This window comes from Ochotona curzoniae, unplaced genomic scaffold (assembly GCF_017591425.1).
Source record: "Ochotona curzoniae isolate NIBS_2020 unplaced genomic scaffold, NIBS_Ocur_1.0 scaffold_4701, whole genome shotgun sequence".
Lineage (NCBI taxonomy): Eukaryota > Metazoa > Chordata > Mammalia > Lagomorpha > Ochotonidae > Ochotona > Ochotona curzoniae.
In genome coordinates, this window is record NW_024467122.1 from 16,680,277 (window position 1) to 16,751,285 (window position 71,009).

Genomic DNA, 71,009 nt, shown 5'->3' on the forward strand with positions numbered 1-71,009 from the left:
GTGCCAGGATCTCATATTGATGCTGGTTCTAATCCCGGTGGCTCTGCTTCCCATCCAGCTCCCTGCTTGTGGCTTGGGAATACCACAAATGCTTTGGGATCCTGCACATGCATGGGAGATCTGGAAGAAGCTCCTGGCTCCTGGCTTCAGATCAGCTAAGTTCGGCCATTGCTGCCACTTGGGGAATGAACCAACAGACAGAAGATATTCCTCTCTGCCTTTCCTTCTCTCTGTATATCTGACTTTCTAATAGAAAAAAAAATCTTTAAAAAAAAATTACTTGTGGGACCGAGACATTGGCTCAACTGGGTAATCCTTTACTTCTAAGCACAGCATCCCATGGGGGTGCTGGTTCGCGTCCCGGCTGTTCCACTTTCCATCCAGCTCCCTGCATGTGGCCTGGGAAAGCAGGCCTTTGGACCCTGCACCTGCATGGGCAACCCAGAAGCCTCTTGGATCCTGGCTTTGCCACAGCTCAGCTCTGGCCATTGTGGCCACTTGGGGAGTGAATCACTGATGGAAAATCTTTCTGTCTCTCCTCTCTGTAAATCTAACTTTCCAATAAAAAACAATAAACACACTTTTTAAAAAATATATATTTAATTTCAAAGAGGGAGATAGAGCCCACAAAGCTACCATGCTAATTCATTTTTCATGTCTATTTCATTAGATTGACTCTTGCTTTATTGAATTTGTGTTTCTGTTAAGCTTTTCTGTAGTATCAAAGGCTCCACGAGCTTTCTTCTGTTCCATAGGTTTGGTTTCTTCTCAGTTGCATTAAAAAAAAAAGAATGACACAGGAGTGGGGGGACAGACAGAAATCTTCCATCCACAGGTTCACTTCCCAAAGGACTACAACAGCATAGAGCCAGGAGTTGAGTACTCCCTGTGTGTCTTCCCCAGGGGTGGCAGCACCGAAGCACCTGAGTCATCATCCACTGCTTTCCTGGGTGCCCTGCGGAATGCTGGTGTCACAAGTGGTGATTCACCCTCTGTGCCACTATGCCAGCTCCCTCAGTGGCACTCTCTATCTTCCTGTCTCTGCTGTGGTTTGAATATGGTTTGTCCTCCCCCAAACCCATATTGAGATTTTAGTCTTCAGTGCAGCAGTGTTGGGAGGTGGGGGCTGGTTTTGGCTGTCTAACTCAAAGGCGCAGATCCTTGGGTCAGTGCTGCCTTCTGGGAGTTGCTCTCCTGGGAAGGGGTTAGGGCTTAGGACAGTGGGTTGCCAGAAAGTGGATGAGGCGTCTTGGGCTCCTCCAACCTGCCATGTGACACCTCTTGGCATACACCCATCTGCCTGTCCATAATGCAAAGTGGTTTGTTTTGATCAGGAAGTATCAATGGACAGTGAGCATTTCAGTTATAGATAAAATATGTTGGAGGTTATTTTTTGTTCTTTCTTAATGTATTGGAAAAGGAGATTTATAGACAGGAGGGACAGAGAAAAAGATTTTTCATCCACTGGTTCATTCCCCAAATAGCCACAATGGCTGGAGTTGAGCCAGTCCAAAACCAGGAGCCCTTTCTGGGTTTCCCAGACAAGTATAGGGTCCCAAGGCTTTGGGCCATCCTCCATTGCTGTCCCAGCCTACAAGCAGGGAACTGGATGGGAAGTAGAGCAGCTGGCACATGAACTGGATCATGCCACACTTGTAGGGGGAGGATTAAACAATGTACTCATTGTGCCAGGCCTTGCAGGGTTTTGCCAATGGAAAAATAACTTTTAATAATATTTGGAGAGTGGCTTTCTAATTGGTATTCATATTTCTTGATTTATGTAATTTGGTATATAATATAAATATGAATTCAATGACAGTCTTCATAAACCCCCAGTGACGTAAACATTTCTTAGTTTTTTTTTAAAGCTCATTTTTATTTGAAAGGCAGAGTTAGAAAGGAGAGACAGAGATCTTCCATCTATTGGTTCACTCCCTAAATGGCCACAATGTCCACAGTGGGCTGGTCAGAAGCCAGCATCCTGGAACTGTTTCTTGGTCTCCCATGTGGTTGCAAGGGCCCAAGGACTTAGACCATCCTCTTCTGCTTTCTCAGGCCATAAGCAGGGAGCTGGATCAGAAGTAGAGCAGCTGGGACTTGAACTGGTATCCATATGGGATGCTGGCACTGCACACAAAGGTTTAACTTACTATACCACAGCACCAGCCCCACCTTCTTTTTTTTAAGATTTATTTTTATTTCAAAATCAGATATACAAATTGGAGGACAGAGAAGAAGATCTTCCATCTGATGATTCACTCCCCCAAGCGACCACAGTCGAGGATCACCCAAAGCCTTGGGATCCTGCACCTGTGTGGGAGACCTGGAAGAAGTTCCTGGATCCTGGCTTCGGATCAGCACAGTACCTAACTTCTGTTTTAACCTGAAGGTAGCCATGAAGGCAGCAGTGCCCATAGTTCTTTCCTGAATGCCTAGCACAAGGTTATGTCCGGAACGGATATCCAACAAATACTAATTATTAATTATAGTGACAGAGCTATTTTGTTAGCATAGAATAATTCCAGGGGCTTCCCTTCTGGTTTGTCTCATTTGAAGTCCATTAATACCTGTTTATATGTTGTAAATATTAGCATTATGAATTCCCCAAAACAAATGATTGGATACATATTTTAAAACTCATCATTGGCCTTCTTGTATCTATCAAGAGAAGGAAAAAAAAAACATTTAAAATAGTATTTCTTATTTATTAGAGTTTGATTCAGCTCTCCTCTGCTGGTTTCATTCCCCAAGTGTCCCATCATGGGCAGAGTTGGGGTAGGCTGGAGCCAGGAGCCAGGAGCCAGGAGACGCTCCAAGCAGGCTTTCACACGGGACCTGCTGTTCTATTTGAGGGCAACAGTGCTAGATCAAATACTGGCCCCCCCCTTTTTTTTTAAAGTCTCAAAACAAAGCAGATGTCACAAGCTTAGAGTCCAGCCGATCAATAGCATTTCACAATTTGTACCAAGATCTGGGGAAAGTGACGTGTCTGTAACTTAATCAACCAGGCACCAAATCCCACAACCACGCTTCCATTTTGAAATCAAGCCTTAATTCTTCAGATTTGTAGGTCAGTTTCTACAGGGACAAAGTTCTGGCCATCCCTAGTACTGTCCTCCTAGACGCAGGGACTCATCTCAGGGCCACTTGGTGTAGCCACTCATTGGCAGTGCGCATATTTGCTAGTTCCAAGCCACCATGTTCTCTTGCCTTAAAAGTGCAGGAGTTGATTAGCTGATCGTCAGCTGCCACCGACCTCATCCACCTGTTACCTCACCCCTCTCCTCACCCGGGGCGTCACGACCTCTCGCGCCTTACTCCCCTGACCCTGCGGTTCCAGCTCCTGACGCCCGCTCCTTTTCACATTCCATTCATTCCGTGGCCCCCACCTGCTCCCAGTGCGAGGGGCTCACCTGTGCTCCGGCTGGGGCTCCCAGGCCCCGCCCAGGGCAGTGAGGAGGAGGGCGAGCTCCATGACGCATGGCGGGTCCGGCCAATGGGAAGGCCCCCGCCGGGTCGGCGGAGCTGCCGGGCGATAAAAGCGGGGCGCTGCCGGCTCCTGTCCTGTGCTCGGAGCGCCTGCCACGACGGCGAGTGCATCCCTCGCCTGTGTGCCCGAGGTCACCGGCAAAGTTCACCTGCAACTGGGAGGCGCCCCTGCGTCCCCCTGCCCGGCTCAGTCGATGGAGAAGGGTCCGGTGCGTGCCCCGGCGGAGATGCCGCGGGGTGCCCGGTGTAGTAATGGGTTTCCCGAGCGGGAGTCGCCGCGGCCAGGAGCCAGCCGGCCAGCGGACAAGTCCCCGCGGCCCGAGGCCGACGGCTGGAAGGGCGAGCGGCCGCGCCGCGAGGAGGATAACGAGCTGAGCCTCCCCAACCTGGCGTCCGCCTACGCGTCCATCCTGCGCTCGCTGGGCGAGGACCCGCAGCGGCAGGGGCTGCTCAAGACGCCCTGGAGGGCGGCCACGGCCATGCAGTTCTTCACCAAGGGCTACCAGGAGACCATCTCCGGTCAGTGCGTGGGGAGGCGGTTCTGGGAACTTCCCAGAGTTGCCTCACTCCGGGGGAGGGAGGGCCCGAGCGCTGTCACCTTCCCAACCCCGCCCTGGCGGTCAGGACGCTCTGGCCCGGGTACTCCTCCTGGACTCTTCCGTCCTCTCCTTGGCTGACAACCTCATCTCTGAGCGGAGATCACCCGAGTGCGCGGGGCGGGTAGCTCGGGGCACGCGCGCTCGAGTGGGGAACCCGGCGCTGGCGAGGGAGAACTCTCCTTGGCTGGTGCCTTCTCGGGAGAAGCCCGTGTTTAGGACGGTCTGGGAGTGAAGCCCTGACTTGGGGTGCCTGGGGCAGCCCTGGTAATCTTTTCCGCGTTCGCACGGATTGTGCGGGGGAGCTGGGGGAAGGAAGGCAGAGGGGAGAGTCCAAGTTCACCTCAAGGCCGCTGCTTCACACTCTGCTGGACTCAGCCCTTTCCCGTAGTTTGAGGTTGGAGTGGCTAGTTTGCAACCTCAACGTTTCCTCTCTTTTCCTGCCGCCTCTATCTGACCAAAGCAACTGAGTGATTGCGTCTGGGCTCCAGGCTCCATCCCTTCTCAATGCCTTCCCCGCGCTTGTCCCACCCCTTTCTTAACCCTTCCCCATCCTTCAGGCGAGAGAGCCCACAGCAGCTTCGGGGCAGGTGGAGGCGGGCAGTGGGTGACGGGCAAGACCGAGCTGCCAGTTGGTGCGGTGGGCTCTGGTAGTCGGCTTAGTTACTTGACAACCACAAAAATAACTTTCATTTTCGGATGTGGCTGAAGGCATGGTTGTCTAGTCTTGGTGATATTTGTTTGTTTGTAAAGTATTTCGAAGAAGCTTTCTGTCTTCATTTCTCAAAAGAAAAACCCCCGGAGCTGGTTGGTGCTCACTCTCCTGATAGAGGATGGAGCAGCCCCACTGAGAGATCCTGGAAACGAAGCTATTTTTGCCCAGCTTTCCCGCCCCAGAGGAAGGGTGGGGAAACCTAGTGTGGGAGGGGCGGTGCCCCAAAAGGAAATACTGCCCCATCCTGCGGCCAAGATTCGGGCCTCAGGTTCCACTTCTTTATTCATCTAAGCCTGAAAAGAAGGATTTCAAAATGCAAGGACTGAAGAATCAACACAGAATCGGGTTTCTGTGAGTTCAGCTTTGTATTTTGAAAGTTTTATTTCTGAAACTGAAAAGCAGAGACCCGGAGACAGAGACCTTTCATCCCCTGGCTCATTCCCCCAAAATGTCTGAAAAATCTGGGGCTGGGGCAGGTCGAAGCAGGCAACCTGGAATTCAAGCCTGCCTTTCCCATGTGGGAGGTGGGGCCAGAGTACGGAAGCTGTCACCTGCTGCCTTCCAGGGTGTGCATCAGCAGACCTGGAAATGAAGCTGGGAATGAACTCAGCGTGCCAATCCTGTACTGCGTGCCTGCCCGGCTGCAAGGCCAACTTTAGAGGGCTGGTGGAGGTGTCTGGTGATGTTCCAGGATGGAACGCCCAAATGTCTTCTCAGGGCCTTCTGCAGGCACGGAGGTGACCTGTTCGGCAATGCCGGCCAGCCTCTGGGACTCTGGCCCTGCACAGGGGCGTCTGTCATCATGATGTGCTCATTAGCTGAAGGGTTAGAGAGTTCTAGCCCAGAGACAGGGCACAGAGGGCCTGAAGCATTTCACAGATTCCCCTGAGAGATGGTTAGCACCTGTTGGTCTCATGCGCCAAATTGAGCTAAAGGGGACTTGAGGATTCCAGGGGGCACGTTATGCCTCCTTGGAACATTGTTGTGGTCAGGTACCAAGGTGTTGGCTAAAGGAGGTGCGGCTCAGTGGGGTAAGCCCACTTTTGCAATGTTAGGATCCCTTCTCTGAGTGCTGGTGGCTTGAGCCCCAGCTGCTTCATTTCTGAAGCACCTGGGAAACTGTAGAAATATCCACCCCCATGGGAGACCTGGATGGAACTAGGAACATCCGGCTTGAGCCTGGACCAGTCTCAGCCATAGCAGCCATTTGGGTAGTGAATCAGGGGATGGAAGATCTCTCTGTGTGTCTGATATACTCTGCCTGGCAAATAATAAAAAATCTAAATAAAAAAATTTAACCTGCAAACCTAGGCCAGAGAGATCACCAGCAGATGGGGAACCTTGAGAGTGTCCGCCTTGAGTTGAAGTTTCCTTTCGAGGAGGTCAAAGTGTTCTCTGGCATTAGAACATGCTTTCAGTCAGACATGCTGGGTCTTTTAAAGATTATTTATTTTACTGGAAAGGCAGATTTACAAAGAGAAAGACCTTCCAACTGCTAGTTCACTCCCCAAGTGGCTGCAACAGCCAGAGCTAAGCCATTCCAAAATCAGGAACAAGGAGCCTCTTCTGGATCTCCCACGCGTGTTCTGGATCCAAAGGCTTTGGGTCATCCTCTACTGCTTTCCCAGGCCACAAGCGGGGTGCTGGATAGGAAATGGAACAACTGGGACATAAACTGGCGCCCATAAGGGATCATGGCGCATGCAAGGCGAGGATTTAGCCACTGAGCCATCATGCCGACCCCGTTGAGCACTTTAGAAATGGTTACAACCATGCCTTATTTATGCATCCCCACAGTATGCTTCTTTAACAAGTCCAGAGACCACTGAAGATTATGAAGAGCATCAGGTGAATCTTTGGGGGTGTGGAGCATCAGTGCTTTCTATGACTGTCTTGGGAAGCCCTCCATTTGGAGGCCAGCAGTGTTCTCTGTGACAAGGAGACTGAGTTTGCAAGGGGTCATGTCAGGTAGCCAGCCTGCCTGTTGAGCTCTGACTGCTTGTTTCCCGATGTTACAACATGGAGAGTTGAATCAGTGTGGCTCGGCTACCACGCATTGCAAACTGGGACAAAATGAAGACGACAGGGTAGAATGGGCAATCAGTCTGTGACAGGCAGTAAGAGGTAGCAAGCAGCAAGGAGAGATGTTACGGGAACATTGGGGAACCCCTTGATAGGAGGGGTTTTTAGCGTGCTCTGTATCCAGGTGTGAAAGGTATTACCTTGCTGTAGAATGTAGACAGACGTTTCAAAGTCTTCCTGCAGGGAATCGTGTTTAAGAATGGAATGCTCTTTTTGTTTTGTTTTTAAAGAGCTAATAATAAGAGGTGGAAGGGAGGAGAGGAGGTACTTTGGGGACAGCTGTGGACCTGACGTGGTGGGGGGGGGTGTCTCAGACCACCCTGAGTGGGAGAAAAGGGAGGCTCCTGGGGGAAGGGGATGTGAGAAGGGAGCTAAGACCAAGGCAGAAATGGAGAAAATAAACCTGCGTGATCCCCAGTTTTTACTTGATGAAAGGGCGTACGTTAACAACTACCGTGGATTATTGTTGGGTAGAAATAAAAACCTCTTTGGGACTCTTCCATGTTTGTAGAGAAGAGAGGATTTTCTGTTTTGTCTGTGCTGTGTTCAGGTATGAATCCTGGTTAACTGGGACTGACTTGATTGCTGTTTGAGATCAGTTGGTATTTTATATTCCCTCGATCTTTTTCTTTTTGAGCGATTTCCTCTCGTGGGGGTTGTGGCTAGTGTCTGGTTTGGGCTGTGTCTGTATGTCCCTTCCCCACCTCACCCCTTTCTGGTGTATGCCTTCCTGTGGGAGCATCTGGGCCCTGTGGATGCAAGTCTCCTGAACCCTTCTCACTACTGGGCCATAGCTGGAAGAGATGCTGTCAGCTCTGCTACAAATTAGCTCTCACAAGCTCATCCTTGGACCAGTTCTTATCAATTTTCCTGTTGCGTTGGATTAGCTGTGACCTAGTTCTCTTATGTATTTAGGGTTTTTCCTTACCAAGATTTTTTCTGTGTTGGGCGCCTTTCCTATGCTTCTATTCTTTTAATCAGCACCTACAACTAGTTTAAGTAGAGAAGGGTTGTCTCTTTCTCCCCACGGTCCTAGTAGCTGACTGTTCTTCTTCCAGGTCCTCTCCCAGGTGTAAATGGGAGCCACCTGTTAGCATCATCTGCCACAGGTTAAGTGGGTGACTTTTGTTCTACCTATAGCCCTTTCTGTGAGTTTATGGAAACAGATATGTCTTGCTGCCTTGTCACATTTCTATTTAAAATAGGTCTCGTTGTCCTGCCCATGCAGCTTGGTCACGTTGACCGTGTCCTCAGTTTTGGGCAGAATGTGTGTAATTGATCGTTCAGAGATGGCACCAGAAGTGATTGACTTCTTGATGTTTCCCAGGCAGGGCTGAGGAGGCCCAGACACCTGCAGTGAGTCATGTCCGGGCCTTGGCATTTTCACTGCAAGATTGGATCTGTTCTTGAAAGATAATGCGAGGCAATTAAAGACTTTGTTTACACAAAATGGATCACAGCCACTTCAGTCACACAACGGTGTTTTTTCTGAATCTGAAATCTCTCTGATTTATTAAATCAGACCGTTATGGTGAACTAAGAATTGTAGCAACTTCTAAGGTGTGAAAGGACCAAAAAGCCAAATTACTTACAGTTCCTGCGCAGTGGGGGCGGAGGGAGAAGTGTTGATACTACAGTTTATTAGCAAAAACTTCATCTCATTGTTCAGAGGGGCACTTGCATCCTGATTCCCTAATACATGTATTAAAGTTCATTTTGTATGAAAAAAATAATAGTTTTACCCACTTTCCTGTAGCCCTTGAACCTTTTTACCCTAATTAACTATGTAAAGATTGTCAAAATGTAAAAAAATAAATAAATACGTAAAGTTCATTTTGTTAATCAACACTTCTGTAGGACTCAGTTCTTTTTATTGCCAGAAAAAAAAAATAAACAGGAGTAATGAAGCACTTGGGACAACTTATGTTGGAATTTGGGTGTAGTGTAAGTGGATTAAAACCGTTCAGAAGGCATATTGTGAATGAAAGAGAAAAGCCTGTATTACAAGTTTTTATTTTTTTTTAAAGAAATATCATAATTAAGACATGGAGGGATGTTAAACCTTGCTTTTCCTGGCACAGAAGGAAAATTCGCTGCATATAACTGGGAGATACCACACAGGCTGTTGGATTGGTGCCTGTTTCTGCTTTCCAGGACTTCCTTCACCAGTGCCACCAAGCAGGTGGTTTTAATGGCACAAGTCACTTGTTTGACAGTTCTGAAATGCAGGTGCAAGCTGACCCACAATCCCTCTGATCCCTGCAGAGGTGGAATCCTTACTGCCTTTTCCCAGATTCTGGGTTGACGGCCAGCCCTTCTGGGTGGTCCGTGGCTTGCCCCCATGTCTTTTCTAGTCTTTGACCCTTGTCTTTCCTCTCATTTTGTGCTATGTCTGTTCCTTGCTCAGGCTGCAGTACTAAGGCATACCAGGAGAGGGCAGCTGTCAGATCATTGTATTAAAATGATTCAAAATCTTTGATATTGATGCCTGGATTAAAGGAACGCCAGGTTACACAAGAAAATGGCTTTCCCTGGAGTTAACAATTCTCTATTGAGGAGTGAGCCTTCGTGGTACAGCGGGTTGAGCTGCAACATGAGATGTCACTGTCCCATATCTGAATCCCTGATTCTGGTCCCTGCAATGCACCTGGGAAAGAAGTGGAAGACGACCCAAGTACTTGGGACCCTGCCCCCCATGGGGGAGACCTGGGTGGAGCTGTGGACTCCTGGCTTTGGCCTGTTCTAGCTTTGGCTCTTGTGGGCTTTTTGGGAATGAAGAAAAAGTGGATGGAAGATCTGTCTCAACCTCCCTCCTCAGTCTGCCTTTCAATAAAAACATTTCCGGGATGGGTATGCTTGTTGTGGTGGTTGGGATGCTATTGGAGGTACCCGCCACTCATATTGAAGTTCTTGGGTTCAAGTCCCACCTCCACTCCCAATTGAAACGTCATGCTAATGTGCACCCCAAGAAGCACAGGTGGTGGTTTGAAATGGCTTTGAGAGTTTTGAGTACTGTACCAACAAAGTCTATAAGAAGACTGGAAATGTGTGAAAAAAAAAAAGCATTGAAGATGTAATACAAATCTCAGGACAAACTAGAAAATGACTTTTAAAAACTTGTTTTAGGGCCCGGCAGCGTGGTCTAGTGGCTAAAGTCCTTGCCTTGAATGCACTGGGATCTCATATGGGCGCCAGTACTAATCCCGGCAGCTCCACTTCCCATCCAGCTCCCTGCTTGTGGCCTGGGAAAGCAGTCAAGGACGGCCCAAAGCTTTGGGACCCTGCACTCGTGTGGGAGACCTGGAATGAAGTTCCTGGTATCCGGCTTCAGATCGGCGCAGCACCGGCCATTGGGCTCACTTGTGGATTGAATCATCGGATGGAAGCTCTTCCTCTCTGTCTCTCCTCCTCTCTGTATATCTGACTTTCCAATAAATAAATAAATCTTAAAAATAAAATAAAATAAATAAAAACGTGTTTTATTTCTATTTTTTTATTTTTATTTTTATTGCAAAGTCAGATAGGAGAGACAGAGAGGAAGATCTTCCGTCCAATGATTCACTCCCCAAGTGACCACAAAGACTGGTGCTATGCCTATCCGAAGCCAGGAGCCAGGAACCTCCTCCAGGTCTCCCATGCAGGTGCAGGTTTCCAAGGTTTTGGGCCGTCCTCGACTACTTTCCCAGGCCACAAGCAGGGAGCTGGATGGGAAGCAGAGCCACCAGGATTAGAACCTGTGCCCATATGGGATCCCAGCACATTCAAGGCAAGGACTTTAGCCACTAGGCCACCACGCCAGGCCCTATTCCTATTTTTAATTGACACAAAATGAGATTTTTCATTTTTATATGCAAACTTAGAAATATAGACCTTCCACCCTTCCTCTTCCCCCTCTTTCTCTTCCTCCCTTCCTGTCTTCCCTGTTATTTTCCCCATAATTATTAAAATGGCATATTCAAATTCTTCACAGTAACAAGCATAAATTTCTGATATATTTTAAAAAATATTTATTTTTATTAGAAAGTAAGATTTACAGAGAGAAGGAGTTACAGAAAGATCTTCCATCCACTGGTTCGCTCCCCAAGTGGCCACAATGGCCAGAGCTGAGCTGATCTGAAGCCAGGAGCCAGGAGTTTCTTTTGGGTCTTCCACACGGGTGCAGGGTCCCAAGTCTTTGGGCCGTCCTCAACTGCTTTCCCAGGCCACAAGCAGGGAACTGGAAGGGAAGTGGAGCAGCTAGGATGCAAACCGGCGCTCATATGGGATCCTGGCACATGCAAGGCAAGGAATTAAGTCACTAAGCTGCCATGCTGGTCCTAACTTTCTGATGTTTAAAGGTAGTGACGACATAAGTAGAGAAAGGAAAAAAAATATGATCATATATAATAGTGAAGTAAAATGAGCATGAAAATCCTGTTGTTTCTTTCATTACCTGTGAGTATAGACCCTTGCTTTATACAGCAGTTAATTCCCAGGATGCTGGTCTCACTCAAGGAGATGATGTTTATTGTGTTCTGTGGGTTAGTTGTCACAGATCAGGGAAAATAGATAATATTTGTCTTTTTGGGACTGGCTTATCTCACAGGACTTTTTTTTTTAAAAGATAATATGGCAATTATATTGCTCTGAATGTCAGAATTTTTTTAGTATATCTGTTTTATGTCTTCATTGATTTTTTTTTTTAAATCTTGATTTTGTGGTATAATTCCATAGGGTCTGGGATTTCCTCCCCCACCCCAAGTCCCAACCTCCCAACTGATTTCTCCCATATTATTACAACAGTTTAGTCCTTCATAAGAAGTCATGATTTCGGGCCCGGCGCGGTGGCGCAAGTGGTTAAAGGTCCTCGCCTTGCACGCCCGGGATCCCATATGGGCGCCGGTTCTAATCCCAGCAGCCCCACTTCCCTTCCAGCTCCCTGCCTGTGGCCCGGAAAAGCAGCAGAGGACGGCCCAAGGCTTTGGGACCCTGCACCTGCGTGGGAGACCCAGAAGAGGCTCCTGGCTTCGGATCGGCATAGTATCGGCCATTGCGCTCACTTGGGGAGTGAATCATCGGATGGAAGATCTTTCTCTCTGTCTCTCCTCTCTGTATATCTGCCTTTCCAATAAAAAAATAATAATAATAAAAATAAATCTTTAAAAAAAATTTAAAAAAGTCATGATTTCATCAGTCTGTTATTTAACTGTGCCAACATTGCTGGTACACTCTCAGACAGTCCAGCATCCCATTGTTTAGATATGGCCAGCACTTTCACTGGGAGTCCATCTTTGATTTGAAAATAGGGGTGCATACTGCATTGCATCTTCACGTCTGGATATGGTAGTCTGTATTACGCCATCACTATACATTCCCTTAACTGAGAAGCCATGATGCAAAGTTAGCAACAGGTATGAAGTTAAAATAAACAAAAAATTATACTACCATGGAGTCGAAAAAATGCGCCACTGAATAATCAACACATAGGTGACAAAAAGAAAACACAAAGGCCTCTTGGGTAAAATGATGGCACCAAATAAACTATTTGGAAGAAATGAAAAAACATCAAAACACATGGCATGCAGCAAAAACAACATGGAAAGGGTTATTGAACTTGCAATTTGCTTTATGGCTTCCTTATATTAGAATATATGGTATTTGTCCTTTTGGGATTGACTTATTTCACTGAGTTTAATGGTTTTTAGTTGGGATCATCTAGTTGCAAACGGTATGATTTCATTCTTTTTAATGGTTGAGTAATATTCCATGGAGTAGATGTACCACAATTTCTTTATCCACCCCTCTTTGGGTGGGCATCTGGGTAGTTTCCATGTCTTTGGTATTGTAGATTGTGGTACTGTGGATATTGCATTACAAAGAAGATCCGCTTCTCATATACATTTTTCATTTCCTTTGGATATATTCCTAGGAGCGGGATAGGTGGTCATATAGCAGGTTTATTTGCAATTCTCTAAGCACTCTCCACACTGATTTCCATAGTGGTTGTACTAGCCTGCACTCCCACCAGCAGTGAAGGAGGGTACCTTTCTCCCCACAGCCATGCCAGCAGATATTGTCAGTAAAGTTTTGAATGTAGACCAGCCTCACTGGAGTTAGGTGGTAACTCAAAGTGGTTTTCATTTGTATCTTCCTGATGGCTAGGGAGCCTGAGCATCTTTTCATATGTCTGTTAGCCATTTGAATCTGTGTTTTTGAAAAATGGTAATTTCCTTTGCCCATTGATTTCTTGTAAAGATGCTGAAGTTATACTTTGTGCGTTAGTGAGATGGGAAGTCTAGTTATTCATTGATTTTTTTGTGTGTGTGTTTTTTAGTATTTCCTTTTTTTTAAATTTTTCTTCTTATTTTAATTTTGTGATACAGTTCCATATGCCCTGGGATTTCTTAGTCTGCTGATCTATGACATTTGAGTTTAAGCCATTTATATTCAGGATTAGTATGGATGGGTGGCAATATGGTCCTATCGTTTTAGCAATGGATTGTTCACTGAGTTAGTACTTTGTTATTTTACTAGGATGTTCTTCACATATGCCTTTGGCTTTGATGGGTGCCATTCCTCTTCTCTGTCAAGAGAACATCTTTAAGTATCCTTTGTAGGGCAGGTTTGGAACAGGCATATTCTTTCAACTTTTCTTTACTGTGGAAGAATTTTATTTCATTTTTAATGGCAAAGGAAAACTTTGCTGGGTATGTTATTCTGGGCCGACAATTTTTTTGCATTTAGAATCTGGAATATGTCACTCCATTCTCTTCTTGCCTGTAGAGTTTCCTGTGAGAGGTCTCCTGTAAATTTAATTGACATTCTTTTATATGTCAATTGATTTTTTTCATGTTCACATTTAAGGATCTTTTCCTTATGTTCAATTGAAGAGAGCTTGATTATCATGTGTCGTGGTGAAGATCGCTTTTGGTCAAGCCTGTTGGGAGTTCTGTGCCCCTCCTGGATGTTGTTTCCTGATTCTTTTTTCTGATATATCAGCTTTGTTTTGATTCATTTCCTGTGTGACATGTTCCTTAAATTTCTTGAACTCCTGTATTACGTGCTCCTCATTCTTGATAAAAAGCTTTATAACAAGTGTTTTGAATTCTGTATCTCCCATTTTTTCGATGTATTACTCAGTTAACTTTGAGGTTGGCAAAGGCTCCTTTGCAGGGGAATCTTCAGTAATATTCATTGCTCCTTTGTCTTTTCTTTTTCTCTTGGTCATTGTACTTCTGGTTATCAGAATCTTCTCCTTGGTGCAGGTTTCTATGCTCTGTTACCCACAGGTCTACATTTTGATTTTACTTATTGTGGTGGGTACATAGCTGTTTGCTTGCAGTCACTTGTACCACTCCTTCCAGTGAGTTCCAGGTATGGGTTCTTATATTAGACATCCACTATGGTCTCTGTAGCCCCAGCTCCTGGCTCACCACTCTCCATCTCCTGTGATCCTATGCCATTGTTTCTCCCACTTCCTGTTAGAGCAGTTCCCAGGATTAGGGGAGACACTAGGTGTCCTATATAACTAGATTGTTGTTGCTGGTGATCTTGCTGGAACCTGTTGACCATTAGGTCTGAGGGTCACATATACCCATTTTAACTCATACAATACCAAAGTTGGTATTATTTTCCTTGTGGGCTCTGAGCTCAGTGAGTTCACTCCCAACTCAGTGCAGCTCAGGTGCAGCTCACTTTTGTCCTGCAGTCCTAAAGTTTTTCTACAGTGTACAAAATGGTGCCTGATATGCCACTACTAGTTCTTGATCTGCTGGCCATGAGGTCTGAGGGATACTGGGACCTATCTTGGGTTGAAATTGTAAGATGCCACATTGCTGAGGCAGAAATGAGTTCACTCCCAGCTCAGTGAATGCATAGTCCTGTCCCATAGCCTTTGCCTCTCTATACAAAATGGTGTCTGATTCAGCTCTAGGAGGTGACTGGGCTGTGAAATCTACCCTGTTTCTGCACTGCCCATCTGGGATCTGCCTCTCTGTCTCTGTTCCTGATCAAATCAAACAGACCAGCAGGACGGACAGTTCTTTGTCTGGGTTTACCTCCCAAATTCCTGGTGAACACTCCTTCCCACCTGTGACTGGTGGAGTTCCAGTTGTTGGTGCAGTTCAGGTTGCCACTGGTTGAATGCTGCTGGGGTATTGGTCGCTGTAACACCACACCGATGTGTCCGCTGCTTTCCTGTGTGTCAGTCTCTGGGTACCCTTCTGCTATTGTTCTGTCCTCTCCTATTTCCTGCAATGTGCCCTCTCTGCTTCACACTCTCTAATGTTTCTCCATCTGTTTAAACGTGTCCTTACCCTATTCTGCCATCTTGATTGTGTTCATTGATTTCTTTGACACAAGAGCGTAGTATACTTTCTGGAAAAGGTTGCTAAAAGAAATTAGAGTTAAAAGTGCTCAACATGGGTGTGGTGTGATAGCTTAGCGGTTAAAGTCCTCACTGTGCACATGCCAGGATCCCACATGGGAGCCAGTTCTAATCCCAGTGGCCCCACTTTGCATCCAGTTCCCTGCTTGTGACCTGGGAAAACAGTCAAGAATGGCTTAAAGCCTGGGTACCCTGTGCCTGCATAGGAAACCCAAGAAGCTCTGGGCTCCTAGCTTTGAAACTGCACAGCTCTGGATGTTGTGGTCACCTGGGGAGTGAATCAGCAGATGGAAGATCTTCTTCTCTGTCTCTCCTCCTCTTTGGATATCTGACTTTACAATAAATAAATCTTTAAAGAAAATGCTTGCACATAAAGCATATCCATTCTAAGAAGTTTGAATGTTCCTAAAAGGACAAATGTTGTTTGCAATTTCAAGGGGGTGAATATTGTGGTACTGTAGTTTTAGCTCCTGTTTGAGACACCTGTGTCTCATGTGGGAGTTCCTGGGATGGAGTCCCCACTCTACTTCTGGTCCAACCTCCTGCTTGTGTACCTTGGAGGCTGCACGTGGTGGCACAAGACTTGAGTCCTTGACATCCACATGGGAGATTCTGCTGGAGTTCTAAGCTCCTGGTTGAGCTTGGCCCAGCCCTGGCTGCTGTGGGCATTTGAGGAGTGAGTCAGCGGTTGAAAAATCTCTTTCTGTCTATGGCTATACCACCCTGAACACGCCCGATCTCATCTGAAAAATCTCTTTCACTTAACGAAAAATTTTTAAATTAAGATTGAACAGGTGAGATACAATTCCAAAAAAAAAAAAAAAAAGCCCCACATTGTTTAGAGCTTTTGTCTGTATTCCCACTAAACTATTGCCTTTTTGCTTTTTACTTGTTAAACTTATTTGGAGAAGTATTAAGCTTTTTACTGTAGTGTTCATCTAAAAAGGGTTATCTCAAAAGTTAAAAAAAAGAAAACAATGAAGGCAAAAAGAGAAAGGATGGAAGGGAGGAAAAGTAGGAGGAAGAAGGGGAATGCCTTTTTTTCAGTTGTGCTCCTAGAGTTAGACTTCAGTAGCACTGCCCCCTGCCCTGAGAGCTTCCATTCAGTCAAGAACACTTTCTGGGGACACGTGCTTCTGTGGGGAGGCAGATACAAGTGCAGGTGTCACCTGTAACATTGAGAGCAGTCAGCCTTAGGGGTTGTCAGCTTTATTTGTTCATTACAGTCCTTCTGCTTATTGGTTAGTTAGCCATTGATAGTTTACCTCAATCAGTGTTTGTTTGATGTTGCAAATCAATGAGGTTTGCCCCTGTAAGTATTTTTGAACTTATTAGCAGGAAATCTGTTATTGCTGTTGTTGTTTTTAAAGTTTTATTTGTTTGAAGGGCAGGAAGATAGGGAGAAACAGAGAAAGAGACCTTCCATTTGTTGGTCCACACGCAAATGACTGCAGCCAGGCCGCAGCCAGGATGCTGGAAATCCATCCAGGTCTGCATGTGGGTGGTAAGGGCCCAGATCCTCAAGCCATCAGCCGTGTTTTCTCAGCACATTAGCAGGAAGCTGAATCGGAAGCTGAGTAGCGGGACTGGAGCAGGTGCTCCCTTAGGGGATGCTGCTGATGTGGACAGTGGCTTGATGTACAGCACCATGAAATCAGCCCAGCAGATGGTTAGAGATGGTACAAGGGGACTCTAGACAATCTGTATAATTTTTTGGTAAGCTTTAAAGTATTTGACACAAAGTTCAGAAACATATAAGGCTCTTTACTTGCCTTTTACATTCTTTTAACAAAAGATTTATTTATTTTTATTGGAAGTCAGATTTATAGAGAGAAGGAGATAGAAAGATCTTCCATGTGCTGATTCATTCCCTAAATGGCTGCAGTGGTCACTTCTGAGCTGCTCCAAAGCCAGTAGCCAAGAGCCTCTTCTTGGTCATCCAGATGGGTACGGGGTCCCAAGGGTTTGGGCCATTTTCTACTGCTTTACCAGGCTACAAGTAGGGAGCTGGAAGGGAAGTGGAGCAGCTGGGATGTGAACCGGCGCTCTTATGGGATACCGGCACATATAAGGTGAACACTTCAGCAACTAGGCTGCTGTGCTAGGCCCTCTTTTCTTGCTTAATCTTCCATTGTTCAATGTAGGGTTGTCTAGTTCTAAGTCATTCTAGAAGATATGGAAGGAGATGGTAACTCCCACAGCATGAAAGTGAAGAATGTTCACACGTCAAACAGCAATGAGATGACCAACTTGGAAAACATTTGCAACTCGTCTGCTACCCGGCAGATTACTCCTGCTACACAATCCTAATAGAACGAGATGCTCGAAACGGGTGGGAGATGAGGCCAGCAACGCAGCTGAAAAGTGGCAAGGCAGGAGAACAGATGGCTCTTTGGAAAGGAAATTTAAACAGGGCTTAAAAAATGGAAGGATGAGCAGCCTTAGTAAGAGGGATGAGCACAGCCCACCCTGAGATGTGGGTTTTTTCCTTGTTAGGTTGGCAAGCATCCAGAAATTTGTCACTGTGTGCTTTCCTAACGTTAAAAAAAAAATTACTGATGAGAATGATGTGGCATTTGACAGCATCTCTCAATGATGTGCACACACACACAGATCCTGCTTGGAAAGCCTGAGAATTTCTCAGACCTGTGGGAGTGTACCTGCACCCCTGTTAGAATCCATGCCCGTGCCTAGTTCCTGTTGGCATTCTCTTAGGACGTTTGGAGGATATAGCTGAGTTCCATTCTGTTGGAAAATGGTAGAGCCAGTGCTATTTGCATTATCATTCTGAAACTGGAGGGGATGCCACAGGTCACCTGTCCTTAGGAATATGAGCTGGGAGGGTGGCAGATAAGGGGAGGAGCCACAGTTCTCACTGTATATCAGAATTTGTGGTTTTTCATGTGCATGCATGTATGTTCAACTAGGTGCATTTAGAATATTGTGACCAAGTTGCTTCAAAGCTAGCAGTAAGCAAGATAGCTTCTGTGGCTAGCTAACCAGAAAAGTCTAGTTACTAAAAACCTTTACCTTGAAATTAGAAACAAAACAAAACAAAACAAAACAAAGCATAGACTAAGTCGTGTGGCTCCTAAGAGTGCAGGTCATGTGCTACTACTGATGGTCCCATTAACTATAATGGAACCAATGACACTCTCCTTGCTAGCGACCTGGTGGGCCACACATGCATTGTAGGGCTACAGATTTCTAATGAGCTTCAGGTGATCGTCAAGAACATTCTTGATTATCTTTTTGACTTCTTCAGCACCACATTAGTCATTCAGTAGCATGTTATCTAACTTCATGGAGTTTTTAATTTCTTCTTTTCTTCCTGTTGCTGATTTTGTATGGTGGCTTTTCATTTAAGGGGATGTATAATAACTGTGTAACAGAGACTGTCATATCCAGATGTGAGGACACAATGTAGTATGCATCTCTACTTCCAGATCAAAGATGGACTCCCATGAAACTGTTAACCATATCTTGACAATAGGGTGCTGGACTCTGCCATTGTCCATGCCTGCAATGATGGACATATGACTGTTTATGAAGAACTATACTATAGTAATGTAGGGTGGGGAAGAGGAGTTGAGGGGAGCAACCCCAGGGCCTATGGAACTATATCATAAAGTATAATAATAAAAATAATAGAAATAAAATAATATTTAAAAATGGTTGAATAAAAGTAGAATCATAGCTGGTATGGTGGCTCAGTAGGTTAATCTTCCACCTGCAAGCACCAGCATCCCATATGGGCTCTGGTTTATGTCCCAGCTGTTTCACTTCCTATCCACCTCCCTGCTTATGGACTGGGAAAGGGAGTGGAGGGTGGCTCAAGGACTTGGGCCCCTGTACTCATAAGGGAGACCTGGAAAGGGCTCCTGGCTCCTAGCTTCAGATCAGCTCAGCTCTGGCCATTGTAGTCATTTGAGGATTGAACCAGTGTATGGAAGATCTTTCTGTCTTTCCTTCTTTCTGTAAATCTGCTTTTTCAAAAAAAAAATTTTTTTTAAACCCAAAATATACACAAGTATATATAATGTTTGATAAGGACAATACCTGGCTGTGTCATTGGCTTGTGTATTTACAATGATTATACTTTTTATTGTTATTTTAGAATGTATTTCTGCTACTATGTGAAAAGTTTACTAGCAGCCAGACTTGTGGCGTATCAAATAAAGCTGCCACCCGCAAAGCCAGAATCTCGTATGGGTGCTGGTTCGAGTCCTGCCTGCTTCACTTCTGATCCATCTCCCTGCTAATGTGTCTGGAAAAGCAGTTAAAATTGGCCCAAGTTCTAGGGGCCTGGGGAGTGAACCAGTGGGTAGGAGATACCTGCCTCTGTCTTTTCTCTCTTTCTCTCTCCATAACATCTTCGAAAGAGTTAATAAATAAATAAATAAATAAATAAATAAATAAATAATTTTTAAAAGTGTACAGTAAAACAATTTGTTGCATTATGCCAAAAGCCCATACAGCTTTTGTTTACTGTTTATCTTGAATGCATCATTATCTTCTCTTCTCTTAATTAGTATATCTATATATATTTAAATATTTTATCTTGTTGAAAGACGGTTACAGAGAAGAGAGACAGAGAGAGGTCTAGTATCTACTGGTTCACTCCACAATTGGCTGCAATGGCCAGAGCTGAGCACATCTGAAGCCAGGAGCCAGGAGCTTCCTCTGCTCTCTTACATGGGTGCAGGGATCCAAGGTCTTGGCCCATCCTACACTGCTTTCCCAGGCCACAAGCAGGGAGCTGAATCAGAAGTGGTACAGCCGGGACTTGAACCAACACCCATAAGGGATGCTGGCACTGCAGGCAGAGCTTATGCTAGTACTCCATGGTGCCTACTCCTGTCTTGGCTTTAATCTCAAAGTTGGTTTGTTCATCATGGTCTGAGTGTTTAGTAGGTTACACCGGCTGGGTGTGTAAGTATACCCTGTGGTGGTCACACAGTGATTAAATGCTTTAGTGATGCATTTCTTGATGTTGATCCTGTTGAAACACAGTATATGACTTTTGTGTTTATAAGCCAGGTCTTTATGTATTGTGATATTTTTTGCCCCTAAAGAGAGTCTGGGCTTGCCTTGTGTTCTTTCCTTTCATTAGCTGTGCCTTTACTGTATGTCTCTAAACTTGGTTTTGTTTCATTTTAAAGGTTTGTTCCTTTGAAAGGCAGAGTGATAGAGAGTGAAAGACAGATCTTCCATCCACTGGTTTGCTCCCTAAATAGCCACAATAGGCAGAGTGAAGCCAATCCAAAGCCAGGATCCAGGACGTAACAGCCTGGGTTGAGCCAGCCAAAGCCAGGAGTCCAGAGCTTCTGCATCTCCTATGTGAGTGACAAGGATGCAGCACATGGGCTGGAAGTATTTTGAGCCTGAGTAGACACTGTGGAGCCCCAGCAACCATGTAAGAAGTCCGACCACCTGAGGCCGTTATTCTCTAAAGAAGCCTGGCCACAGGAGCGGTGTTTGGGCCCTAGCTGAGGTCCCATCCAACGCCAGCCCTGCAAGTCACAACCGTGGCAATTCCAGTCCGCACCTGCCTAGTCCTTCCCAGGATTTCATGGAGGCCCAGAGGCCAACCATATTGGTCTAACCTTTATTATATTTTGGCTTCCAGTTCTGGAGTGCAAGGTCTAAGTGCCTGCTCATGGCCTTTTGCTGGCAAAGTCCCAGGGTGGCACAAACATCACAAACGCCAGGGAGTGAGTCAGTGTCTGTCTCTCTAAAACTGCTGTGTTAATCATGGAAGCCCCACCCTAACTCCCGCAGTTGGTTAACTTTTCACCCTTTCAGTACCATTAAATTATAACTGTAGGGATTAGGCTGCTGCCTGAAACTAAGAGACAAACCATATCCAGACCATACACCTGCCACCTCCCAGTGCCCTGCCTCCACAATCTGTGACATCTAAACACAGTCCCATGCTCCAATTTCTGGAGCTACGCAGGCTATGCAGCTGAGGCAGCAGGAATAGAGAATGAGATAAGGGTGGCTGGGTTTTACATTTGTGCAGAGGAAAAGGGGAGAGACTCAAATAGGTGTTAAGGCTGGGGAGTTATTCTCTAAAGAAGCCTGGCCACAGGAGCGGTCACACAGGACGGTGTTTGGGCCCTAGCTGAGGTCCCATCCAACGCCAGCCCTGCAAGTCACAACCGTGGCAATTCCAGTCCGCACCTGCCAGTGTGACGCTGGCAGGGGAAACCAGGAGATGTGTGACCTAAACAGGAGATCTCGGCATTCAGATACCAAGAGGAGTAGTAGGAGACGCCCCCTAGAGGCAGCCCTAATGGGCAAGGGGCACCAGGATCAAGGGCCCCCAGGGAGTCCTTGTTGGCAGGAAAGAGTTAAAAACAAAACAAAACATTACAGAAAACAAAACAAACAAACAAAAAACAACAACCCAAAGCTGTGGGTAGCATTGAGTCAGACTCCCAGGCTTCGACTCTTGTTAGTGCCGAGCTCTGTTCCCAGTTATCCGCAACGACCTGTGAAATGAGGACAATAATAATGCTCACCCTTTCCTTAGTGTCATGGTGAGGATTGAACAGATGTGTACGTAGAGTGCTCAGAAAGACACATGTTGTATCCACTCAAAGTGGTCATTGTGCTCAGGGTTCATCTATGGGAGGAACAATTTTCTTTAGTATCATTTCTTTTTTTATTATTTTTAAGAATTATCTGTTTTATTTTTGTTGGAAAGTCAGATATATAGAGAAGAAGAGAGACAGAGAGGAAGATCTTCCATCCACTGGTTCACTCCCCAGCTGAGCCAATCTGAAGCCAGGAGCTTCTTGCAGGTTTCCCATGCGAGTGCAGGGTTCCAAGGCCTTGGGCCATCCTCTTGCCTTTCCAGGCCACAAGCGGGGAGCTGGATGGGAAGTGGAGCAGCCAGGACACGAACCAGCATCCATGTGGGATCACAGCAGAGGCAAGGTGAGGATTTTAACCACTGAGCCGTCACGCTGGGCTCTTCATTTACTTTGAAAGACGCAGAGGCACAGACAGAAGTCTCGCAGCTGTTGGTTCACCTTTAAGCTTCCCACAACAGCCAGAACTGGGCCAGGCCAAAGCAAGGAGCCTGTAACTGCATCCAGGTCTCTTGCAAGGACGGCAGGACACCGGGTACTTGAGCTGCCGTGTACCATGTACCAGGCTGTGCATTAGCAGGTAGCTGGCTCAAAAGTAGCAGAGCCAGGACTTCCTATAGGCACTCGGGGATGGGAGGCGTGTGATCCACATGACAACTTGTACAACACCCTCACCTTGCTTGAGTCAGCAGCTTAGTGCAGAAGTTTTGTAACTTCTTAGATTTGTGCTACAGTGTGTCTCATTTAGTTTAAGAAGTATTTAGAATGAAAATGTATGTGTGTCTGAGAGACAGAATGAGGGAGTGTGCTTAATCAGTATGCTTATGAGTGATCCTATGCTGTTAACGGGGAAGTGAAGTAGGTTGGCCCAATCTTAATCTTTAAGGAGCCACGGACTCTGTTGTGCTGGGCAGAAGCACAAAGAGGATCAATGTGATCAGCTGGAAGGTGAGTGCTTCTGTTGGAGAGACTTGCAATCACAGATGACTGTGGAGGTAGTGGCTTTTGTGCTTGATCCTAGAAGGGGAATATTCATTTTGGTTCTTTGTTTATTTAACAACCAGTCCAGGTGTAGAGGAGAACATGGTCTAAGTGGGAATAAGAACGCATGAACAGCCACAGTTTTCTATACCACCAAGTAGCCATGAAAGAATGTCTTCAAAACACTGAAGGTAGTTTTCAGAGCTGTGAAGTTCAGTGTGGAGCGCATTAGGCATAGGTGCTTTGGGGGATGTATTGATTTATTGATTGTTATTTATTTGAAAGAGAGAGAGTGCTTGCATGCACTGGTTTTTCCCGAGTGCCAACACCCACTGGGACTGGACCTGGCTGATCCACGTCTCCTGTATGCAGGGCAGAGACCCAAGTCCATGAGCCATCGCCTGCCCTCATTTGCTTCCCTCGGTGTGCCTTCTCAGGAATCCAGGGTCAGAAACAGAGGCTGGACTCCAAGCCAGATGTTCTGAGGTGGGGCACTGGCACCCAAGTGGCTTCCTAACTGTGCCAAGTGCTTGACCCCGAAGTCAACTCCTTCAATGGGTTTTATCTGTGTGTACAATGTTCCCCGGTCTCTTGATCACCTGGTTGGCTAGTTTTCTCCATAATGAGTTTTTTCCATCTGTCTGCTTGTGCTTGCTAGTCCCGATCTTCCTTTTCTTGCCTTTTGAATATCTCTAGAAGCCACCTTAGAGCGCTCCCACGTGAATTGCAGTGGCTTCTTACCTGGAGCTTGTCCTGCTCAAATCATTCAAGCCAACATGATTTCTCTAAAATTCAACAGGCTCCTTCGTTGCTATAAGTATATGACTAGTTGAGGCAGAGTTACAGAGAGAGGAGGGAGGGAGGAGAGAGAGAGAGAGAGAGAGAGAGAGAGAGAGAGAGAGATTGAGATCTTCCATTCTCTGGTTTATTCCCCAAATAGATACAACAGCCAAAGCTCGGCTGATTCTAAGCCAACAGCCAGGGACTTCCCCTGGGTCCCCTACATGGATGTAGAGACCCAAGGACTTGTGCTGTTCTCTGCTGCTTTCCAAGGTTCCTTAGCAGGGAGCTGGTTTGGAAGTTGAGCAGCCGGGACTCCTAGCAGCACCCCTGCGGAGCGGCAGCACTGCAGGCCTTACCAGCAACATGACAATTGTCTGCATTCCCCCACCTCCCTGTAATGAGATCATTTTATTCCTGCATATTTTCTTCCATCACTGTCCCCTCAAAGGAGACAGGTTAGTACTTTACTGCATATTTAACCTGGAAAATCCACTCTCATTCCTACACAGGAGCTGGGAGAGCCCAGGCAACTGCTCGGCTCACATTATCTGTTGTCTGATTTTCTCCTGTCCTTTTTTGTCTTTAGATGTTAGAAAAGCAATGAGCACTAGGTTTAGGTGAGAAGATGGGATATTGTTGAGTTCTGGGATGGATTTTTTTTTAAATTTCTGGTTGGTGCTCTCAGTAATGAAGCATTGTGTTTCAAATGATTTTCATTTGTTCTAAGAAGGAATTGCATAAAATCCAGCACAGCAGAAGTCATTGGCAGACCGCCCCAAAGAGGCAGTCTTGCTAGATAGTGAAAGACACAAGCATACTGACACAGTTAAGTCTAATTGCATCTCTCTGACTTGCTGTAAGGTAGCTCCATCCTTAGCCTCGAGGCAGGGCTGCACCTGCCTGGGGTTCAAGTGAGAATCTCTTAACTTAGTGAGGACCTTGCCCATCTCCCAGTTGACCCTAAGAGAGAGATGCTGTAGATCGCGGCCCTATCATGAACCAGCACCCTGCAAACACCCACGGAACATGTGGGTGACCCTGCATACCTACCGTCTTAGGTGCTCGCGTGAGACAAGCCAGCATGCAGCTGCAAGATGCAGGTGGCTGGGCGCCACCTTAGCGGTCATGCTCATTTCATAGTGGCTGCTTCATTTTCATGTGTCTTCTTTCTCTCCTTTCTGTCCTCCCACAAGAACTGAATGTTGGGAGGTACGGAACCTTTTGCGAATGGAGTCATTCCTAAGAGGGAGCTGCTGCACCCCGTTTAGTGTGCAGTGTGGTGCAGTTCTGTTTACTGGTACATGGTGTGTGACATTCTCCTGCTGCTGCCATGGGAAGAACAGCTGGTCTGGGCTGGTCATCGTGGCATTCCTGACAACTCGCTTGTGACCCTGGTTAGGTCACAAGGCTGTTTTGGGTCTGGGAACGGCGGTTGGGTCAGGATCCCTATCATTGCTGGAAGTCTGCTGCACTGGCAGCTCGTTGGGGATGGATCAGGGCTCCGCCTGTGGGCTTCCAGTGGCTGACAGGTGCAGCTCCAGGCCCCAGTATGCACATCATGATCCTCTCATTGCCAGGGGTACTATTTTCCCTGAAAACATTTGAGCCAAGCAAATAGTTTCTATGGCAACAGATTTCTTGCTTTTTCTTTTTATCTTGTGATTCAGATTTTTGAAAAGGTTCCTTGACTGTGTCTTTCAGGGTCTTTGAACCTGTTGCTCTTTATCTAAAGATACACCTCCCCCTCCTCCCCCCCCAGGAATACTGTAGTCCCTTCCGAAAGAAATACCAGGTGCCAGTTTTGTTAGCACCTGATAGGTTTCAGTATATTAAGCAAGGAGCATTAAATTAAGAAGGCTTTAAGGGCCCAAAACAATGGCTCAATTGGCTAATCTTCCTCCTGCAAGTGCCAGGACTCCACTTAGGTGCTAGTTCATATTCCGACTGCTCCACTTTTCATCCAGCTCTTGGACACTGTACCCACATGGGAGACCTGGAATAAGCTCCTGACTTCCGGCTCTGGATCTCAGCTCTGGCCGTTGCAGCCATTTGGGGAGTGAATGAGCAGATGGAGTTCTGTCTCTTCCTTCTCTCTGTAAATAAACATTTCCAATGAAAATAAATAAGTCTTAAAAAAAATGACTTTAAGCATAGTTGGGTTAGTTGCTAGAGCAGTAATGCCAGGGAAACTAATTTTCGTTCTTGGGGTCATGTTTTTTTTTTTTTTTAAGATTTATTTATTTATTGGAAAGTCAGATATACAGAGAGGAGGAGAGACAGAGAGAAAGATCTTCCGTCTGATGATTCACTCCCCAAGTGAGTGCAACGGCCGATGCTATGCCGATCCGAAGCCAGGATTCAGGAACTTTTCCAGGTATCCTACACGAGTGCAGGGTCCCAAAGCTTTGGGCCTTCTTTGACTACTTTCCCAGGCCACAAGCAGGGAGCTGGATGGGAAGCGGAGCTGCCGGGATTAGAACCGGCGCCCATATGGGATCCCGGAGCGTTCAAGGCGAGGACTTTTAGCCTCTAGACCACGCCACCGGGTCCTACGGTCATGTTTTATTTCACTATTTTAAGTCTCACTCTTATTTTTTATTATGTAAAAATTTTAAACATAAAATAAATTGGTAAAATAAATGGTGGACTGCCTGGTTTTCTTTTTTTTTTTTTTAATCGTTTTCATTGGAAAGTCAGATATACAGAGGAGGGGAGAGATAGGAAGATCTTCCATCTGTTAATTCACTCCCCAAGTGGCCGCAATAGTCAAAGCTGAGCTGATTTGAAGCCTGGAGCCAGGAGCTTCTTCTGGCTCTCCCTCATGGGTGCAGGGTCTCAAGGCCTTAGGCCGTCCTTGACTGCCTCCCCAGGCCACAAACAGGGAGCTGGAAGGGAAGCGGAGCCACTGAGATTAGAACTGGCACCCAAATGGGATCCCGGTGTGTTTAAAGTGAGAACTTTAGCCACTAGGTTACAACGCAGAGCCCGACTGCCTGTGTTCTTAAAGAACATTCTGTCATATTGGTGTAGTCTGTTTTATAATAAACCAGAGATACACTTTTCAAAGTGAAATATCATTTGGAAAAATGTTTCCTTTCTTAATCCCTTACCATATTTTTAATTCAATGAACCATGGATCTCTACCTATCACTAATACCTCATCTATATTGAGATTTGCCCAGTTGTCCAAAATGACTCTTAATCATGACTTTCCAAACCGGGACCCACTTGAGGCTGTGCACTTGGAGGTGATTGTTGGGCTTGAATCTGGGTCACTTCCTGCTGCCCATCCTTACCCCAGCCTGGACCCCCACTTCAGGTGAACACAATGCCTTTATGAGATGGAAGTCTGGTCCTGCGAGATGATACACCTTTGTAATCTGTTCAGTTGTTGCTCTTTGTTTTCATTGAATGTAGTTCTCTATCCCTCATGTTATGGGAAACTAGAAGCTATGAAGTCTTGACTCAATTCAAGGAAAATGTTGTTGGCAAGAATACTGTGTACTGTGTGGCTTTGTGTGAGGTTACAACCAAGAGACACAGGTGCTAAAGATTTAAAGACCGCTAGTTGGTTTTTAAAAGATTTTAAAAATCTTTTCATTTATTTAGAAGACAAAGAGGGGAGAGAGAAAGTCAGGCAGAGATCATCTGTGTGCTGATTCACGCTTCAGATGCCCACCGCTGGGCTGGGTAAGGCTGAATCCAGGAGCCAGGAACTCTACCTGTGCCTCCCCACGTCCCATCAGCAGGAAGTTGGCTCTGAAGCAGAGTGGCTGGAACTGGATCGAGGCACTGTGATATGGGATGCACGAATCTCAAGTGGCAGCTTAACCCACTGCACCTAGAAGAGATTCTTCACTGGTCTTCCAGGATGAACTTTTCTAGAAGGTTCTGTTTCTTTTGTTTCCTTTTTTTTTTTTTAAGCCTTTATGTTCGTTTGCAGATTCAGTGGGATTCTCCTTTCCCTTGAAACTGTTCCGGTTTTATTTCAAAAAGTAAAGGCCAAAGGAACATTAAATTACTACATTTTTCCTCAGAGAAGACAAATGAATGGTTGGGACGGCAGGGTTTGGGCCTGATGGGCGTCAGCCAGGGCTGCAGCTGCCCAGGGTGTGACATTCTCTCTGTTCTGTCTTCCTGAGCTGACAGAGTAACCCTTGGCCCTTCCATATCCTTTAAACCTCAGTTTTGAACTAAGCCCAACCTTCCTTTTTTAATAAATGGGTTTGTTCCCTCCTCCCCTTTGCTGCATTAGCTCCAGGCCTTGACCCCTCAGAGCCAGCTCCACCCACACCAGTCCTGCCTGGGGGTGGCAGGTTGGGTTCCAGGGTTCTTCCCTTGGAGTGTGTAGTTGTGGTTAGCAGGACAGGTGCAGGCTCCTGCCAGCCTGCGAACTGGGCTCCTGGGACATCCAGCTCCGTCACCAGCTGGGTAGCTGTCCTCTAAGCAGGCAGTATTTACAAATAATAGTTATCAGTTTCCTCATCTGTAAAATGGGCATGATAACTGGTTTGGGGGGCATTACAGCCTTGTGAAAGGACTTGAAAAAGATCTTGTGTCAAGCCTGGGGATAAATATTTTCTCCATTCAAAAAAGTAAAATGTTTTATAACTCAGTGGATTTTTATTTTAAAGGCAGAGAGTGTGTGTGTGTGTTTCTCATTGGTTGGCTTATTTTCCAGAGGCCTGCAACAGCCAAGACTGATCTAGGCAGAGCCTGGGACAGGAACTTAGTCAAGGTCTCCCATGTGGATATCCAGGAGCCTAAGCCCCACTGCCCCTCAGGTGGCCATCAACAGGAACATCGGGAACAGAGCTAGGTCTCTGACCCAGGAACCCCACCATTTTGGATGTCCCAAGTAGTGGCTTTTATTTGAAAGATTAATTTACTTTGATTGGCATAGTGATTGAGAGACAGGGAGAACAGAATTAGATCCTTCATCTGTTGGTTCATTCTGCAAATGTTCTCAGTGGCTCTGGTCAGAGGACAGGAGCCTAAAACACTAATCTGGTTCTCCCACTTGGGTAGCAGGGGCCCAAACATCTGGCAATCTTACATTGTTCTCCCAGGTGCATCAGTAGGGAGCTGGATCCAAAGTGGGGCAACTGGGCCTGGGGCAATAGCCTAGTGGCTAGGTCCTCACCTGGAATGCACCACAATCCCATATGGCCACCAGTTCATATCCCTGCAGCTCTACTTCCCACCCAGCTCCCTGCTTGTGGCCTGGGAAAGTAGTCAAGGATGACCCAGAGTCTTGGCACCCTGCACCAGGATGAGAGACCTGGCAGAAGCTCCTGGCTCCTGGCTTTGGATTGGCTTAATTCTGGCCATTGGAGCCAGCAGATGGAAGATCTGTCTCTTTATTTCTCCTTTTCTCTGTAAATCTGACTTTCCAATAAAAATAAATGAATCTTTTTAAAAAAATGGGGCAGCTGAACTCTAGCCAGTTCTACCCTATTGGATACGAGCATTATAGGTAATAGCTTAACCTATTATGCCACAATGCCATCCCCTTGCCCCAAGTCATGTCTTAATTGGTACATGAAATGCCTACCCCATGGGAGCATATTTTAATCTTCAATTCAGTCGTATTTTTTCTTTGAAATCTGTAAGGGTTTTTTGTTGTTGTTGTTTGTTTTTTAGGTAAGCTATCACTTTTATAAATTTAACTTCTAGGGGCTGGTGCGGCAACCATATGAATATCAGTTCCATTCTTTTCTGTCTAGGTTCCTGCTGATCAACCTGGGAGGGAGCTGAGGATGGCCCAAGCCTGTGGGTCTCTGCACCCAGGTGGGAGATCCAGCTGGAGTGCCAGGTTCCTAGCTTTGGCCTGGATTAGCCCAGGCTGTGGTGGCCATGTGGGTAACTTGCAGTGATTTCCCAGCCTGGTTGCATTATGCTTGACGCTTGGAACCAACTTTGAGTGAGTTGGTGGTAGAACACCTTGGCACCTTGACTAACTGATCTTTTTCAGGGTGGGCTGTGACTTCATTGCATGGAAGCCACCCACCCCTTCTCCGTAAGTGTGCTGATCCGTCCTGCTGTGGATAATACGGTTCCAGCTTCACCCTTTTCTTAACCTGTCATGTTCTCTCCCTTGCTATGCTCTTTCTGGATGTGGGCAGACCACACAGGGTTCCACAGATGCCACATCTGACATGGTGATTGTGGTGAGGGATTTTGGTGAGGGACTACCTGCTGTTCATTCAAGCCAATGGGAAATTCTGGGTGGGACAGGGTTTGTTTTCAGGCCCAGACCCTTCCCGGAGCCTATACTCTCACTCTGCTCTGCGCCACGGTCACTGGGGTTTTAAAAAACACGATTCTGGGTTCACGGCATGCCCAGGGAATCCACTTTTCTCAGGATAACTCGGGAGGTTGTATTTTATTTATTTGAATGGCAGAGTGCCAGAAAGGAAGAGACAGAGACCATGTTTGCATGGATTTCCTCCCCACATGGCCACAATGGCCAGGGCCACGCTGTGCCAAAACCTGGAGCCTGGAACTCCATCCAGGTCTCTGTCCACTCCGCCAACATGGATGGTAGGGACCTAAGCACCAGGGTCATCTTCGGCCGCTTTTCTAGGCACATAAGTAAGGGAATTAGATTGGAAGCAGGGCAACCGGGACTCAAACCGGCACTGCAGTAGTGGATGCTTGTGTTGCAAGTGACTGGTGCAAGGCTTGCTGTGATTGGCTGTGTTTGGGACCTGCCAGCTGAAGGATGATGCCGTCACTGGTGATGGTAGCCAGCATGCTGTGCTGGTGGGGAATGGCCAGGATGGCAGTGTTGCAGAACTACTCTGAGCTGGGTATGCCTGAGAAGGCATGAGCCCACCAGTGGCTCCTGAAGTAAGTGGATTGTGCTTTGAACCAGGTCCATGGTCCACGTGTTCTTTCCTCAGCCCTGCTGTGTTCCAAACCTTGTTATCACCATCTGCTTTGTAAGTCCCACCGCAATGTTGAGAGACAGGCATAGTTATCCAATTAGAAAACTAATTTAGACAAGTGTACTTTCTTTCTTTTTTAAAGGGCTCCTGAAGACATTCTGTTACCTCCAGAATTCATATTTTGATCTACTAGAAATATTCAGAGCAATAAACCAAGATAGGAAGGCCGAGTTCTTCGGCTGGGATAACTTTGGGAGTTCGTAATGTGTATGATTGGCAGCTGCCTGTTTTAGCTGTGAATACATCTTGCCGTCTCTGGACTCCTTTCCCATATTCCTTCCATTGTGTCATTTTGCTCCCTGAACCCCTGTGCGTTTGGTTTCCCCGTGAGCTGATCGAGTGGCATGCTTGGGTTGGGAGATGACATGTGGTTCCTTGTTCCCAAGTCCATGTTTCTGTGTCCAGAAAGTTAAGTGCAATACTTACCAGGAACAAGTGCCGTGTAGTTGGAGCATTTTCATAGATGAAAGGTTGACCCTTGTTTTCATGGCAGGGCTTGCACTGGGACTGCCTTAGCTTTGCAGTACCGTGTGTGCTGAACAAAGCGTGCCCATCAGGGCTGTTGTGAGAGCAGCCAAGAGCACCTGCGTCAATAGCCTCGATCGGGACCAATGCTGTAGCATAGTCTATTAAGCTACTACCTGCAACAGTGGTATCCTGAATGAGTGCCAATTCTCATCCTGACTCTCCACTTCCAAATCAGTGCTTCTAAGTGCGTGGGAATGTCGTGGAAGATAGTGAAGTGCATGGGCCCCTGCGTCCACATGGGAGACCCAGTTGGAGTTTTAGGCTCCTGGCTTCAGCCTGACACAGTTCTGGCTGTTGTGGCCATCTGGGAAATGAACCCATGGATGGAGATCATTTTGTCTTTGTCTTTTCTGCTCTCTTTGTAACTTTACCTTTCAAATAAATAAAAATTTTTGAAAAGAATCCTGGACTTTTTTTTTTAGTGACTGAAAAGAGACTTTTTTTTCCTACCAAGAGTGGCATTTTCTTCTCTCTTGGTAATACCCTGGCTCTTTCCTGCTGACAGACTTGCAGGTTGTGAACTAGATTTGGGGAGCCCACAAGCTGGGTGGCACCCAGTGGGATTATTGGTGGCCTCTAGCTATCTTGGTTTCTGCCACTATGTTTGGGTTCATGTCTGGGTTGATCGAGTTTGCACAAAAAGCTGCAAGTGTTAGAATTCCTAACAGGAAGTGTATTGTCAGGGTGGAGATCAAAGAAAAGAGGCACTATTCTCCCTCTTTGACTTTTACCTTGCTCCTACCTGGAGCAAAAAACTTTCAAGCAAGAGTTAGAAAGCCAGAAATTCTCATTGCGTACTCCAGGCAGAAGCTTTTGAGTGACATAGTGGGATTTTTATAAAAGACTTAAATATATATTGCTTGAAAGGCAGAATTACAGAGATGGAGAATCAGAGAGAGATTTCCGTCTGTCGATTCACTCCCCCAAAATGGCCACAGCAGCCAGGGACAGGCCAGGTCAAAGTCAGGAGCTTGGAGTGTCATCTGAGTCTCTGTGTGGGTGGCAGGTGTCTAAGCACTGAAGCCATCTGCCGCTGCTTTCCCAGGTACATAAGCAGGGAGAAGGACTCGAACCTTCACTCCTAGGGGATACCAGTGTAGCAGCTGGCTAGATGGTGGCCTACCCTTGCTGGCCACCACGTACTGTGGATTAGGGAAGGTTCTGAAGGGGTTTGCAAGGCTGGGTGGAGCAGGCCAGGTCTTCCTATACACGCCGTTTCCACCTTGCGCCCCTTGAGCCGAGGCAGGCCACTCACTTGATTTTCATTTTTGGAAAACAGAAGACACCAGCATGCATGTGAACATCTCAATTAGACAACCAATCCTTTCATCAATGAAATGCCTGAAGTAGATGAGACAAAGTGTGAAGAACTTGGTTTATCAAAATCTGTCCAAAATCGTAACACAGCTCAACTTTCTCTACAACTTTTAAAAAGTAAAGATAAAATTTGTTTCCTGATTCTGTTACCATTTTGCCACAGAGATAACCACTGTTCTCAATCTGTTCTGTTGCATTTGTGGAGTTTTTGTACTTTCATTTTATGTGTAATATGTTCACAAACAGCATATATTGTTTATACTGAATCTAAAAAAGATTCTGTTCTACATTTTTGCTCATACATTTTTCGTTGAAAATCTTTGCAAGGATTTATAAGTTTATAGATACAGCTAAAATTTACATTGTCTGTTGTTGGGTCTCTGTTACATATTACATCTAGCTCGACAAAACTGCGTAATCCTTCTCTTTTTTTTTTTTAAAGATTTGTTTATTTATTGGAAAGTCAGATATACAGAGAGGAGAGACAGAGAGGAAGATCTTCCGTCCAATGATTCACTCCCCAAGTGACCTCAATGGCTGGTATTATGCTGATCCGAAGCCAGGATCCAGGAACTTCTTCCGGGTATCCCACATGGGTGCAGGGTCCCAAGGCTTTGGGCCATCCTCGACTGCTTTCCCAGGCCACAAGCAGGGAGCTGGATGGGAAGTGGAGCTGCTGGGATTAGAACCGATGCCCATATGGGATCCCGGGGCGTTTAAGGCGAGGACTTTAGCTGCTAGGCCATGCCGCCGGGCCCTGTAATCCTTCTCTTAACTAACAATTAAATGATCAAATTTTGCTATTTCCAGAAGAGCTGTAGTGAAAAATTTTATGTTCTCTTGGTTTCATGAGCTTAGCTGGAGTCCCTTCAATTTAACATCTATTTTAGCAAAGTGAATCATAATAAAGATGGACATGTGAATTAGCTAACCATAGATCTGTGTTTAGCTTGGCTTTGGGTATGGTGTTGTGGGGAGCACAGTGTGGGAACTCTGAAGTCTTAAGATATAGGGCTCACCCCGTGGTAATTCATAACACGGTGGAGATGGGAGACATGAGCACAAATAACATTGGTAATAAGAATTATGATGGGACAAGTGCTTTATGCTGATAGAGGCCGCTCTGGTGCTGGAATGTGCACTGAGGGTTTGGGTTGGTAACCAGCTTTGCCAGGTCAGGGTAGGCTTGACAGCTTCAGTTAATTTAATTCTAGCTTAGTTCCGATGCCTTAGGTGCGTCTCTATGTCTCTCCTCTCTTAATCTTAAAACCAGTAAGCAGACTCTGTTTTCTCTCTTCTGTCCCCAGGATGGCTACACCACCTCCAAGTCTTTTTCCGTGGTTCAACCCTATCTTCCTAGAAAGATGTGTCAGGTGACCAATTCTGGCTTTCTCAGAGCCCTCCACAAAGTTCCTGCTGATCGTCAAATGTCCTAAGTAGTATTGACTCCCATACTGCTCACTGCAAAGGAACATTGTTAGATAACACAGTTCTTCTGGGGAGGAATCTCTCCTGGAGAGTGGCCTGTCGCCTCTTCCACGCCCTTCTCTCTATCAGACACAGGATGTATGTTTGTCCTTCAACACAGGTCTGTAAGTTTGAGTGTCTGCGACCTGCAGGTGGGATGAGTCTGCAGCACAGCCAAAATAGAGCACACCTCTAGATGGGCTAGCCAAGACCAGGATCGTCACTGTCATCTAAGAAATTGCTAGAAATGTGTATTCAGAGGCCCATCCAGACCAGCTGACACATGGGCTCCTGCGGGTGGAGCCCAGCCACTTGTACTACTTGAACAGTCCTCCATCCCGCACCCCATCCGCCCACCTCCTGTCTTGCTTTAGAGGATGCTTAAATAGGCCCCCAACATCACCCCGGGAGAGGACCCTGTCTTTCGGGAACAGGTCTGATGTCTGCCTGGCACTGTGACTTGCTGTCACTGCTCACGAGAAAGGTCTGCTTCCAGGCTGCCCCTGTGTGACGCACCCTGAAGACAGACCCTTGCCTCCTCCGGGCTGTGGCTACGTCGGCTCCCCTGGTGGAGACCGCCCAAGGGGGCAGACAGAATGCCGCCAACCCTCGTCTCCACGGTTACCTTCCTGCTGCTGATAACAGACAGGAAATTAAAACAATCTGTGATAGTGTTTTCTTCTTCATCTCCGCAGACAGCAGCGGTCAAATATGTAGGAGCAAAACACCAGTAAATACAGCTGGGAAGCTTCATTATTGACAGCAAATGATGTGGCTGGGTCACCTTAGTAGTCTTAGTTCCTCTTAATGAAATGCAAGTCAGACTGTGCCTTTGTGTTCCATTGTCACAGGGGGCATTAGGCTATATGGGATTACTGGCTTTTTGTTTCTGGGTTTAATTTTAAGTAGTAAAAACAGCACGATTTCAGTCATAACTTTATTGTAAGATACAGTCAAAGATGTCTTCCATCTGAGTTGCTTTTTTCTCGCAGTTCTTTATAGGTAATCGTTTTAGATTTTATTTATCATTCGTTTTTTATTTGAAAGCAGAGTTACAGAGACACAGAGAGGGAGAGAGAAAGATGCTTCATCTGCAGGTTCACTCTCCAAATGATCAATTTGGCCAGAGCTGGGCTGATCTGAAATCAGGAGCCAGGAGCTTCTTCCAGCTCTCCTATGCGGTTGAAGAGGTCCAAGCACTTGAGCCATCCTCTACTGCTTTCTTGGGCCACGAGCAGGGAGCTGATGGGAAGTGGAGCAACCAGGACACGAACCAGCACCCGTGTGGGATGCTGGTGTTGCAGGCAGAGGCTTAGCTTGCTATGTTGAGATACCAGCCCCTCATTTTGGGATTTTTTTTTTAATTCGAAGGCAGATCAAGAAGGAGAGAAAAAGTTCTTTGATTCACTGGTTCAATCCCTGAGTGGCTTCAATAGCCAAATCTGAGCCTGGTTAAACCCAGGAACTAGGAACTGCATCCCTCTCCTCCTCTTGGATGGCAGGGACCCACGGACTTGGGCCGAGTTCCACTGCCATTCTAGCTGCATGGCTTAGAAGTAGAAGACGTGGGACAGGAGCCCCAAGCTGCGGTTTAACTCATTGTGCCACACCATGATGAGGGCTGAATTTTAACATGTGCCTTGTAGTTTTTGTCATAAGAGCTTAGGATGAGGATGAGCTCTGCAAGAGAAAAGGAATCCTTCCAATGTTGGGTAATTCTCTGTTGTACTTTAAGAAACATTTTCTGCTTGGCTTCACCTTGATGATGGTGTCTTGTGTGACTAAAGCTTTCAGTGAAGTCGTGTATGGCAATAATGCTCTATTGAGATCTTGGGGAAACCCATGCAAGGTTGAGCAACCCGAAGGGTCTCTTTTGGACTTTCTGGGGCAGAGCCTTCACAGTACAAACCTGCTTTGGGAGAAGGTCTCTCTCCTTCAAGAAGGATGTTGAGGTTTTTCTCTCCCTTGTTCTCTGAACTGCTTTTGGATGGGCTGGTGGCAGTGGCTGCCGGTGCATGTCTAAATAAACCCTTTGGGGACCATTCTGCCAAGCACACTCATGACCTGCCCACATCACAGCCCGGCGTGCCTCAGAATAGTCTGCCTTGGGGCTGGCCACTGTGGTGGATGCAATGAGTCAGGAGCCGTGAGCCTGGGTTGGAGTGACAGGCCAGCCACTGAAGGTCAGTAGTGTGGGCAGGTTCTTGTCTATTTCCCTGTAAGTCACTCAGCAGTCTGCCTTCGAGGGGAGGGATGAACGGGAAGCTGCCGAGCTCACCCTGTCTATGCCTAATCAGAGTGTGGAGGTGACATGTTTTCTGGTCCTAGGAAATCATATCATCCTGATGCATTCCACCTACCAGCTGTGCAGAAATTGGTACAGGTGTTCACTCCTTATGTTTCTGTTTTACAAAAGAGAGCTCGTACTGTGCTTCTCTGTGTGTGTGTGTGACAATAGAACTGCACTTTCCCAGGACACAAGGCGGTCACTGTGATATCCTCTGGGAACTCTTGGTGTCCAGCCCAGGATTCTCAGGCGACCACGAGGACAGTAGTGTGTTTCCTTCCCTCCCTCCTTAGCTTCTGGGCTAGGATGTGGCCGTAGCAGTTCCCTCAGGCTCTGTCTAGTTGGCTTGGTTGACCCAGCTTGCCCATGAGATAGCTGAATCTCACTCAATCCAGTTAAAAGAAATGCTGTTTGGTTTTAACTGTCAAAGGTAGCTTAAGCCCCCTGACCCAGTTTCCACACTTTAAACAAGATAATATTCTGCTTCGTCCCCGAAGCCTCCACAGTGGGCAGCTGGTGGGATTATTTCCCCAGAAGGGTAACTTGACACTTGCAAAATGACTTCCTGTATGTCAAAAATTATTTGGGGGAATTGAAAATAGAGGTCCAGGTTGCAGGTGCCTGGATCTGCTGCAGAAGTCAGAGGGCCAAGGATGAATCTTTTTCCTCACATACAGTGTCTGCTTATCCATCACAGAGAAACACTGAGGATAAGGAACCCTCAGGAAGAAGGTGACGCATTCCTGCCACCAGAAGAACCCAGATTCATTTTGTCAGAATTCTTCCCTCCCTCTCTCCTTGCATTCCTCCTGCAGGTGTATTTGTTTTTTTTTCTTTTAATTTTTTAATAGTTTTTTTTTAATTTTTATAAAATTTTATTTTGACATTCTTTACATAGTTAATTAGGGTAAGAAGGGTCAAGGGCTACAGGAAAGTGGATAATACTAGTATGTTTTCCATATTGTTACCTTCATGTTTAAAGGGGGGTATTTAAGGGAGAAGGCCCCCCAATTTCCCACCCTCCCCAGGTCCCGGATGTAGGGCATGCTCTGAGGTTCTTGCTCAAGTGGTTTTGATATTGCAACAGTTATGAATTGCTGTCAATCTTGCCACTCCAAGCACTATGAGGGCTTTGAAAAATCCACTGAATGACATAGTCCATCATAGCTGAGATGGTTGGTTGACCTGTTCTGTCTTCTCTCTTTTCTTCGTTAGGGTTCTGAGTCCAGCATTTAGATTAGGAAGATCTCCAAATATTTTATTATTTTTTATTGGAAAGGCGGATATACAGAGAGGAGAGACAGAGAGGAGGATCTTCCGTCTGATGATTCACTCCCCAAGTGAGCACAACGGCCGATACTATGCCGATCCGAAGCCAGGAGCCTCTTCAGGGTCTCCCACGCGGGTGCAGGGTCCCAAAGCTTTGGGCCGTCCTCTGCTGCTTTCCCGGGCCACAGTCAGGGAGCTGGAAGGGAAGCGGGGCTGCCGGGATAGAACCAGCGCCCATATGGGATCCCGGGCGTGCAAGGCGAGGACCTTAACCACTGCGCCATCGCACCGGGCCCTGCAGGTGTATTTGTAATCCTGCATTTTGTTTTGTTTTGTTTTATCAAGAGGTATTGTTTGTTTTTGTTTTTGTTTTTGTTTTTTTTTCTGATGGTACCTAAAGGAAAACACTGCTACTTTGATAGGGAAAAATAACTTGCTTTGATGTCTGTATCCTAGTTTTGTGAAGATTCTTTCCCTGTTGCCCATCTATTCATTTTTACCCCTAGTAGCTCTTGTGTTCTGGATTATTCTGTAAGACTGTGGCTAAAGCAAGCCTCTGGTTTCAGATGTCCTGAACGATGCTATCTTTGATGAAGACCATGATGAGATGGTGATTGTGAAGGACATCGATATGTTTTCCATGTGTGAACATCATCTGGTTCCATTTGTTGGAAAGGTAAGGTTTTTTCTTGTTGTTGTTGTTTCTTAATTTTTAAAAGCATAGTGAGAGTCTTCCAATTGTGATGATGAAAATTGTCACCCAATATCCCAGGTACTCACAGCTAATGCAAAAATATTTATTCTATCATCCTAGCTGATCTGGTCACTTAAATTAAAAAAAAAAATAAAACAGATAAACTTCAGAGGCAAGACTTTATGTTAAATATCAAGTTAATAGGTTAGGATAATAGGTTAAAATTGTGTCCTTTTAAAGGTAACTGCAGGCTCTGAAAATCTTTGCCCTTTATTGTGACCAAGTAATATTTGGTGCAAGGATCTATGTATTGTGTATGGTGTGACGTGAGCAGTGATGATAGTGGAATTTGTTGTGACAGAGGTTATGATATCAGTGGATTTGATTTCCTTCCAGCCCCTGGTAGGAAAAATGAATCTGCCTCAACCCACATTTATGAGAGTATGTAGAGTTAGGGTTGGGAGAGGATTGACTATGCCAAGACAGCCATAGATAGCACTTAAAATTCTATAAATCCACAGCAGGCTTTTATTTTTATTTTAAAGATTTATTTATTTTTATTGGAAAGTCAGATATACAGAGGAGGAGAGACAGAGAGGAAGATCTTCCATCCGATGATTCACTTCCTAACTGGCTGCAACAGCTGGAGCTGAACCAATCCGAAGCCAGGAACCTGCAGCCTTTTCTGGGTCTCCCACGCATGTGCAGGGTCCCAAAGCCTTGGGCCATCCTCGACTGCTTTCCCAGGTCAAAGCAGAGAGTTGGATGGGAGGTGGGCCTGCCAGTAGTAGAACTTGCGCCCATATGGGATCCCAGCATGTGCAAGGCGGGGACTTTAACCGCTACACTATTGTGCCGGGCCCCCAGGCTGACTTTTAAGTTGATGTTTCTGCATGGCCCTCATATGATGACATGGATGTCCAAATGGCCCCGGCATAGGAACTGTTTCTCATACTATTCCCGCTGTCATTTTGTTTGGACTTTTTATAAGTGATTTTCAAACAGAATTATAAGAAATAGTGTTATGAATGCCTACAGTCCATCTAATCTGATGTTAGCATTTTTTCTGATAAAGGATTTTCAAATGTATAAAGAAACCCAAATTTGAAGCAGGCACACATCCTCAACACCCTACAGATCAAGACTTAGAGTGTGATTATCACATTATTAAACCCTAACTCATCCCTCGACCTTCAGCAAGATTGGCTTTGCTTTTCAGCTGTGTGTTGGTTAAGGCAAATCTACTTTGTGTGCTCTTCTGTGCTTGGTTTCTTGCCTTCCTCGTTGCTGGCTTTTTTGAAGTCATTGCCTGGCACTCTGGTTAAAGGAGGCGGCTTTCCAAAGTTGATGGAAAAGCGGACTGAAAAGTTGACAAAAAGACACAAGCTTTAGTTCTTAGCACAAGCTCCCCTGGGCCCAATACCTTTTTGTAAGCATCCAAATGAACCATTTAGTCCGTCCTTGAAGGCCTGGGATCCATGTCAATGCAGCTCTTTTTTTATTAGCTGGAGAAAAATGAGTGCCCTCCCTCAAGGCTGTTGTAAGATGAAGCAAAATTAAGCCAGAAGGAGCTACACCGGGCCTGTAAAGTGAATGCTAAATGGCTTTCCATCCAAAGCTTCCACAGGGAGGAGCAAGTAGGTGTGTAGTTGTGAGGAGCGGGGCTCTCTAGTGAACTTCCCAGGTTGTTCTGCTTCCGCTTTGGGCTGGATTTCTCACAACTGTTCTTGGGCTCTCGGCAATGCCCTGAAGGGCTTTTGCACCTGTGGCTGTAACCTTTGCTGTTGATCCTTTTGCTCTTGTTGCGGTTGGACTTACATGGTTGGAGTGTGTTTTGTCTTTACAATCACACTCTGGTCTCCTGTCACATCTCCAAGAGATGGTGTGAGGCTGGTGCGATGGCTCACCTGAAAATCCTCTGCCTTAAAGTACCATCCCATTTGTTCCCCAGTTTGTTTTCCATCTGTTCCATTTCTTTTAAAGATTTCTTTATTTCTATTGCAAAGTCAGACATACAGAGAGGAGGAGACTCAGAGAGGAAGATCTTCTGTCCCATGATTCACTCTCCAAGTGATCACAACAGCCAGTGCTGCGATGATCTGATGTCAGGAGCCAGGAGCTTCCTCCAGGTCTCCCACATGGGTGCAGGGTTCCAAGGCTTTAGATCATCCTCGACTGCTTTCCCAGGCCACAAGCAGGGAGCTGGATGGGAAGTGGAGCTGCCGGGATTAGAACCAGTGTTCATATGGGATCCCAGCGCATTCAAGGCAAGGACTTTAGCCGCTAGACCACCACGCCAGGCTCCAACTGTTCCATTTCTTGTTTATGACCTGGGAAAGCAGTGGAGGATGGTCAGAAGCAGTGGAGGAAGGCCCAAAGCATTGGGATCCTGCATCTACATGTGAGACCCAGAAGAAGCTCCTGGCTGCTGCCTTCAGTTCAGTTATTGAGGATTGAACCAGCAGATGGAAGATCTTTCTCGCTGTCTCTCCTTCTCTCTATAAATCTGCCTTCCCAATAAAAATAAACAAATCTTAAAAAAATAAGAAATATTGCAGGATCTTTATTCCCCTTGCTTCACATTTCCATTGGAATGCTTTGTTCTGTGCAGCTGAGCGGGGGCAACAGCTTTGATGCTCACCCTGCACAACAATTGCACCTCTTTAATTTTTCACACAGAACCAATAGAGATGTTTGTAGTGGTTGTATTTTTTTTATGCTTTATTTACTTGTCGGAAATCTTGGGAGAGACATAGAGGAAGAGGGAGAATAGGGAGAGATCTTCTATCTATCAGCTTATACATCAGGTGGCTGCAGCAGCCAGAACTGGGGCAGTCTGAAATTGGGAGGCAGGAGCTTTTTCCACATCTCCCACATCGGTAGAAGCGAACCAAACGCTTGGAACATCCTCTGTTGCTTTTCTCAGTCCTTGAACAGGAAGCTGGATAAGAAGTGGGGTAGCTGGGACTCTTAACTGCTGTGACCATATAGGTTGCTAGTGGACAGATGGTGGGTTTAGCCACTATTCCACAACACTGACCCTTGCTCTTGTTTTTGCTGTCAGTCGTCTGCCTTGACTCTGTATGTACACACAGTCGTTCAGATATTTCTCCAGTATTTAATTTCGCCAGAAGAGGCCACAGGGATTCCAAATTTGTCATGTGATTAATAGACTAATTATTTCATGTTTTTCTTTTACTGTGTTCGTGTAATTTTAAATTACTTACGGAAATGCCTCATTGTCTTAAATCGGAGGCCTCCAGATGTTTGAGACATGCACTGTCATTGTGATGCATGAGATGTAAGTTACACTGTATTCCCCCTGTTTCATTTTTTTATTGCAAAGAGGCACTGTATTTATCCTCAGCTCACAAATGCTGTCTTTTTCTCTGAAGGTTCATATCGGTTATCTTCCTAACAAGCAAGTCCTCGGCCTTAGCAAGCTTGCCAGGTAAGGATGACTGGGTGATGGACAAGAAACGCAGGTGGAGAAGACCTGCATGAACACTGATCATCTCATCACTCCTTCCTGTTCCACAAGCATGGCTTCAAGTCGGAATTCAGGTGGCAAGTCAACTTGACAGTCACAGGGGAGGACACACCCAGCAGGCCTGAAGCTCCAAGGCTGCTCTCCTTGTACCACCATGCCCTCCCTGCCCCACCCTGCTCCTCTTCCCCTCACACATCTGAGCAATCGCACCTCACATCTTTCCTTCCTTCAGTCCAGCCGCATTCTCTGAGGGACAGGGGGCCTTAGCACACAGTGACAGTGGAAGAGGACCTGGGGGTGGAGTCCCACTGCATGGCAGTGTTGTCAGTTTTCTGCCAAGCTGCCGTGTGAGGCCGCAGCCTCACCACTGCCTTCCTCTGGACCTGTCTCACTCTTGCTTGCTTCTGTCTTCTTGATTTTTAATGTGGATTTCATGGGGATGAAGTAGTGCCCATGGGGCTTAGCTCAGTGTGAATGTTAGGTGGGTACACATCACTGATGGACCCCGGACACCTGTATTTGATTGCCCCCAGTCGCCTTCTTCTGTGGTTGTTGCAATGTCTTGGAGTAGACATGGGAAACCCTGGGTGACGGCTTTGTAACTCTGGTGTCCTTCGGTGTCTCTTTGACTCTGGTTGGGGTCCCCCGGGGCCTTGCCACAGAAGCACACTCTTCAATTCTGTGCTGGGATTGCTACCTGTCACCGCAGCAAGCTGAGTGTTGCCCTCCACAGCTGGACCTTTGCTTTCATCCAGGTGCTCACTTACTGCCTGGAAACTGAAGAGAAAGTATGTAGGAAAAATGTAGAAAAAAGCCTTTACTTACTTTAAGTATTTATTTATTTATTGAAAGACAGAGTTACAGATAGCAAGAGAGAGATCTTCCATCTGCTGGTTCATTCCTCAAATGGCTATAATAGCCTGGGCCGAGCTGATGCAAAGGCAGAAGCCAGGATTTTCTTCCAGGTCTCCCATGTGGGTGCCACAGACTTGAGCCATCCTCCACTGTTTTCCCAGACCATAAACAGGGAGCTGGATGGAAAGTAGAGCAGCCAGCACGTGAACCAGGGCCTCTATGGGATGCCAGCACCACAAGCAGAGGCTTAGTGTACTATGCTGTGCAGGTCTTCTTTCTTTTCTTTTCTTTTTTAATGATACCCTTATTTTTTCGAAAGGTAAAGAGCGCGAGAGAGAGAGAGAGAGAGAGAGAGAGAGAGAGAAGAAAGGAGAGACAGAAAGATTGTCCATCCATTGATTTACTCCTCAAATGATCACAGTAGCCTGGGTTGCACCAGGCTTAAGCCAGGAGCTAGGAGCTTGTTCTGGGTCTTCCAATTGGGTCAGGGACCCAAGGACTTGAACTATTCTCTGCTGCTTCCCCAAGCGAATGAACAGGGAGCTGGATTGGAGGTGGAGAAGCCTAGACTTGACCTGGCTCCCATGTGAGTTGCTGGTATAGCATGTGGTGGCTTTGAGCTGTTACACTGTGGCACCAGTGCCAACATCCCTATTTCTGACATCAGTGCATTGCAGTGGAGCTCTCGGCATAAATCCGGACCAGCCAGGCTTCTCACAATAGGAGCTGTGCCCACTGGTGGCACAAAGTCTGCCTGGAAAGAGTGGATGTTGGTGGAGTGAGTGGGAGTAATTTGTTTCACTTTAATCTCTGTAAGCAACTTTGTGTCCACTGACTTATTCTCTTATGTGGTGATAAAGAAATTGAAGTTCAGCTCACTTCCACTGTGACCAAATGTATCGGCATTGAAATTGGCCATTCTTAGCATATGTACTCTGTAGGCTAAGGCAAATTGCTGTGCTGTGTGCGTAGGGACGCCGGCCCAGCGCCCTGTGTGTGCCGTCCCCGACTGAGGCCTGTAGTGGCCTGTCCACTGAAAGGTGTAGTGAGTGCTGCTCCTTCCAGCCTGTAGAGAAGCCTGCAGATGCCTCAGGTCTTGGTCTGAATGGAAGCAGACTTCTCCAGAAGATTCTACTTGTGGGTGTGATGCGCACATAATGGGAGGTGGCTTCCAGAATGATCCCATGAGATCAAGGAATCAATGATAGTTTGAGGGGAGAAGGGATTAATCTTGATGATTTCCTTTCCCAGTGAGAGGAAAGGATCCTAAGGATTGAAGCGTTTATGAAACAATACAAAGAAGTTGATTATGATCATGGGGATTTGTCCTCAACACTAATCGGATTAAAATACGAGAGTAAAATGGAACACTGCACCAAAGAACTACCTGCGTGTTACTTTCAGATGTCTTAAACATCTGATTAAAGGGACTCCGAAACAGAAAAGACTAAGATTTTGTCTTGCTGCTTATCCCTTCTAAGAAGGATACATGTATTTAAGAAATAAATAGTAATAAGGAGAGCTGACTGTCTTTGTGAAACTTCCTTTGCTCATTTTAATCGCATGCGGGACGTTTGTTATATGCTTGTCTTTAAATGAATGACCTTTTGGTGTGCCAGTGAAGTCAAATATCAAATGATAAACCGTAAGTACCGAGAAAATGCCACAACGGAGTTGATCAGGTTCAGCTCTAGTAGAATTCTAGAATAAACTGAGTTTGAACAGAAACTCTGTGACTAAAAAGCCAGAGTAGCATCGGGTGAGTGTCAGATTGAATCTTGAATTTAGCACTGGAGTCCTTGAGGGTAGCGTGGTTAATGTGCTAATTGAGGCCCTACTGCAAAGACACCATACCAGTGACTTGACATGCAGGAGGGGGCACGTGAGAGGGCAGGAGATGCCAGCTTTGCAGCATGCTTGAGAGGAGCCGCAGTGGCTCTCTGTGCTGTGGTGGGGCTGAAGAGGTCCCAGAATGGAGGCATGAGCGGAATTCTGAATGGACGAGAAGCTTCTCTGGGTGTAGTTAATGTAAAAGTGAAGGCAAATAAGAGAGAGGAGAACAGGTGTCTGATGGGAATCAGTTTAGGCAAGGCTGGCCAGGAGATAGGTAAGGTGGGCCTTATTTTATAGATGAAGCATTTTCCCCTTCTTTTATAAAAAATAGTATTCTTTCTTTTTAAAGATTTATTTGCATTTTTCTTTTTTTTTTTTTTTTGGAAAGGCAGATTTTTACAGAGAGGAGAGACAAAGATCTTCTATTTGCTGGTTCACTCCCCAAGTGGCTGCAACAACTGGAGCCAAGCCAATCTGATCCGAAGCCAGGAGACGGGAGCATCTTCTAGAATTCCAAGACTCTGGACCATCCTCTGCTGCTTTTCCAGGCCACAAGCAGAGAGCTGGATGGGAAGCGGGGCTTGCCGGGATTAAACTGGTGCCCATATGGGATCCTGGCATTTGCAAGGCAAGGACTTTAGTCACTAGGCTATTGCGCTGTGCCTTCCTATCAAGAAGTTTTAAAACATTACAGTAGTTGGGCCCGGTGCGGTGGCCTAGCGGCTAAAGTCCTCGCCTTGAACGCTCCAGGATCCCATATGAGCACCGGTTCTAATCCCGGTGGCGCCACTTCCCATCCAGCTCCCTGCTTGTGGCCTGGGAAAGCAGTCGAGGATGGCCCAAAGCCTTGGGACCCTGCACCCACGTGGGAGACCCAGAAGAGACTCCCGACTCCTGGCTCCTGGCTTCAGATTGGCTCAGCTCTGGCCACTGTGACCACTTGGGGAGTGAATCAGTGGATGGAAGATCTTCCTCTCTGTCTCTGCTAGTCTCTGTATATCTGACTTTCCAATAAAAATTAAACAAATCTTAAAAAAGAGAATTACATACTCTGTGAGCAGAAGGAACATGTTCAGTGTAAATATATAGATACTGTGAAAGTCTGTATGAATGAGCTCCTGGTGAGGTGGCAGCCCTCTGCCAGCAAACTGGCAAGTGCCATGGGTAATAGTCACATAGCAAAATGTGAAGTAAAGCATGAGTACCCAATACTACTACTGATGTCTAATGTTGTACCTGGAATTCTACCCAAGGAACAAAGGGTGAATTCAACAAGGAGGATGACACTAATTTGTGCATCATTGGTAACTTATACCTAGGTAACCCATTAACCGCCTGAAAACCACCAGAAGGCATACATGCACAAATGTGACCTGGCAAGAAATGTGACACAGTTTCTCTCTGGATGTAAACCATCCTTTCTTAGATTTCTGTTTAGAAGACTGTAGCTCCATCCTTTGGATTTCATACTCCTCCTGTGACTTGAAGGCTCAGCATGGCTCCTGTGTTCTGGGGAGTCTGGCTGAGTAGTGAGCAGGACAGCGCACCTGTGGCTGGGCTTATTGGCTCCAACAAGGATGAGAAGGAGCCAGTTGTCAGAGGGGCAGAACTGGGGAGAGGGAGAAGACCCGTAAAATTCTCCTAGTGGCAGTGATCCTTAAACCGAGGTCAAATGCGAGCTGGCTAAATCCTCACCTTGCACACCCAGGATCCCGTATGGGCACCAGTTCTTGTGCTGGTTACTGCATTTCCCATCTGGCTCCCTGCTTATGGCCTGAAAGGCAGCAGAGGATGGGCAAAGCCTTGGGACCCTGCACTTGTGTGGGAGACCTGGGAGAGGCTCTAGGCTTCAGATGGCTCAGTTCTAGCCTTTGGGGCCTCTTGGGGAGTGAACCAGCAGAAAATCTCTGTATCGCCTCTCTGTAAATTTGTCTTTCTAGTAAATAAATCTTTTAACAAATCTGAGTTCAAATTTAGGGTGAAAGGCTATTTTTTTTTTTTTAAGAAAAGATCCTCAGCATGAATTGTCACCTTCAAGTGGGTAATCTACATGGTGGTCTTCACGTGGCGAATGAGGGACGTGAGGGGGAAGACCTGCCTGCTGACAGATTGTGGTCTGGGACCCCAAAGGAAGCGTGTATACTGGGGAGGTGAATCATGCCAAGTGCTTACATAAACCCATCTTGTAAAGAGAAGAGACATCAGAAGGAGTCTAATCAGGTTTAATCTGATTATCCTAGTAGATTGAGCTGATGGGATGGTTGACCTCTCATTAATTAACAAATAGGCTTTTTTTTTAAAGATTTATTTTTATTATTTTTTCATTGGAAAGGCGGATATACAGAGAGGAGAGACAGAGAGGAAGATCTTCCGTCCAATGATTCACTCCCCAAGTGAGCGCAACGGGCCGATACTATGCCAATCCGAAGCCAGGAGCCTCTTCCGGGTCTCCCACGCGGGTGCAGGGTCCCAAAGCCTTGGGCCGTCCTCGACTGCTTCCCCAGGCCACAGGCAGGGAGCTGGAAGGGAAGTGGGGCTGCCGGGATTAGAACCGGCGCCCATATGGGATCCCGGGCGTGCAAGGCGAGGACCTTTAACCACTTGCGCCACCGTGCCGGGCCCCAAATAGGCTTTTTTTAAAAAAAGATTTATTTTATTTTTATTGGAAAGGCGGATATACAGAGAAGAGAGACAGAGAGGAAGATCTTCCATCCAATGATTCACTCCCCAAGTGAGCACAATGGCTGATGCTATGCTGATCTGAAGCCAGGAACCTCTTCCGGGTCTCCCACGCGGGTGTAGGTTCCCAAAGCTTTGGGCCATCCTCGACTGCTTTCCCAGGCCACAGGCAGGGAGCTGGATGGGAAGAGGGGCTGCCGGGATTAGAACCATATGAGATCCCGGGCATGCAAGGTGAGGATTTTAACCACTGTGCCACCGTGCCGGGCCTGTAGGCTTTTTATTTTTAACTTGAACTTTAAGCTATGGAAAAACAGTATGATTAGTGGGAACACATCGGTCTTGGCTTTAAGATTGATGACTTGGGAGCTTTAAAATTTTGTCATTCATCTTTGTGTTTTTTCTAAGTGGACATTATACTTGGAGAGTCCTTAATGTGTTTCTCCTCTCTCTTTCTGCCTAGGAAACACCGTTGTGTGTGGTGGCCAATGTTGTCCTTTAGGGCACGCTTCCCTGTGGGACTTGCCCTTCCCTTCTCTTGCCATTAGCGTTATCCCTTGCCCACACCCTGCTATTGTTTCAGTGAAGGTCCACCCCTGCTCCCACCTTTAAATCAGGAAGATATTACTTTTGCCTGAAAGCCTTGTTTTTATTTTTGAAAGGCAGAGAAAGACAGAAGTCCCTCAATCTGGTTCATTTCCCAAATGCCGGCAACAGCCAGGGCGGGGTAGGCCAATACCAGGAGGCAAGCCAGCAGCTCCACCCAGATTTCCCTCCTGCACGTGAGCCAGCCTCTGCTGCCTCCCAGGGTGTGCGTTAGCAGGAAGCTGGAATTGTAAACAGAGCCAGCTCCAGCCTAGGCGCGTTGATACAGAGCGCTGGCATCCCAAGCAATGTCTTAACCTCTGTGTTAGAATCCGAGTCTTCAAATTAATCGTGATGCACTAAAGCAATTCTTTTTTCTTTTTTAGGATTGTGGAAATCTACAGTCGAAGACTGCAAGGTAAACTTTTAAAATCTTCATTGATAGAGAGTGTTTTGCTTATGAAAGAATTTGTCTTAGAAGCATGATGAATATGACCTATAAAAGTTAAGACCTTATAGAAGGATAAGAAAGATGGTCTTCTGTGTTTCAAGCCTGCAGGAGAAATCTCTATTGCCTCTGTGTGTCATTTACTTTATCATGCCAGGACTGTTTTAATAACAGTTTAGCTCTATTGTATTTCATAAGGCCTACATTACCATGATTTGCCTCCCTCTCTTTTCCCTATACTTCTTGTCACTTAAAAATCTTAGTCATCTCCCTCACATTCATGGTAGTACTTGGGATTCCAAAATGTGTGCCATGGCTGTATTCTGCTCTATAACCCATGCCAGCACCTATACCAATAGGCATCTGAGGACTTTGCCAGTTTTCAGGTAGAAGAAATGCCACAGCAAACTCTCTTTTTAAAAAGGTTTATTGTTATGTGAAAGGAAGATTTACAGAGAGGAGAGACAGAAAGATCTTCCATCTGTTCATTCACTGGCCAAATGACCACAGTGGCCAGAGCTGAGCTGATCTGAAGCCAGGAGCCAAGGGCTTCTTCTAGGTCTCCCATGTGGGTGCAGGGGTCCCAAGACTTGAGCCATCTTCTGCTGCCTTCCCAGGCCATAAGCAGGGAGCTGGATGGGAAATGGAGCAGTTGGGGCACACACGGGCACCCAAATAGGATGGTGGCACTAGAAAGGGGGGGGAGATTTGCCAATAGAGCCATAGCACCGGCCCCAAACTCTTTTGTATGTATGCCAAACTGAAATATTTTATTTAGCACAAGGACAGGATCATTTAACTTGTTGATTTTCTTGAGGAGTTACACTGTTATACCTTTATTGGTGTTATTGTTTACAAGCTTTTTATTTTTTTTAAAGATTTGCTTATTTGAAAGGCAGAGTTATAGTGACACAGACCTGCTATCCACTCATGCCCTCCTAAAACGGCTGCAATGACCAGTTCTGTGCCAAGCTTAATTATAACACCTAGAGTTCCATACGGATCTCCCTCGTGGGTAGCCAGGACCCAAGTGCTTGGGCTATCTTCCACTGCCTTCCCAGGTGTATTAGCAAGAAGCTGGATTGGAAGTGGAACAGCTGAGACTTGAACTGGCTGTCATGTGAGATGCCACAGTGGGCTTAAGCTCCTGGGCCACTGTGCCAGCACCAGGGATGCTTGCTCCTCAAATTCCATTGGTCTTTAGTCACAGGGAGACACAGTTGTCCTTGTACCCTCCTTGCTCTTTGGTGCTGGGGATTAGGGAGGGGATACATCCACAGGCTCCAGAGATCCCTTCAGTCCAGGGGAGAGAGCTGAAGTGAGGCCTCTTTATAGCTTCTGGTCAGCAGCCAGAGAGAACTGGCGAAAACTGATATGTCTTGGCTACTCAACCTCAACAGAAGTCTGCTTTCTGAAATATCAAATATTCTAGGAAGAGAAAAGTTCCCAGATGCCTGTGTCAGATTCTAACACTGAACTCCTTGTCCTACCCACAGTTCAAGAACGCCTTACCAAACAGATTGCCGTGGCCATCACGGAAGCTCTGCACCCTGCTGGAGTTGGGGTCGTGGTTGAAGCAACGTAAGTCCATACCTGCCTTTCACAGCCTCACATTATTGTTATAGCCACCCATGAGTTGCTCCTGTGGGTGGCAACAGAGACCTGGGTGCTTGGTGAGAGTGTAACCTACACTACTGCTGCTGAACAGCATCCCCAAACTAGTGGGAGGCTTTGTTGTAGAATCCCCAAAACTGGGTCTGCTCACCCAAAGCACAGAAAGCCAACTACTGGCATCAGGGTGCTGGAAGGAAATAGGTCCTTATTGCAATGTGCAGTGCGAGGAGCGGGGCAGCCCAGCAAGTCTGTACCTGCCTTTCATAGCCTCACATTGCTTAATTCCCCAGGCTCCCCCAGTAGTCAGGGTGGAAGGTCCTTATAGACAGAAATTGGAGGCTGGGAGGTATGTACTGAAAGGTTCCTGGTTGGTCAGCAATGCTGTGATACTTAGGGAATTTATGATCGTTTGGTGGGTCCCAGCTGGTTTGTGGAGGTTAAATGACCATAGTTACATTTCTTTCAGGATTTCCCAGAAAGCAGATACTCACCATTAAAGTTCTAATCTACTAACAATAGGAGACTCCATGTGATTAGAACTTTGTAGTATCAGTTTGTCTTTCTTTGAGTTTAGTGAATTGCCTTTGATAAAGGGCAGATAAAGACACCTTTGTTCTAAGAGAGACAGGGGCGTCTGGGCCTAGGAGAAAGGGCTAGGTCTGGGCCATGCTTTTACATCATCACTGTTCAGTTTCACTACCAAGAAGCTTATAAAAGGGTGGTAGGTAGCACCTGCATGAGATGTTGACACGGAATCTGCTTTTTATATGAGATCCCCTACACAAACTTTGCTATCTTGTTTTGTAGACACATGTGCATGGTAATGCGAGGGGTGCAGAAAATGAACAGCAAAACTGTGACCAGCACCATGCTGGGTGTGTTCCGGGAGGATCCAAAGACCAGGGAAGAATTCCTGACTCTCATCAGGAGCTGAACTGCACGAGCCGCACGGCGTGCGGATCCCGTGGCATTGTCTGTCTCGTCTCTGTTCTTTGTATCCTCCGTTGCCGCTGAAGGTTGTTCCCCATCCCTGATTGTATTTAAAGACTATTTATAGAAAGCCAAATAAAATAATTAACAAAGGGGTGAGTCCTCTACTTTGTTCTTGCCACCTTTTAGTGGCAACACTAAAGAGAATGGCCAATCATGTAAATCATATGCACAAAACCGTTCAGAGAGACGATGGGAGGGGGCCGGGGAAGAGGGTGTGTTTGTGTGTTGTGTTGATAGTGCTGGTGTGGGCAGAACTCTGAGGGCTCTGCTGCTGTTTCACCCTTGGATAAAAACTGTGCTGCCGGGAGTGCCAAAGGAATCTGGCACAGTGTGCGGCGCTGTGCTGTGGATTCAGAGTCTAAAGGTGATTCTACTGGTTGAGCCACCAGGGACATTTTTCATTTTTGTATGTTTTTTTTTTTTTAATTTAACCTGTCCAGTTGTAATTCTAGTTACCCAGGGAAGGTGATGGTGGTGGAGGAAGACCCATGTGTTTGATTTTACTGTGAGTTTGAAAGAAAAAAAAGGGAACATGTCCACCTTCTTTCTCTGTAAATGCGGGTACGGGGATTTTGTACCTGGCATTGCTTATGAGGCGCGATCTTGGGTCAACATACAGGGATTCAGACGTTGAATTCTCTGTGCCTTTGAGACTGTCACACCATGGGAAGTGTAGATGCTAATGCCTTTTTTGTATGAAAAGCCATTCTTTTATAAGCCTTAGTCTTGCCCCTGCCAAGAGCTGGTCTTTGTCATTTCACCTCTATGTGTCTCCCGCGAGCTTCTTTCAAGTTCCATGTAGAGTGCCTCAAAGTGTTTAACTTTTGATCTTAGGAAATGTTTCAGCTGCTTCCTCAGGCTGCCCATCATTTTCAGTCTGTGGAAGCTGACACAAGGGCATAGCGTAGGGACCCGTGCCTACTGCTCTGGCATTGCCCGAGTCCAGGAACTCGCCCCCACCCCCTTGGCTTCCGCTGTGATGCACACACACACACACACACACACACGTCACAAGTCTGGAGTGTGATCTCACGCCGGTGGAGTAGGACTTGAATCTGGGAAATCGTTGCCTCATTCATGATTATCGGAAAGTTTCTTCTTCAGGGCAGCGTGAACCAAATTAAAAGCCAGAACCCCAGCATCTCCGCAGAAACGTAAACATGATAGTCCACAAGGAAGTCTCTTATGTGAGTGATTCCATGCCCCTCCAATTATCTCATTTCCTTCAAATGAATCAGTTGCTTTGTTGGTTTACTCTAGGTAGTTCTACCTGCCCATTTCATACCGTTTAGCTCCTGATGGAACAAGGTGGCAGAGGTTTTTATTTTATTTTATGTTCTTCCCTACTTCCACCATGTTCTGGATTTTTCTACATTTGGAGTCTCAGTAGTACAGTGGTGAATTTTGAGTTTCTTTACAAATCTAAGCTGGTATGGACATTAGGCTGCTTAATGTGTAGACACAGGTAGATTTCTAAGTGCTCAACTTGTGTTCAGTGTTTTAAAGTAAAAGCAAACATAACTCGGAGGACCAAAGAAACCATTAACTGTGAAGTTGTCTTTCTGAGGTTATTTGTATCTGTTGTAACGTCTTTGGCATTGTATTCCCTAGAAGTGTTGAAAAGGTCTGATGTCGCTACAGGCGCTTGTCCTGTCGGTTAGTGCAGCATCTGTTTCACTCTTGTCGATTGTACTTGACATTTTCACATCTGTGGCCTTGAGTCCATTGGGGGAGTTTTTAAGAATGTAAATAACACTGTCCAAAGAAATTGTGACTATTTCCTGTGTGTGTCTATGTATGTGTGTATGTATATTCCTGAAATTGTCCAAGTTAAATTATTAAAGTCTTGCAACTTTGGTGAAGTAGCTTCTTTTCCAACCGCCAGTATAAACAGTATATGTCAATCCAAGTGACTGAATGAGGTTTGCTTTAGCAAAGATGCCTGCTACACAGGCTTTTCCCAGGCACAAAACTGACAGAATGTAAATCTGCATGATAGCACAGAGTCATGCAACTCTGGCTCTTTTTCTTTGCTGTTGGGTTGACGTAGGATTCTCTTTGTCCTCTTGCTGGTTATGGAGAGGGGAGACCTGGGGTGGGAGATACCCGAGGGGCCCTATTGCCAAGTCTTTAATTGAGGTCCCAGGATCCCACCTCCTCGGTGGGAGGTGTAGCCCTGGTCTCTCCTTGCCCACCAGGCTCCTTCCCTTTTCTAGAAAGGGCCTGTTCTGGGCAATGCTTGAGCAGGTAGGTGCAGAAGGGTCTGTCCCCTGTCCAGAAATCCACATTCCACCTTGTTGCTAGTCTTCTCCCTCTTCTTGGTTCCCCCTGGTCCAAGGCTCTTGCTCCTGCTGGTGACAAGCATGTGCTAGTGCTGGGGCTGCAGAACAGGACCCTGCAGACTGGCAGGCAGCAAATCTCATCTCGCAGATGGGGAATGCTGACTGACTAAAGCTGCTTCTCCAGCGCATCCACACAGGGAGCTGCTCAGCCCAGTCCAAGTTGCTGTTCCTGAAGATCGTTCAGCCTGGTTCTTACTTGATCACTTAGTGGAGGGGTGGCTGCAGGTCTTAAAGATGCATGTAATGGTAAAGCAGAGAAAGAGAGAGTATCTTATATCTGCTGATCCACTCCCCAAATGTTCTTAACAGCCAGGACTTGGCCAGGCTAAAACCAGGAGCCAGGAACTCCATCCGGGTCCTTTGGCCACCACTACTGCCTCCCAGGCACATTAGCAGGAAGCTCAATTGGAAGTAGAGGTGAGACTTGTTCCCAGGCACTCTGATGTGGGTACAGGCATTCTAAGTGGCAGTTTGACCTACAGCACTGCAGCACTCACCAACCTGGTTTTGAGGAAGACTTTTTATCAGCACAGAACCACTTGGATTCAGCCTGACAAGCTGGACCACCTGCTGCTGCAAGGCGGTGTCAAGAGTGGAAGTGACTCATCAGGAGTGTTCAAGGTGAAGTGTGGCTACCTAGCAATCCATTCCTACCTGGTGTACCTGCTTATTTGATTTGATTATTTTACTTTTCTTGTTGGAGAGTAAAAGCTGTACCACAGTAAAAAGACTAGTACATGAACCCCATGCAGAGAATTCTTGCCCAGTTTAAAGAAATCATGGCATCCGGGTCCCTTGGTTGCATCTGTCTCTCCCTCACCCCGCCCCCATTACCGCATAGCACATCTAGGGGCTTCATTTCGTTCTTTAAAATTTTGTGTTATTTCCATGAAATGAAATCAGGTTTAAAAAAACCCCGCATAACTAAATGCATATAATGACCCCCAAAATGAGTTCTTCAGTAACAAACATCTGGTAGGTATTCACTTTATCCCCTGTGTCTCGTAATTTTTCAAGTAGTTTATTTGAATCAAGGTGCACATGAGATTTGCGCATGACACTGTTCTGTTAATTTCTTAAGAACCTTATGGATTCTGGTGCCGCTTCTTGAGTTCATTAGGTCCTTTTTGTTTGGAGTAGCCCTGCTTTTGACCTGGACAGTGTGTACCTGCTAGGTTGTCAGTGGCTGTCCCAGAAGGCCAGTTAAGGAGAACAGAAACGGTGATTTTCTGCCCCAGACTCCTGATCCTTCAGCTGCTACTCCAGAGGCAGCTGGGCCCAGCCTGCTTCTGTCTGGCCCTTAGCTCTGACATAACTTGTTGCTTTGAAGTCAGGAACTGTCTCCACCTCCCTCTGGGGTATGGGGCAGAGTTCATGCTTTCTTTGTCAATCTGGTCTTTCCTACGCTGGCTTTAGTTGTACAACACAGACCACATAGAGGCTTCTACCTCCAATTGCCTGTTTTATTTCCACGTCCTTTGAAATGAGGAAATTGTGCAAACATGAGGTGCCCACATTTGCTGGGGGAAGGAAATGACACCCTAGGTCTTGTCTTTAAGCAGCTTCCAACCCTTCCTAAAAGCCTGGCTAGGATTTACTTACTGACAGCACAAGCATGTCCCTGCCCGTTCCTTCTGATTTCTGCACTCTTTTGTTTGTTTTAGCAGTGTATTCACAGCTCTGACCTTTGGAGGAGTCTGAATTTCCGATTGGCCTGGCCTGCTCAGAGAAGCACGGTGTCCCTGCTGTTGGTAAGCGTGGGGGTGGGGAAAGCCAGGAACTCATTTTGAGAGTCCTGGGGAGATGTTTGAGGCTGCTGATTGCTCCCAGTTTTAGAGGGCGTCTTTCTTCTACTCCCCTCTGCCTGGATCCGCCTACAGTTGCAGGACAGAAGGGACACCCCTAATCCCAGCCTTATGTCGTCTTGTGGGATTTCCATCGTACATGTGATACTAATTTTAGTGTCTTAGTCTATGCTATTTGGTAAATTGCTTGGAGAATGTTCTTTTCTTTTTTTTTTTTCTTGGCAAGTCCATTTTACTTCTAAAATCCAGGAGTAAACAGAGCACAAAAGGAAAGCTATTAGTAGGCATCCATTTGAAACCATCCTCAGTGTTTTATTGGGAAAGTATCATGAGAGACGAAGTACCAATTGTCTCTGAAAAACTTTGTCCTGCAAAGTCTCATTTCTGGAAGTTGACCTGCCTGTGATGAAGGAGAGTGCGGATTTGAAGTCTCATCTGTCTTACTTGGTCACTTAGTCGTAGTCAAAATCACCTCTTTGTGAGGGTGAAAGATCTGACTTATGTCAGTGCCTGGATTTTTGATAGCAATAGCTTCCTATCAATTTAATATTAAAAAAAGGAAAAAGCACCTTGTGGCAGACAGGTCAACAATGAATCCTCAGGGCTGATGTAGCAGTGAGTGACACGACATGCTACTCCTCCACTCTGTCACCAGCATCCCATATTGGTGCTGGTTCGTGTCCCGGCTGCTCCACTTTCCACCCAGCTCCCTGCTTGTGGCCTGAGAAAGCAGTTGAGGACAGCCCAAAGCCTTGGGATCCTACACCTGTGTGGGAGACCCAGAATAAGCTCCTGGCTCCTGGCTTTTGATCAGCTCAGCTCTGGCCACTGGGGCTAGTTGGGGAGTGAATTAGCAGATCTTTCTGTCTATCCCTTTCCGTACTTCTGAGTTTCAAGTAAAAGTAAATGCATCTTTTAAAAAGTGATTGATTCTCGTTACCTTTTAAGTCAAAATACTGCGAGAGAGAGGGAGAGAGAGAGAGAAAGAAAGAGAAAGAGAAATTAGAATCAACATGCAACCCTGAGTCTTGGGAACTCATACTTTATTTTCCTGCATTTTAGGTTGTTTAGGTGAGAGAAAAAGCTCACACATTTAATGGGATATGTGTGTGTGTGTATGTGTGTGTAACAGAGATATTTTTGTTTTTTTAATTTTTTTTATTGATTACATTGCATTATGTGACACAGTTTTATAGGCTCTGGAATTCCCCCCTTCCCTCCCCAAAACCTGCCCCCCCCCCCATGGTGGATTCTTCCACCTTGTTGCATTACTACAGTTCAGATTCAGTTGAGATTCTTTCCTTGCAAGCATCTACAAAGCATAGAATCCAGCATCTAATTGTCCAGATAAGTTCAGCAGTTTCTTGGGGAGACCGTCTCTGGTCTGAAGGTAGAGCCGACAGAGTATCATCCCAATCAATTAAAAACCCCGGCATTACATCAGTAACAATTTATAACGTAGTGGAATTAGTTGACATGGTATTGTGTAACCAACATGTTAAAAGAGAGAAAAAAAAAGAGTGCAAGTTCTGAATCACATCCTATGACTTCTACATTGACATTACAATTATTAGTTTATATACAACCGGGTTCTATACACCTTAAAATGGCTATAGATTACTATTCAGCTGTCTCATGTCTATTTTAATTTTAGTATTTAGCAGTTCATAGCGTTGAAGCACGATTTTGCAGAACCTGACTGTTTTTCAGGGAGTCTAACTCTATAACTCTAACAAGACAAATGTCAACAGTTTAGGTGAACAGTTTTAGGAGGTGTGTGCAGAGAAATCTTCAATACCCCAGTGAGGAGTAACTAATCTTTGTGTCCCACCCAGTGAGTTATAAGTGCATCCCCACCGCCCGTTTCCTGTTTCTAAGCTTTCCTTGTTGTTCTCTATCTATTCTAGGGGGTTTTTTTTGGTTTGTTTATTTGATTATTTGTTAGTTTGTTTTGGGGAGCTTCTGGAGTGATCCTGATGGTCATTACGAGAGAGGGTGGGGACCCAAAGTCGGCACCAGGCAAGAACCAGAGAAAGCTCCTCTCCCTAGTCCTGAAGAAAGTTTACTGTTTTGTTTCTGCGGACTGCTCAGTGCTCCTGGCTGTCGTTCCGATGACCTTGGATCCTGCAAGGCAGGGTATGGGCTTCTGCCATCCCATGTGGGAGATCCAAATGGAGGTGGGTGACCTCAGAGTTCTCGGCCTCCGAAGGCACTCCAATTCCCCGTGGTCTCCTTGGCTGTTGGGATGTAGTCCTCAGAGCTCGTACTGATAGTCCTTGGTGAGGATCTAGGAATCTTCAGGGTTGGGATACAAGCTTCCTCCTGTCTGCCTGCTCCACTGTGGGGTTCCCGCCCCCACCCCCCCGCTCATGTGTGTAACAGAGATATTGTTACAAGGAAGAATATTTTCTTTTTTAAAAGAGTGATATTTCTTAAATTTTATTGATGTTGTCTTATTAGAATGTCAGCGAGATGGAGAGAGACAGAGAAAGATGTTCCATCCACTGATTCACTTCCCAGATACCTGCAGCACCCAGGAGCCAGGAACTGGAAACTCCACATGGATGGTGGGGAAGCCACTGCTGGAGCCACCACCGTCACCTCTCCAGGTGCACGTTAGCAGGGAGCTGGAAGCTGAAATGGAGCTGGGACTTGAACCCAGGCACTTCAGTGTGGGGTATAAGCATCCTCATTGGTGTCTTAACCACTTTCCAAATGCCTGCCCTGAGTTGTCCATTTTCCAAGTGAGTAAGCCAGGATCAGAAAGGAGATCCCTCTTGCCACCAGGCTAAAGAGCCAAGGTTCCTACTCTGGCTGCATGTGCTGATTTTTTTTTAAAAAGTTGTATTTATTTTTATCGGAAAGGCAGAATGACAAGAAAGACAGTCACATCTTCATCTGCAGGTTCACTCCACAATTGCCACAATGGCCGGAGCTGAGCTGATACAAAGCCAGTGTATCCAGGAGCTTCCTTTAGGTCTCCCGTGCAGGTACAGGGTCCCAAGGCTTAGGGCTAATTCCCACTGCACTCCCAGACCATAAACAGGGAGCTGGATGGGAAATGAGCAGCTGGGACAGGAACTAGCGCCCATATGGGATCCCGACCTTTGCAAAGCAAGCATTTAGCCACTGGGTTAGCACACCATGCCCATTTGCTGATCTTTCTGCTGCCACTGGTCCCAGGCTGTCAGCTCACCTCGTGGTCACTGCTACTGCTGTCCCGTCCTCTCCAGCTAACCCCGTGTCCCTTCCCCGTACATTTTAGAAGCTGCATGTGATCAGCTTTGCCCTTTGAATGCAAATGTACTACTCAGAGTCACTTTATTTTTAATTTTTTAAATTTTATTTTAACTTGTTTTAAATTTATTATCATCTTCCTATGATACAGTTTCATGGGCCCTGGGATTTCCCCTGCTCCTTCCCCACCCACCGAATTCCCCTATATTATTACTATAGCACAGTTGTTCCTGAACAGTCACCTGTTCATCATTGCGGGCATGCACAATGACAGAGAGTCCAGCATCCTATTGTCAAGTACAGCTAATAGTTTCATTAGTCGTCCATCTTTGACCTGGAAGTAGAGATGCACACTGCACTGCATCCTCACCTCTGGACATGACAGTCTCCATTACACAGTCACTACACATCCCTCTTAAATGAAAAGTCACAATACAAAATCAACAACAGGAAGAAAAATAGAAATTTACAATGCCATGAATTTCTGAAGAGGTTTTGATAGTTCAATAGACCTGAATTGCTGGCAATCACTCTAATCATGATGAAATCTCTCCCGAATTGACTATAGCAGTCAGAGTAACTTTAAATGCGCAAAATTTTTAGATTTTTCCTAATAATTTATGTGCATAGCACACAATCCACCTAGCATAAAAAGGTGTTACAGAGAGGTTTGTCACTAATCTGTGCTCCCAAGGGATCTGGGCAACTGCTAAACTAAGAAATGCCTTGTTTTACTTATGTGCAAACCAGAAGTGCTGGCTGACTTGTGTGTTTCCTACTGGTCGTATGTGTGACTCTGAAGTAGGAAGTGGTTTCTAAAACTATCAGAATGTGAGATCGGTGACATTTAATTCTCATGTTCTCTAATGTCATTAGATAGTTTCTTTGAAGTTTTTTGAACAAAAACATCTGCAAAAAAAAAAAAAAAGTGTGTCCACTCGGGTTGGGTACAGTACCCTAGTGGCTGAAGTTTTCTCTTGCATGTGCTGGAATCCCATATGGGCACCAGCTGGTGTCCCGGCTGCTTCACTTCCCATCCAGCTCCCTGCTTGTGGCCTGGGAAAGCAGTCGAGGATGGCCCAAAGCCTTGGGTCCCAGCACACGTGTGGGAGACACAGAAAAAAATCCTGGCTCCTGACTTCAGATCAGCTTAGCTCCACCTGTTGTGGCCACTTGGAGATTGAACCAGTGGATCAAAGATCTTTCTCTCTGTCTCTCCTTCTTTCTGTAAATCTACTTTTCCAATAAAAATAATTAAATCTTAAAATAAATAATAAAAAAATTAAAAAGTGTCCACTTCATAGAACCTTGAACACCTGGGCTCAAGAGACGTGGATCTGCGTGAGCTGAATGTACAAAGCAAATCTGTTTTTCTTTAAAGATTTATTTTTGCTTTATTTTAAAATCAGATACACAGAGAGGAGAAGACAGAGAAGAAGATCTTTCATCTGTTGATTCATTCCATACGTGGCCGCAATGGCCAGAACTGTGCTGATTCGGAGTAGCCAGGATTAGAACCAGTGCCCATATGGGATCCTGGCACATGCAAGGTGAGGACTTTAGCCACTAGGCTACTGTGCCGGGCCCATCATCTGCTTTTAAAATTTGGTTTCTGTTCCTTCCTTTATACTTTACTTGAATGGGTGATATAAAGGTACTTAAAAAATCATGGAAAATTGAATTAACAAAATTTATCTGGTGTGTAGGTTTTTTTCATAATACATTGTTTTCCATGCATGGTTTTCTTTTTTTTAAGGTTTATTTATTTATTGGAAAGTCAGATATACAGAGAGGAGGAGAGACAGAGAGGAAGATCTTCCATCTGATGATTCACTCCCCAAGTGAGCCCAATGGCCGATGCTATGCCGATCCGAAGCCAGGATCCAGGAAGTTCTTCCGGGTATCCCACACAGGTGCAGGGTTCCAAAGCTTTGGGCCATCCTCAACTGCTTTCCCAGGCCACAAGCAGGGAGCTGGATGGGAAGTGGAGTAGCCAGGGCATGAACCGGCATCCATATGGGATTCCTGGCATGTTCAAGGCGAGGACTTTAGCCTCTAGGCCATGCTGCTGGGCCCTCCATGCATGGTTTTCAAAAACTTCACTTGTACTAAAGTAGATTTCTTTTTAGAGAGAGATTTATTTGTTTTTTATTTGAAAGGCAGAGTTAGAAAGAAGAAGAGACAGAAAAAAAGAAACAGCTCTTCTATCTGCTGGTTCACTCCCCAAATGGTTGCAGTGGCTGGAGCTGAGCTGATCTGAAGCCAGGGGCTTCTTCCAGGTCTCCCACACTGGTGCAGGGTCCCAAGGCTTTGGGCCATCCTTCACTGCTTTGCCAGGCCATTAACAGAGAGCTAGATTGTGACGTGGGGGTAACCAAGCCTTAAACTGGTGTCCATGTGGGATGCAGGTGCCGCAGGACAGAGGACTAACTTGTTGTACCACTGTACTGGGCCCAAACTTTCTTGTTTTTAAGAAATTTTGAAGATTTGAATTACAGAGAAACGGGGAGAGACAAAAAGAGATTGCCCATTCACTGGTTTACTCCACAAGTGTCCTCAATAGCTAGGGCTGGACCAGGGCAAAGCCAGGAGCCAGGATCTTCGTCTGGATCTCCCATGTGGGTGACAGGTGTCCAGGTACTTGGTCCATCCTCAGCTGGCTTCTCAGGCCATTAGCGGAGAGAGCAGGACTAAAAACGGAGCAGTTGTGACTTGAACTGATGTTTGTTCTCCAAAGCCAACGTTCATCACCTTCTTCACATAGACTTCTGAAATATTTAAGGGATATGTAAGCAAATTAACACACATGTAGGTATTTTATATACATGTTTTTATATGATTTAGGTTTGAGCTACACATGTTTAAACCTGACCACACATGCCCATCCAAATCACCCAGAAAGCTTGGAAATGGTATGCCTGTACCCAGTCAATACCTGTTCAAAATCTGTCATTGTGTTGTGAACAGAATGGCCCCCTGTATGTAGAAGGTTTCACTGCATGAAAGCTGTTAGCTCAGAACTCAACTCCTCAGAGGCAGGGGGCCATGATAGAGCCAGCAGCCTTGTGGCCAGACCCTGCGGGCAGCAGAGCAGCCAGAGGGTCACTGTGAAGAGTTGGAGCCAGCAGCTGCTTCGCTTGCTGATAAGTCTGAGAGGAAAGTGGCCCTTAAAAGGGCCTGGCTCCAGATTAATGTAATCAGCACTGCCATTATCCACACATAAATCACTCACTCCTCTGCTCTGGTTTTTCTGGTCCTATCCTACTTTTGTGTTTCTCGTGTTTTTTAAAGCACTTCTCATCATAGGAAACTTAGAAAATGCAATAAAGCATAAAGATAGACTGGTTACCTTGTTGTGAGGCTCAGAAATAACGACTGTAAAGCTTTTCAAAAATTCTCTTTAATTTCTCTCTCTCTTTTTAAAATTATAATTTATTCTTATTGCAAAGTCAGATATACAGAGAGGAGGAGAGACAGAGAGGAAGATCTTCCATCTGATGATTCACTCCCCAAGTGACTGCATCACCTGGAGCTGAGCCAATCTGAAGTCAGTAGTCCAAAACTTCTTCCTGGTCTCCCAAGCGGTCCCACGGCCTTGGGCCAGCCTCTGCTGCTTTCCCAGGCACATCAGCAGGGAGCTGGATGGGAAATGGTTTTCAGGACTCGTTTTTTTTTAAATTTCTCTTTTTTAAATTTTAGATGATGGTTACATAGTTGATCAAGGTGAAAAGGATCTAGTGTTAGGGAGAAATGGGTGTGGTCATTGTTTCCAAACTTTCTGTTTCTTCTTCCCATTTCTTGGGAAGAGAGAGAAGAGGGGAGAGATAAGCGGATAGGCCATGCCCAACCCCCTCACCATCCCAGTACCCAAGGATGGGTAAAGGCCGAACAATATCAACCCAGGCTCACAGTGGCACATTTTCCAAAGGTTCTGCCCAAGTGGATTCAGTACTTTCAAAATGCTGTCAATCTCACCCAGAGATGAGGAATTACTTCAGTGTCCATTGGCTGATACCATCGACCTTATAGTCTCCAGTTGCCCAGATATTTGCTGTCATTGTTATCATGGGTAATTGTCCATATGTTCTGTTCTTCATTCTCTGCTGTAGTACCAAATGTCCTCTGCAGGCTCCAGTGAGTTGCCATGTCTTCCCATGTGCACCATGGTCTGCCATCCAGCACTCCATTCTCTACATTGAGGAGGACCAGTTCTCCTAGGTGGGCTCATGGAATCCCCCCACCCCCTGGGTTCACAGATCCGACACCCACTATTTAGGTAGGCCCTAGGACCTGGGCCAGGAGACCCAGGGTCAAGATGGACGCCCTCACCCCTGAGATTCATGGGTTCAGTACCCACTGTGCAGGTGGGTCCAAGACCTGGGCCATAAAACATGGGACTTGCTGGGCCCCAGACCCCAGGGGCTCATGGACCTGGTCCCCAGCATGCAGGTGACCTGGACCAGGAGACCCAGGCCCCTCTGGGTCCTCTATCCCTGGGACTCACGGATCTAGCAATCACTGCACAGGCAGGCCCAAGGACCTGGCTCAGGAGACCCAGTCCCTGCTTGACCCCCCACTCCTGGGTCTCATGGACCCAACCTCTACTATGTAGGTGGACCCTGGAATCTGGAACCAGGAGACCCAGGGTCAAGCTGAACTGCTCCCCTGCCCCAGGGCTCATGGACCAGACCCCTACCACCTATAGAGTGACATGGCTCATCTTTCCTCAACATCCACCAGTGTGTACTTCAGCTGCAGATCAACCCCCAGTCCCAGCTTGAGCGTGAACGGGCTGGTGATATGGCCTGACTTGGCCCCTCCTGCACCCCATCCTGGTTCTTGGATCTGCCATTGGATGTTATGGACTGGCCCAACCTGACACGCGCCCTGACCTGACCCACATGTATGCAAGCAGGTATGGTAACCTGGTCTGGGTTGGGCTGCTCCTTGCCTTGGTTTGTGTGCTCAAGTGCAGGAACTGCAACTTAACAAAGGAGTTCACCAAACTCCTCTATCTGGTCTCCTCCCTTGGCAGATCTTGTGCATAATGGTGGGTCTCTGGCCCAGGTTGATTTAATCTACCTGTTGACCTGGCAGGGATAGTGTCCTTGCCCAATTGGCCCATATCCTTTCTGGTTCTTACTGTTGGGTGTTGCAGCCCATCCATTGTGTCCATATCCAGACACAGCTATCACATGGTTCAGTGTGAGCTGAAACCAAGCCCAGATTATTCTACACCCACCCTGACACTCATGAGTACCAGTGGGTGCTGGAGTCTAGCCCAGCCTGGCCATCCCCAGACACAGGCCAACTCATGCCAACGGAGATTGAAGCCATGTTCAGTCAGGGTATTATACTGATTCTGGCATTCTCATTCACTGATGAGAAACCTAGGTGTCCGCCTAGCTCCCCAACCAGGCCTATTCCCAGCCACAGTACTTGTTCATGCCAGTGGATATTGTTGTTCTACAAGGGTGAGCCCACATATTGTCCTGCTGATTCTACCCCCAGACCTGATTCACTCACGTATTTGTTGACTTCATGACCCAGCCTCACAGAACCTGTTCCCTTTTCTGACACTCTAGTGAGTTCATGTAATAGCCCTTCAAGTAGAGTGGCTTTGCCCATGGACATTTCAGAGAAGTTATTCCTCACCTGGACCTTACTGGTCCTTACTGATCCCCACCTGTGCCATCTCTCACACCCCCAGGATTCCAGAAAGCATTGCTGGGCGACCTGTGGGCCTCATCTGGCACCATTGATGCCCAGGCCACTCAGCCTGGGTTCCCCCGTTGCAGCCGCATGGCTGGGAGAGTCTTACACCTGTGCCTCCAGCTTCCCTCCACCAAGATGGTGGCAGTGGGTGGAACCAGGGTCCTCTTTCAGGACTTTGAACTGGTTCCCACATGGGATACTCCTGCAACATGCAGAGGTTTAGCCTAGTACTCCACAGCACTGCTCCCATTTTTAAGCTATATAAATAATTTTTTTGCCACTTCTGGAATAGCAAATGAAAATGCACCCAGAGGTTATGCTATTTTTTCTGTTTGCTTCCATTTGTATCACTCTTGGATAAAGGGGTGAGGAATTTTAAACAACTCACTACCATGCCTCCAGAATTCTGAAGGATTACTAGTATGTCATACTTGTTTGGCGTTGAACAAAGTTATTTCCAGTTTCTTTTTGCAGTTCATCATTATTCAGTTCACCTTTGCTCTTCCACTCTCTGCCCTGCTCCCTCACCAGCACCTCATCCCACTGTGTAACTATTGAGAGGGTTGGAGAATCCAAAGTGCACATCCGCTTTCCTTCGCTTACCTTGGTATGTTGTACTGGCGTATCCTATCTTGCAGGTTTTAGAAATTGATTCTAGGATACATTCCATGGTATAACTATAATGAATTGGTTATTTGTTTCCAGTGGATTGTTACTATAAATACGCTGTGGTAGACATCTGGGTTTTCAAAGGGTAGAGTTAAGGGGATGGATTTATTGGGGAGGGATCACCCCCTTTCTCTCTTGCCCTCTGCTTCAGAAGGAGAATACACAAAACAGAAGAACTATTCCACCACTCCCTTCAACCTCTGCCAGCCAGAGGAGACCTTTAATATCTTAGTTGCCTTGGTGGTTATAATTTTATAGCCCACAAATTAATTTCCTCTCTTACCTAGGATGCCTTTGCACCTCATTTATCTTGGTGGGTTCACGCTTTTTACCCTGAACATTTTGTGGAGATAGTGGTACGTTCATGTGCAGCGTAAGAAGCACCACGCAGAGTTCATGGGCATGCTTGCCACATTTCTCCCAGTGCTAGCATTTAGCAACACTATGATGCAATGTTGCATCTGGGATACTGACCCAATGCCATCATTGATCTTATTCAGACTTGGCCAGACTCCATTATCATTACTTGTGCTGTGTCCACTCACTTATGTTCTGTATGATGGTGGCACCTGTGTGGGTTTGTGTGTCTCCCACCACAGCTGAGAGGCCAAGCAGTTACTGCACCACAGGGTTCCCTGTTGGTTATCACCTCCCACTCCATCTCAGCCCCTTTGCATTGAAAAATACCCCAGGTACACACTGCAGCTCCTCCCCCAACAGGATGTTTTATAAATGGAACATATTAGTAGGTAAACAAAATTTCTCTAGCTTTGTGTTAAAGTCTTTGAATACATTTGTTCTCAACCTTTGGTCTCCGAGGAGATGGCACATAGTCTCCCAGAACAAATGGGACAGATATGATCTAACTGCTTGCCTAATCCTTCAAACTGTACCTTCAGTGACAATCAAACTACCCAGGGTGCCAAATTCAGAAAGTGCCCGAATGTCTGCCTCCAGCCAGACAGTAGTATGGAGTTTTCTTGCCAAGGAAAGATGGGAAGAGTCATTTGTAAGAGGAATCTAACTCAAATGATGTTTAATTTTTCTAAAGACCATTTAATTAAAATAATTATATTTTCTCTAAGTGGAAGTAAGGTCTGGGAGCAGGTACTTGTCAATTTCCCCCTCAGAGTCAATGTTTGTGTTTGTTAATGATCAGTGTTGCATAAGCCCTCCTGACACGCAGGCTGGCTCCTCTTCTTGGATCAGAATTCCCTTACGGCCTGAAATCAAGGTGCGTGATAGAACTGGCATTTCTGCTAAAGGCAGAGCATTCCTAAAGCTGGACTTGAGATTATAAACATGGGTGTGGAGAGTGACCTTGAACTAGAGGGTATGCAAGCAGTGGTGTGACGGTGGGAGGCAGGTGACAGGTGATTGTCCTTGGACAAATAGAGCATGAGGAGTTACTTTGATCATGAATATAATTTATGAAAAATCAACTCCCAGTTTGCCTTGGAAAATTAATTCACAAACAAGATGCAATTTGCTGTTAGCCATAGAGTTGTGCATATGTTGGATCTGGAAATCATGGATGGAGCATTATGCAAGATCAGATTCTGAAAGATCGTTTTGGGTCTATGTGTTTGCCACTTGATCAGCAAATAGTGTTTATATCCTTTGTTCCTGCAGTGCTACCTTTGTGTCTTCTGTATATTTGCACATGTGCAAGAGTAAGGTTTTTCTATGAGGGTTTTCACTGTGGCATTCTTTTTTCAAGTTTTAACTATTTATTTATTTATTTGATAGAGGGGCAGAGTGAGGGGGTCGTCCAAGTGCCTACAGCACTCAGGGTTGGGCCAGGCTAGAGCCAGACCAGAGTTCCATCTGGTCTGCCATGTGGATGCCAGGAGCCCAAGTACTTGCGCCGTTATTTGCTGTCAGGTGCGTTCGTGAGAACCCCAACGGGAATGTGGAGGTGGGACTCTGTTGTGGGCAGTGGGCACCCCCAGGTGGTGTCTTGACCCTGTGTGCCACAATGCCTGTCCCTTTTACTGCATTGTTTGTAGTCAGAATGCCTGTGTTACTCAGTCAAAAAAAAACTCAAAGTGTGTGTACTGACCAAACTGGGTTTTGGTTTTTAGGAACTGTCAGATGAGATTCTGAGTCCCCAGCAACCTTGATCTCTTGGGTTTATGACACTGAGATTGGGCAGGAGCATGTAGCTGGTTCTCATTGATACTCCTCCTGAATTTGGTGGTCTTAGTCTGTTGCTATTGATCTAACTGAAGATTGCAGACTGGGACCAGCGTCTGGCGAGGGCTTCCCTGCAGTGTCATGGCTGGACAGGAGAGAGTGTGTGTCAGCTCTGGTCTCTCTCCCCTTCTTGATGCAGCCTCCTGTAGGCACTGTCCCCTCATGGCTTCAGCCCCTCCTGTCCACCTCCCTAGAGGTCCCCCCTTTGCCTACCGTCCAAGTATGAATGAAGTTTCTTGTACATGCAATCGGGGGGACATATTCAAACCATAGCAGCAAGCACCTCGTTGAAAGCTTTGGGTGGCCTGGAGTCGTGGGGATGGGGTCTGGGTTTGCATTTGGGAGAATCTTTGTTTTGTGAACATGGTCTTAAAGGTGAAATGAAGGATGTACAATATCTGCCCACCCTTTTCTTCTTCCTCTTTCCCTTAGGGTTGGAGGCAAAAGGCCTGAGCTGGGCCTTCTGGGAAAGCTGCAGGGAAGCATTCGATGTGCGAAGGCAGTTCAGAACTGACTTCCTGTCCTTGTGAGCAATGTATTTTTATTGAGTCAGGAGGCAAGAGTTTCCTCCAGATCTCCTGGGTGGATGCAGGGGCCCAAGGCCTTGAGCCATTCCCCACAGCTTTCCCAGGCTATCAGTAGGGAGCTGAATTGGAAGTGAAATAGCTGGGACTCAGACTCACACCATATCGAATAATGGGTAGGCTTAGCCTACTTCACTAGGGCGTTGAGCCCATGAGCAGTTTATTTTTAAAGTGACAGCTGTGCTTGGGCCCATTGTGGTAGCCAGGTGGCTAAGATCGTTGCCTTGCATGTGCCAGGATCCCATAGGGACAATGGTTCATATCCTGATCCTGGCTGCTCCACTTCCCATCCAGCCCCCTGCTTGTGGCCTGGGAAAGAAGTAGAGGAGGATGGCTCAAAGCCTTGGGACGCTGCATCTGCATGGGAGACAGAGAAGAAGCTCCTTGCTTCGGATTGGCGCAGCTCCAGCCTTTGAGGCCACTTAGGGAGCAAACCAGTGGTTGGAAGATCTTTCTTTCAGTCTCTCCTTCTCTCTGTAAATCTGCCTTTCCAATTTAAAAAAATTTTTTTTTTTTTTTTTTTTTTTTAGGAAAAGTGACAGCTGTGCTGCATAATCAGTGTTAGGGGCTTGTTAACTGTGCTGGCTGTCTGCAGTGTGCTTGGGTAAGATTATTATTGGAGAACTAGAGCTTCTGGGAGTTTTTAGATGTGAAGTTCCCTTTCTAAAGCTTTTAATACATGCAATGAAACAGAAGTACAAGCTAAAAGTACACCCATGAATTACCACTGGTCTCTGTGGTAAGAACTCTTCTCAAATGTTTGAATTTATTTGAAAGACAGGCAGAAACAAACAGGCACAGGGATCACTCCCCAAATGCTTGCACCAGCCAAGGCTGGGCCAAGTTAGAGTGGGCGGCAGGTTCCCAGGTGTTGGGCTACCCCTTTGTGCCTTTCAGGGCTGAGCGGGCGCAGGTGTCTGACACAGCACCTTAACCACTATGCCAAGTGCCTGCACCTGGTGAGAAAGCCTCACATAGTCCTGGTGTAGTTGAAGTTCACTGTCTGGGATAACCGCAACCTTGGCAGGTGTGAGTTAAAGGAAGCGCAATTCAAGTCAATTTTTAGATAAGTAACTCCTGAAAAGAGCAGCCAGGAGACACTTTTTATTTATTTATTTATTTTTTTAAGGATTTACTTTTTGAAAGGCAGAGAAAGATATAGACAGATCTTCCATCTGCTGGCTCACTCACAATGGCTAGAGGTGGGCAGATCAAAAGTCAGGAGCCAAGAGTTTCCTCTAGGTCTCCGATGTACGTTCAGGGGCCCAAGGACCATCCTCTGCCACTTTCCCAGAAACATCAACAGGGAACCAGTGCCTATACGGGGATACTGGTGTTACAGGTGACTCAGCGAGCTATTCATGTGCCGACCCTGAAATTTGAGTTTTTAACAAAATTAGCTGCTTGCATTGGCTTAGTTAAAAGTGAAAACTATATCAACACCCAGGGAGCAGCAAAGTGAAGTGTCAGCAATAGGGGCTGTCTGACTATTTGAAATGTTCTTGAGCGTTATAGTTTGTGTTCTGGCTGCCCTACTTCCTTTCCAGCTCCCTGCCTGGAAAGCCAGTGGAGGATGGCTCAAATCTTTAGGCTACTGCCCTTGTGTGGAAGACCTGGAAGAAGCTCTTGGCTCCTGACTTTGGTTTGGCTCAGTTCATTGTTGTAGTCGCTTTGCCTCTCCTTTTCTCTGTAAATTTGCCCTTCCAATAAAAATAAATGTTTTTTTTTGTTTTTAATATTTATCTGAAAGGCAGAATTAGAGAGGAGAGGCAGAAAATGAAAATTTCCATCTACTGGTTCATTTCCCAAATGGCCACAGTAGCTGGGCATGAGACAGACCAAAGTCAGGAGCTGGGACTCCATTCAGATCTCCTGCGTGGGTAGCAGGGGCCCAAGCACTTGGCCCATCACTGCAGCCTTCCCAGATGCATCTGTAGGGAACTAGATTGGAGGTGGACCAGCCAAGATGCTGACCTCACAGATGGCGGCTTAACTTGCTGTGCCATAAAAGCTAGCCCTTAGGGAGGACAGGGGAGGGGACAGTGTTTACAAGCAGTGGTCAGTATCGATTCTTCTAGGGGACAGTGCCCTGGAGGGATTTCAGGGGCCTGTGAGCTTGAAAGAGTTAAGCTGTGTTTCTGCATACACCCTCCTCTCCCCCGCCTCTTGGGTTTAACTAAGAATAGAAGTAGCTCTGTGAATGAAGCTCTATTGTGGTACACGCTTCTTTACCAGGGACTTTATGACCAGGAATGGAAATTAGACAGGAGGTGCTAGATACACAGACTGGGCTTCCTTCCATGAGAGTGGGATTGGGCACGTTGGCCCCAGGAGCTTCAGAGGGGGTTGGTCCGAAAGGAAACCTCATGGATGCTAAAGCCTGTCTCCACCTGGAGATGGGCAGCCCAGGGGAGCCTGGGAAGCCGGCTCCTGCATGCCCCAAGAAGCCGGCCCAACACACAGTACTCAGGCCTCCTCCCTTGCGACAGCATTTGCTGTGAGTGGGAAGGATGCAAATCTCCCTTCACTAAGGCTTGATGCCCTTAGGTTTCGTTGTGCTGGGCATTGGACTATAAAGATGAAGGAGACTGTCCCTGTCTTTGTCCGAATTGGAAGCACGTGGGATAATCAGCACTCATGTGTGGGGATCCCACAGTGGAGAGGGAGAGTAGTGGTGAGAGAGGGATGAAGGAGTAGGCATTCCATTCTTGGAGGACCGCACCTGTTGGCTTTCCAGGGCTGGTCCCAAAGCCCTGTGAAGCTGCTAAAAGGCTCGCAAGCTAGGAATAGAATGAGACTTGGAGGATGCACAGTCAGCTGGAGGGGCAGGGGAACAGGGACTATTACGTTCATTAAGGGGGATGATGAGGCCCTTGCAATGCAATGTTGGGGCGGTTAAGAAGTGGGGATGGTGCTTGACCACAAGGGTGAAGGACAATGCCCAGTCTAGGTGCTTGGATGTCTGAGGGTCATAGCAACCCTAGGTGTGGAGGTAATGTGACAGGAAGTGGCATCTGGAAGGAGGTGAGTGAGAAGGGCAGGCTGTAGAGATGTCAGTGCCCAACAGGTTTGTTGAGTCCTATGGGACACGCAAGTGGAGGCGTCAAGGTTAGGGGAGAGGTCTAGGCTGGAGACAGTTATAGCCAACTCCTGCTCAGCTTGTACCTGGAGACAGTGTCAGCCAAGGAAAGGGAGAAGAATGAGGAGATGGATATCTCCCCAGAGCCCATGAGACTGACCAATGTCAAGGGTGGCCCTTCCAGAAAGACGGGAGGGAGGGAGTTGAGGTGGAACTGTGGACACCTTGTGTTTCTGAGATATTTTTTCCAGAGTTGTTCATGTTCGAAGGTTGAAGTCAATATTCAGCCACAGGGGATGAATTGTAGTATGCCCATGCGATGCTATCCCACATAAACTTAAAATATAAAAAATGATGATTTATTAAGTGGGAACAGATTCATGATTTATTAGATAGGCTGCAACTGTGAGGGTGTTATGGTGGGGGCGGAGACCAGGGAGAAGCATCCAGAGCGGGTGTAGGGATGTCCCATGGACAGGAGCACAGAGACACTCAGTGATGTGTGAGCATGGCTGTGGGGAGGAGTGAGATCTGAGCCCAGGGTGGGTGGGTGGGTGCGAGCACACAGGAGCCCGAAGGCTTCGTGTCTGGGATTCACTGTCAAGTGCTCTGTTCCCCAGGTGTGATCGGCAGAGGCTGTGGTTGGAGTTGAAGAAATGATATTGGCTAGTAGCTGGAGCTGTTTAATGGACAATTGCTGGGCAACTCTCAATACTTTGGGGAAAATTTGGAAAATTTCCAATGTACTTCCTCCTCTTTGCCT

General features: G+C 46.4%; 1 protein-coding gene and 1 long non-coding RNA gene across 3 annotated transcripts in view; both read left to right on the forward strand.

Moving 5' to 3' along the window:
- Nucleotides 1-3,557: 3,557 nt before the first annotated feature.
- GCH1 (GTP cyclohydrolase 1) lies at nt 3,558-52,476 on the forward strand. 2 transcript variants are annotated; one of them, XM_040968655.1, is made up of 6 exons: nt 3,558-4,008; nt 37,995-38,104; nt 41,518-41,573; nt 47,951-47,982; nt 49,509-49,593; nt 50,684-52,476. In XM_040968655.1, exons 1-6 carry the CDS (start codon nt 3,684-3,686, stop codon nt 50,877-50,879), a joined length of 804 nt encoding a protein of 267 aa, XP_040824589.1. In that variant the 5' UTR covers nt 3,558-3,683; the 3' UTR covers nt 50,880-52,476. The 2 variants fall into 2 exon arrangements, with proteins under 2 accessions (XP_040824589.1, XP_040824590.1); XM_040968656.1 differs by having other exon boundaries at nt 3,564-4,008; nt 50,434-50,708.
- Nucleotides 52,477-62,600: 10,124 nt separating this feature from the next.
- Nucleotides 62,601-71,009, forward strand: part of LOC121148556 — an 18,831-nt gene continuing 10,422 nt past the window's right edge. Inside the window, exon 1 of the long non-coding RNA XR_005882567.1 lies at nt 62,601-62,918. This is a non-coding gene — a long non-coding RNA (uncharacterized LOC121148556). The remainder of the gene's footprint in view (nt 62,919-71,009) is intronic.

Coding starts and splice junctions, on each gene's coding strand:
- GCH1 (XM_040968655.1), top strand. CDS start 3,684: ATGGAGAAGGGTCCGGTGCGTGCCCCGGCGGAGATGCCGCGGGGTGCC. Junction 41,574..47,950: donor GGCCTTAGCAAGCTTGCCAG/GTAAGGATGACT, acceptor TTTCTTTTTTAG/GATTGTGGAAATCTACAGTC. Junction 47,983..49,508: donor CTACAGTCGAAGACTGCAAG/GTAAACTTTTAA, acceptor TCCTACCCACAG/TTCAAGAACGCCTTACCAAA.